At 38.6% G+C, this 60,948-nt stretch overlaps 2 protein-coding genes across 3 annotated transcripts; both read right to left on the bottom strand.

Moving 5' to 3' along the window:
• Window positions 1-604: 604 nt before the first annotated feature.
• Window positions 605-9,325, bottom strand: LOC113046758 (sterile alpha motif domain-containing protein 9-like). Of its 2 annotated transcripts, none has more exons than XM_026207711.1 (4): window positions 9,252-9,325; window positions 6,075-6,136; window positions 5,912-5,965; window positions 605-5,800 (listed from the first exon to the last, which is right to left on the bottom strand). In XM_026207711.1, the coding sequence occupies exons 3-4, from the start codon at window positions 5,933-5,935 to the stop codon at window positions 2,804-2,806; spliced, it is 3,021 nt and encodes a 1,006-aa protein (XP_026063496.1). In that variant the 5' UTR covers window positions 5,936-5,965; window positions 6,075-6,136; window positions 9,252-9,325; the 3' UTR covers window positions 605-2,803. The 2 variants fall into 2 exon arrangements, with proteins under 2 accessions (XP_026063496.1, XP_026063497.1); XM_026207712.1 differs by lacking the exon at window positions 9,252-9,325 and adding an exon at window positions 8,114-9,179.
• Window positions 9,326-43,909: 34,584 nt separating this feature from the next.
• LOC113046762 (uncharacterized) lies at window positions 43,910-47,318 on the bottom strand. The gene is made up of 2 exons (XM_026207715.1): window positions 46,955-47,318; window positions 43,910-45,590 (listed from the first exon to the last, which is right to left on the bottom strand). Exons 1-2 carry the CDS (start codon window positions 47,243-47,245, stop codon window positions 44,103-44,105), a joined length of 1,779 nt encoding a protein of 592 aa, XP_026063500.1. The 5' UTR covers window positions 47,246-47,318; the 3' UTR covers window positions 43,910-44,102.
• Window positions 47,319-60,948: the final 13,630 nt, after the last annotated feature.

Below are 60,948 nucleotides of genomic sequence, written 5' to 3'. Positions count from 1 at the left end.
CTGAAACAGTCTTACCTTGTATCTTGCACATCTTCTGTTTGATGCAGCTATGATGTTATGGAACATGTCTATTGAAAGTTCAATCCCTATACTGCGATAAGGTTCTTCATTGTCTCTTTTGATTGTTAATCTAACAAATTCTAAAGTATCTAATCTCATCATTTGTTCAATTAAAACACTGCATATCACTCCCAAAACAACTGATCTGCTTAATTATTGATATTTACAGTTAATTTGAATATTTACTTTTTACTTCCGGTACTTAAGTATGTTTTAAATTGGATACTTTTGTACTTTTTCTCAAGTGATGTTTGAATGGAGGACTTTCTACTTTTACTGGAGTCATTTTTTATTTAGATACATCTACTTTTACTTGAGTATAACTTTTGAGTACTTTTACCACCCCTGCATAGGACAAGGAAATGCAAATACAGACAATTTCTGTATTAAGACAGATCTAGATTTTTTGTTCTTTTTTTTACTTACCACTGGCTGTAAGACATGTTTTTGTTGTTGTTGTTGTTTTATTTATTTATTGTTTTGAAATAATTCTAAAAAGCAATTATATACCAGACACAACAGGAGGAATGCAGGAGCCGGGAAAGCAAGTGATCAAATCTAAGTTTATTAACATTTGTCTTAACAGAAATATATTAAAAAAGTGTGATAATCATAAGCAAGGCAAAGGAAATTTACTACTTCTTAACAGTGACTTGTGGCCTTGAAGACCATAAATGAAGAAATATGGTTACATAGCAATAACAATAATTATCAACTGACAAATTTAAAATATAAGGAAAATATATATATATAATCTGTAGAAAAACTTTACAGTTATTTCCTTCAACCCTAAACACAGCTCAATGCAAACCAAAATTAAAAATACATGTAAACCCCTTTGTAAAATCAATATGGAAACTTCCTTCTTAACAATAAAAGTAATTCAAATATAAAGAATATATAAAAAATGTGTAAATTTCCATGAATATATCAATGTATATAGAATGCATTAAGATGTATGTAAAATGTATAGTAAGATATAATTTCTGAAAATTGGACTGAAAACAGGTCCTTATTCTTGTCCAGTATATTGCTGAAAGTAACTGGGAGCCTTGCACTTTGTCAGGTTGTTTTGGTTGTCTTTGTCAGCAGAAAAAAAATATATAAGTTGACTGCTTCATTTAGTCTTTTAGTTGAAGAATGCACTCATGTATCTGCAATACATCACAATATTTCTTGAGTTCAGGGTTCTCTTAACAAATCCTTAATGGTAATTTTTGACCCCATAAGAATGGTCTTATGTATCTGCAATATATTTATAATAGCTGTTAGTAAAAATGCCTTAAATTGTATTTTTGGCAGTATTTTTATAACTGTAGCTGCAGTTTTAACCAGTGTTAATTTCGTTAACGAAGACGACGACTAAAAATATCCGTTAACGAACATTTTTTATGTGACTAAGACGAGATGTTGACAAGCTAAAAAAAAATATCTGATGACGAAATTATGACAAAATTTATGCCACGTTTTGTTAACTAGACGAGACTGGACAATAATGTTATTTGAGGACTATTGAACATTCAAAATGCATCCTATAGGTTATTGTCTTTCAAAATGTGCGTCCCTATCATTGGATTGCAATCTGATAAGGGCCGTTTGCATATCTATTCTCAGTTTGGCAGCCCCGGTGGATGGATAGACTGATAAAAGGCGTACTAGCGATCTGAAACAATGGCTTCAGCACCCAAAATGGTAGGGGTAAGGTAGCCAGATGTCCCGTTTTTCCCGTTGGTCCCATATATGTGCAAGGCACACTACTGTATGAAATATTGTTATATTAAATATATTATAAATATTATACATCAACTACGCAATGGATATACGAACGAATTAGCATACAGGTGACAGTTGAACATTCAGAGCATCAGGGAGAATTTGGGAGTATAGGGAGTTAATAAAAGTTCCCAATGCTTTGTGAAAAGTGAGTCAATTGGCCATGTGCAGTGCAAAAAACACCCACAATAAGCTAAATCAAGCTGCAAAGCCCCAGCAAAAGTAATTACCATTATCATTTAAAGATATATTTGAATAAAAGTAGCAATTTAAAGCTTTCTATAGATATATTTAGCAAATCTGTGAGGCAAGTATTGGCTGAGTTTCGGTTCATCGTTGTTAAGCGCTCCTGGCCAAAATTCCAGAAAGCCATCCTGTATCCTTTATTTCATAAAAGCACAATTTTTTGTTGATATTGTGAATGCACAAAAATAAAAGTAGACCCTTTACAGTTGCAAGTGATATATTACTATTACCTACAAAAATTATGGCATATTTAAAGTTGTTTCCAATGCCAGTGATTGCGTCGACGCATCCTGAAAGCGATTTAGCTCTCCACACAAACAATTAGATATGCGTCTAATAGCGTACATTTATATAGGTTAAACATTTAAACCAACATTACGATATGCTTGTACTGTTTTATATCTATAGGTTTTATTTTAGGTCAGACGTGATGATTTGAGAAGGCTAAATTTATTAAACATAGGCTGGCCTTTGGCCGTTACTTTAAAAAACAACTTGCATTTAACGAACCAAAAAAAATGCAACAAACATTTTTCTAAATTAGCTTAATAAAAAAACAAAATATAATCACTTTGACATTACATACAAAACTGAACTATTTTAATAGCTGTAACAGTAGTAAGCTATTTTGGGAGAGGGGGTAAAAACAACAGGCTCTGGTGGGTAATTATGATAAGCTGAAGGACTAGGGCCTGAACATCTTGGGCCAGGGCTGGGCTAGGGCCTATATTTGTGGCCTGTGCATGGCTTTACTCTTGAAGCACTCTGCTGCATTGAGTAGAACAGTCTCTTCCATCCCTGGAGTCTCCTTCTTTATATCTTGGATAAGACGTGAAAATTCATTCTTGGGTGAACTCTTCAGCAACATGTCTTGAACATCCTGCAGGAATTTTAGTTTTTCCAGAGTGTTCTCATAAAATAAGGCAGTTGTGAGCAGAAGGTTAGCAATTTGTGCTTTTGTCACTCCATGACAAGCAGAAAGCTCTTCCAAACAACGTTGAGCTATTATTGAGTGTATCACCTGCATCCCTTCAAAGGTCACTTTGGAAAAAACTGTGCATCTTTTCAAAAGAGAAGAAAACTTCTCAAATGCATCTTCAACCCTGAGCAATTCAGCTTCTGTTTGCAGACCAAGAAACTCTTCACATGTAGAGACTGACAGCAAAGCGTTCTTGGAGTAGATATGCAAGAGGACAAGAACAGCAAAAAGTTGAGCATTCTTATGTTGAAAGTTGAAGTCCTTCAGGATATTTTTCACAACACGCTGAATATAGTCAGATGAAAAGTTGTTCACAATCATGGACACGTAAAATGTTTCAGTGTTTCTGTTGGTCTTCTTAAACTCCTCCATCTTTTCCCCAAATAGCTTTAGTTCATTGTCAGATAAATACTGTGGAATGTAAACTGCATCAGCAGTTGCTTCAGTTGGTTCACATGAATCAACTCTCATGCAGTTGACAATGATGACTTGTGGAGATTTTGAAAATATGTGCTGGTCCAAACATTCCTCCTCAATTTGTTGTTGGAGTGTTAGTACATTGAGAATGTCTTGGAAGTGATCAGTCATGACCAAAACAGGAAGTCGTGTAGGTTGCTCTTTTGTCTTGTATGTTAGTAGCTGCACTACCTGTTTGGCTGCAGCAGTATAATCATCTGTTGTGTCTTTCAGCACTGCACAGCGGTATTCCTCCTTGAGTGTCCATAGAACATGCATGGCTAATGTAGTCCCACCCCAGCCTTGAGCGTGGAAGATGTTGAAAAACACACAAGCTCTCTTCTGATTCAACATGTTTGGAATTATAGTGTTTACAATGTAGTCTAACTTGTCACGTTTGACGACTGATGCTGACCCAGGCTGTTCTGAGTAGTAGAAGTTCCACCAGGACGCCTTCCCTCCTTTATCAAAGTTCTCCTCGTGAAGCTGTTTGTCATGATGTCCTCCATCACATTGGTTCACACAAAGAATACTGAGCATATGTAAGAATTCCTCGGTTTTCTTGAATAGCGCAACCTTACTGCCACCACAACTAGGCTGAAACCGTATTAGTTTGCGCATATCTGACCACAGACTGAGGATGGTACCATTGATTTCAGCCAAACTTAGCTCATAAATGCGTTTTGAAATGTCACATTTATGTTGCTGGTTGATGAGATCATTCCAGTAGGTGTACGATGTTTCATTGTCACTGATGCATAAGATTTGGTTTTGTCCCATAAGCTCCTTCTGAAACATTTCGAAGGTCTGAAACAAGGGGTCGCTGGCTTCGCTCACCTGACTAAACAACAAGAATATGACAAGAATTTTCTTGCGAGGCAGGATGTTTCGGCACAGGAAAGAAACTACATCACGCACAGAGGAACTTTTCTCTTTTTCCCATTTATCCGCGTCTGAGGGAGCTTCCCCATTAATGCCTCCGTTACAGAAAACCCAGCTTGTGATTTTAGTCAGCTCTAAGCTGCTTGCGATGTCTACAACTGCACCCGTATCTTTATACTGAACGGGTAAATGTTCATTGAACATTCTCTTCTCTTTGAGAAGCTTGTTCAAGCCATTCTCAGCAGATTGTGGATCAAAATCCAAAACGGCCATTAGATTCATACCGAGAAGGAAATCCAGGTTTTCGTGCTGAACAGGATGAGACTTGTTAGCCACCACAATGTACGACGTAAAACGTGGGCTGTTCATAGAATGTGTCCCTCCCGTTATCATCTCACTCAAGGCAGAGCCATGTGCATGGATTTTGACAACAGAGCGATGCTTTTCTTCCGCATCCTTCCTCTCCTCGAACAACTGTGCATTGTTCTCAATATATTTGTCATACTCCACCAGCTTGCTGCTATTGCCGTCTCTTATAAAAAAAGACTCGCCACCTTTCTTATTTTTAGCATCTTCATTTATGACCACATCAAAAGTCTTAAAATAGAAGTCTTGACAGACAATGGAGGATGGCTCAATGTCTACCTCAATAACATATTTTCCTGAGAAAGTCATGTCAGCTTTGAGAACTTCAACAAATCGAGGGGGTTTGATACACCTTTTTGCCATTTGAACATTTTGTTCACTCTCTGCAATGTGAACATCCTTGGCTCCTTCTCCTATTTGAACATTCTTTTCTTTGAAATGTCTTTCAATTGCATGTTTCTGCTGTACACCGAAATCATCTGTTTTCGGGATGCTAACACCCAGAATTCGTCCATGTGGGGCATCTGCCACTCCGAAATGAATGGTGCCATTTGAGCGACTATTCATACAAGCTGCTGCGAAACGAATGACTTCAAAGGTGTATTTCTCCATTCTGTGCTCCCCTGGTGTGTCTGTGAAGCCTTTGAATTCATGGCACGGGTGTATGAGGTCTTTAGGACCAGTTTCAGTTACATCTAGAATGCTGTTTTCTGTGTACCTGTAAGAAGCATCATATCTATTGAAAGGGTAAGGCTTTAAGCTACACAACTGAGCCACCATGTCATTCAACTTTTCAGTCTTGTCTTTCAAAAGGTCTATGTTTTGAAAAATCAGTTCTTTTGCATTTGATGGTAGGTTTTGCATTAAACGATTAGCCTCCTTCAAGTGGAGAAGACCAGCCCCATTCAGTCCCTGATTGTACAAAATGTCTGCATGTCCTTCATCCATTTGTATCTCGAGCATCCATTGTCTCACATGGTCTCTGTTCCAGTCACTGATGTCTACTGGACGTTCAGAAGCTGTCTTGCCTTCATTTTTCTAGAAGAAAATCAGCACCTAAAGTTATGTTGTATTGATGATTCCTGGATCTCAATTGTTTAAAAGAGTAGTAAGACGATGCAAAGTTTTGACCCTGCTGGTGCTACGTACCTCAGAAAGTCTTGAGGTGTTCATAATGGAACCAGACACTCTTCTGATTACAAGCTTATGATAAGAAATTCAAACATGGCATTAAAACACAGTGTGTTGCATAACACAAATCAGGAACATATTTTTATTAAAAACAAGCTAATAATAAAAAATAAATACTTACAGAATCAAGGAACAGAATTTATATGTCTTGGGTTTATGGGTTTTGTAACATTTCAGTTCCACCTGAAATAAATAAAGGAAATTTAAAAAGTACAGAACTATTTCATAAGACTAAAAGAAAAAGTAAAAAAGATGTCAGGTAATATACATGGATAATAAGCACATACTGTAAATGTGAATTTAAATTCTGTCTTAACATTTCAACTTGTATGTCATTCCCAGCTTGATATAGACTTTGTTTTAACTCTTTAAGTGTTGTCTCATTACAAGAAAAAAACTACATTAAGCTCATTTACCCCTGTATTATTATTGCAGTTGAAGGACTTGATGTGTAGAGGAAATATACTGAAGAAGGAAAATAATTTCTGTTAATATTAGGGATGGGCGTTTTCTGCAAATATCACATTCGAATATTTGAGCTCACAAAAAAACAAATATTCGAATATTTGTTTATTCAAATTAAGTTTAATGAGACAGACGTTATTTTTCAGCAACATCTATTTTTTTCGTCATTTTGAACAAGCTTACACACAATAAGCTTGAACATTACACATCGTGTTTTGTAGCTGAAAACCTTAAACAATGCGTGCAAACAAACAAAAGTACAGATTAAAAGCAAAACAAATTGAAAGAGAAAAATTGAACAAAGAAAAAACGTAAAGCAGCCTGCAGCAATTAGGCTATTGTAGAACATAGCCTACACTTAACTTTTAAACTTTTAAACTGTCCGCAAATCTTTTTTGCTTTTTTTTTCTTCTATTGTTTAGCATGTTCTTGTTAAGAAACACGGGCATGTTAACATGATCGGGGGAAAGTCGGCTCCTTAGTCTGTTAAGAATAAGGCCGGACACGGAGAAAACGCGCTCTGACGGCACAGAAGTTGGCGGGACTCACAATAACGGTGTGCTAAGCGAATAAGTTTTGTGAAGTGCTTCGTGTTTTCGTTTCACCACTGAATGGGATCCTCATCTGGTCGAATACATGGCTCCAGCAAGAACTGTTCCCACTCGTATCAGCTGGACTCTCTGTAATCATCGCTGAAGAACTCGCTCAAGCCTTTTCCGACGAGTGGGCACTGCATCTTCTTCATCTTTGGTGACGCACTCACATCAAGGAAAATGTTCTGATAATGTTCAAAAAAGTTTTTTTTTCTTACTTCTCGCATGTTTTCATAGAGAAACCTGAGATGTTTGTGCCGAGGCTCTAGAGCGGATGCGAGTAGAGGAGTTTTCACTGCATTCTCCAAGTGAGCGGTGTTTATTCGTTGCTTGAGAGATGCCGCAACAATGTTCTTGAATTCGGTCACTTTCTGTGATTCTCCACGGCATATTTGAAGTACTGTAGAAGACCGCAGTTCTTATGGGCCGTTCACATATCGCGTTTATTTCCAATGTAGACGCACGGTATGCGCTCTCATAATGGAAGTGACGTGGTCGTGATGCGCATGCGGTGTGCCGCGCCCGTTTTTTCCAGACGCATCCGCTCCGCATCGAGTTAAAAACATCTAAACTTTTCAGAGAGCCGCAAGCGCACCACGGGTCATGTGACAAGAACTAAACATTCAGCTTCATCCTTTCCCGTAACAACGTTGAAAGCTCAGCTAAGATGAAGGAACAGCTGATCATAGCTGTATATGTATTGCCATTTTGAAATAAATTTAGTAGCATTTTTTTTTTTTTTTGCGAAATTCAAATATCATTTTTATTTATCAAATAATTAGAGCAGAACGAATATTCGAATGTTCGACTATCTGTGCACACACCTAGTTAATATTACCCTACTGTAAACATATAGGTAAATGAATGAATTAGTTTAAGTTGGTTTTATTAGCAATTCAATCCATTATGGTCACTGTAGACCGATCAAACTAATAGTTAAGCCAAAACAAGCAAGCTTTACATAGTTTAGTCAATAAATATTATATAAAATATGTCTAGTGTGGGACATTAAAATGTGGTTTTGTGATGTAGTAGATGTTGTGCAACAAATGGTAAATTTACAGTCCTTCAGAAACCTTTTTAAATCAGCCCTATTTCTTACCATTTCCTTTGCTGTAAAATGCATGTAATTCAGTGTGTTGACCAGTGCTTCCCAAACTGTAGGCTGCGGCCCCTCGGTGGCAGGGTATGTGAGAAGAGCGGAGTGATTATTGAATGTAAATAAGGTACACCTATAATAAGTGTATATATCCGTGCTATTTAGACTGGTACTGGTGGAACCACTACAGAATAGCCCAGTATCTGCGTGATTCGCCATTGACATAAACAGAGAGAAGTAGCTCTTGCTACAATGTTCTTCCGCAAGATGCACGCAGTTCTGTTTTTAGAGTGCCAAAAGTTACAGACTGCAGTTTCTGATATGAGCAGGATGCGTGTATGTCTGTGTTGTGCACATTTGTACTATTTGGGTAAAGAACTGCAAAATTCTAACACAGCTGTATTTATTGTTAAAAAAAGTCAAAGTATATTACAAGCTTGTACACTTTCTGAGTTCAGATAAATTATTAACTGTTTTCTGCTATTACCCTGAGGCAAAAATAAATGTTCAGATACAAGTTTGAGTCTGTCTGAATTCTTGAAGCTGTACAAAAGCAGGCGGTGCTGACACTAAAATATTTAAAAAAAAAATATATTTAGTAAAACAGCAAAGTTCACTGAAAAGATCTTTGTAACTAATCTATTTTCATTGGTTAATCAAATATAAAACAAATTGTTATGTTAATAATTATGTTGTTTGACATTTTCTTATGTTTCATATTGTGATTCACAAAGTCATATTTCTGAGTATTATCTGCCCAAACATGACAATAGAGCTGAACGTTCGTTGTAAAAATAAAGCATCTTGAGAAAAACTTTTTCTGACACATGCAAACCCCTATTTCCTCAGAAAATGGCCATAAGCAGCAGAAATGGCAACGAGACTGCCTCTACATCTCTTTGACAAAGCATTGTCTTTACATTTTAGATCATTGGTATCAAATTTGTCTTAAGACTAGATTCACTTACTTTAGTTACCATTAAATTTATTTTACAGTACTTCAGAAACCTTTTAAAATCAGCCCCATTTCTTACACTTTCCTATGCTGTAAAATGCATGTAATTCAGTGTGTAGACTTTGATCAATAAAGTTAAATATTAAAATAAATAAAAGTTAAAAGTGCGAAAGCTGTTATATTTACCCCTATGTCAAGTATCCTTGTTGTAAGTGTGAAGTAGGATGTAAGTTTTTTTTCTTCTTATGGGTGGAGTAGGAATGCGGAAATAAAAGAACCAGGTTGCCAGATGTTTTCTTCAATATCTTCACAAGTTTTATATAATAACCGAGTACACCATGAATCCATTTTCCAAACCGTGTTTTTGGCTTGTCCTAAATCACTACGGTACACCTATAATAAGTCTTTATATCCAGGCTATTTTGACTGGTTCTGGTAAATTTCGTTGACGACAGAAACTATAACTGATCTAATTTCATTGGTTAATCAAATATAAAACAAATACTTATGTTAATAATTATGTTGTTTGACATTTTCTTATATGTGTTTCATATTGTGTTTCACAAAGGCAGAAGTTTCTTCATATCAGATTTCTGAGTATTATCTGCCCAAACATGACAATAGAGCTGGACGTGGATTGTGCAAACCACTATTTCCTCAGGAAATGGCAACAAGAGCATCGTCTCTTCATTTTATAACATTGGTATCAGATTTTTACTTTAGACTAGACTCACTAACTTCAGTTACCATTTACTTTAATCCACAAAGATGGCACTCAATGGGACAGTGTATAAACCGACATAACCCTGTTAGGTTTATTATATTTGTTGTTAACACTGTTTTTATTTTTCATCTTGTAGAAAGGTTAAAGAGTGCTTTGCGTAATCTGTGTTACTGCACACTGTATGTGTTTATAAATAATATATATATATATATATATATATATATATATATATATATATATATATAATGTATGTACACACAGAGCCATCCATCCATAACTGTATTATTCAATTCTTTACCTATATAAAATCTATCTAATCTAGCTCCACTAACCCTGTTATTAGATACTTTAAGCCAGATGTACTGTTCTTCTTCTCCAAATATCTTTTAATTAAAACTCTTTTAAAATATGAAAAAAAATATAATAATTATATTAATTATAATAATAATTATATTAAACTACTCTCACCCACAGCAGAAGTACTAGGCCTAACTTCCACTAACCTGGGCCTTAAATAGACATGGATGCCTTTTATGCCTGACTTATATTATAATATTTCACGCTGCTAGTGTTTATGTAGATAACATATGCTTCCCCGTAATGCAAAACTCTGAAAGAAATATCCAACCTGTCATCTAAAAGACATAATATGTTTTAGAGCAGTGTTTTTACACCCCAATGGGATCATCTTAATCTCAGTAGACAATTTACTATCTCGTCAAAGCTTTCTCGATTTCATCATTACGAATAAAAGGAGACACATTGGTTATCATAACTCGTTATGTCGTCATCAGATGTCGTCAGTGTAACATTTGCTGAAATTTTAAGAAAATCACCAATTACCACAATTCGTCCCTTATCAACTAACTAAGCAGGGAATGGCAAGTTTTGCTTGACCCACTAAGTTGATTAGTTGCCACATTATTTTTTGCTTCTGGGTCCGTTGTCGCACTATTGTCCAAAGGAAAAGTGCAGTAAGTACACATTTGAACAAACTGAGTTACATCCTAAAAAGTGCTTTGGGACAAAATTTCTGTCTAGTGACAAAGTGTACTTTTATACTTGTTTTGAAACAAAAGTTTCAAAATTGCGGTAAATACAAAATCCAAACTAATATCCAGGCTAACTGCAGTAAGTGAAGTTACTGCGTTCTAGCTTTGTTTTCGTTTTTTTTTTACTGATGGCTCTGCAGCTTTTTTTTGACACCGCAAGTACTGCATATGCTCTCTCAGTTAACACAAAAATGTCCCCAGGACATCTTTGAATTGGCCTCTGAGAACGTCCTTTGGGTGTCAGCGTTTAGGGTCCCCCCATGACATTGAAAGAGAAGAATTACATCCAATGATCAATGCTACAAAAATATATAAATGTTAAATTTCCAATTACATTCAACTCTTCAGCAAATTAAAAATGTGTTTGTTTTTTCAGTACGTGGGTGTGTGGCACACGCAGCTGTGTCTGTGTGCTCCGGCAGCTGCGGTTATTCCAATGGTAGCTCTTCCTGTTGACTTCTAACCTAAAACAAGAAATGAACACATTCATTTGTCATAAAACAGAGGTCTAAAATGCTTTGTTACAACAAAACCACAAGAAAGTTTTGCTGGCCATAAGCTTTAAAAATGGTGTGTTCGGCGGTTGGAATAAATAGGCAATATTACCGAAAAAACAACAATAAAACCATCATAGAACATTTTTATGGTTTCCACTACAAATACCATTACAAACTATCAAGCTTTGACCATTAAAACCATTAAAAATTGGGTTTCTTGTAGTTTGTTTTGGGACCAGTTTCATTAGGATTTTTTTGTTTTTAACAAGCCACCTATCGAAGGTGACCGATTACCAGTAGAGACCCACGGGGTCCAGTACAGTTTCTATTAAAACCAATACAAGTCCCATTATAACCAGTAAAACCACTACGAATTTTGTGATGGTGTCTATCATTTTTATTACAACATGATGTGTGCTGTGAGAGCGCCATTGTTTATTGGAGATAGCAACAGTAATTAAGACTGGGCGGGTTATTGTGAACGATCAATTGGGAAGAGGAAACTATATGGGACAATTTTTCAAAGCAAATACAATTTGTACAACATATTCTATAAAACAGCCCAAACACTCCTTGGCACAGCAGCCAAATCCTGCGAGACAACGGCGGACCTGGCAACCCGAGCATGGGTTTGATCACCTGGTGCCTGTTACTTTTCTCACCCATTGATGATAACGCATTTAATTTAAGCATTTCATAAGAGCTCAAGGGGATTTTCACCGATATATCAGGCTCTCGCCTGATTCATATTAATGGTTATACGCTGAATCTTCCAAACGTCTGACAAAAACGGTCGACGCCTCTGTCTGTGAAATACAGGATCCTTTAACTGTAATTTAAATGTTAAACCCATGCTTGTCCTGAATGTTCAGCTTCCAGTAAGAGTTAACATCACAATAATAAACAGCGGTGGGTTTTATCCGTGAAATGCAGTGTAGGTTCTCTATTGTTTGTTTATTATAGGCTGTTACATTCTGGCACAGATCTGAGCTCTTCACTGAGGAAACTATAATATTTGATATTAACTTGTACTGACAATCTGCTGTCACATCTGTTGAGGTGAAGTAGTCTGTCAGGCTGACATCATAACATCTATTGTTTTTGTTTTGTACAAGCACGAGCCGTCCTGCGTTTGTGTGTATAACCACACGAGGGAGCAAACGACCAGAACAATGAATTATTGAGCTGTAATTTGATGCTTTCATCCATTTGATATTTATATGCATGTTATTGTAAAGTAAAGTTTTATTTATATAGCACTTCTAAGCATTTCTAAAGCAATGTTTCAAAGTGCTTGACTATAGCAGAGATTTACAGACTTTTGGCCAAAATGGAAGAAGGGAAGAAGAAAGGGTAGAAATGTAACAAAATATAATAGTAGCAAAAATAGTAAATTAAATGTAACTTTATAAAAAAAAAAAAAAAATCACATATTCATTTACTAATCAACTTTAAGTTCTGTTATGTTTCCCTGATTGCTCCTTGTTCATGGAGGACCGAACCTGTAAAAAAAATTAAAAAATAAATGCATGTAAAATATGAAAATAAAGAAAGAAATAAACAGCTTATTATAACTGTTAACACGTATTTATTAATATGCAACATTTACAGTTGCAAAATGTACTCGTATTTTTGGATGTATGACAGATTATAAAACATACAATGTGGACATATCGACAGCATTTAAAGGGAGGGTTTACCCAAAAATGAAAATTTGCTGTTGATTTACTTTCAGACCAGCCGAAAATTTCTTCAATTGAACAGTAAAGAAGATTTTTATCTAAAACCACAGAGTTAATGGGTGCAGTTACTTTGAAAGTCAAAAAACATATACAAGCAAAACATAATTAATAGAAAAGCGATCAGTCTGTGCAAGAAACTGAACGTATTTACAGCATTATTACCTGTAATCCACAGTCTGGACAAACTGTCCTGAACATTTTCATGACAGTTTTTGTTTTTTTGTATCATTTAACTTGTTTATGAAAGTGTTCTTCAGGTATTTCTTCCCGTAAGCCTGTAATAATTTTTTTTACTTTGTATAGAATCAGAAAGAGCTTTATTGCCAGGTATGTTTACACATACAAGGAATTTGTTTTCGTGACAGAAGCTTCCACATGAAACAGAATGACAAAAAAAAATTGAATATAAATTTTAGATATAAATTGATTATTGTATGTCCAGGTGTATGAAAATAGATAGTTCCCTTTTAAGGGAACTTCGAACTGCATCCTCTAGGGGGCGCTTTGGGAAACACCTCGTCGTGACCCGTGTCTGAAGCATACATTGAGAAAACACCAACTTGTACCAACGACGTCACTACCAGCGTGACTATAAATAAGCACCGGGAGAACACGTCATTCTCTTCTTCTTCTTCACTGACTCTTCTGTTAGAAGTGTGCATCTGAAAGAACTGGTAAGAGTGATCTTTCTCTGTATATCATGGCGACTACTAGCAAGCGTTTAGACAATGTGTGCATCCGTGTTGGCATTATTTAACACCCGATGACACACGCGATCTTTGCGTCATTTGTTTGGGTGAAGAGCACGCATGTGATGTCTTTGAAGAGGCAATCTGCGTGCATTGTGAGCGTTTTTTCAATGGAAAAAGCTCTGCTCTTGTTCGTCTCCCTCAGTGCTCTGTAGCATCGACCAGATGGCAACAGTTCAAAGAGGGAGTGTGGATGTGAGGGGTCCAGAGTGATTTTAACAGCCCTTTTGCCCAGGAACCTGAATGACTCCACTGCAGTCACAGTGCTGTTCATGATGGTGAGCAGGGGTTTCTCCTGAAGTCCACGATCATCTCCACTGATTTGAGCGTGTTAAGCTCCAGGTTGTTGAGACTGCACCAGACAGCCAGCTCTTTTACCTCCTGTCTGTAAGCAGACTCGTCACCGTCCTGAATGAGGCCGATGAGTGTGGTGTCATCTGCAAACTTCAGGAGCTTGACAGAGGGGTCCTTAGATGTGCAATCATTAGTGTACAGGGAGAAGAGCAGTGGGGAGAGGACACAGCCCTGGGGAGCTCCGGTGCTGATTGTACGGGTGCTGGATGTGTATTTTCCCAGCCTCCTTGTCAGGAAGCTGTTGATCCACTGACAGACGGAGGTGGGCACAGAGAGCTGAGTTTGGGAAAGAGGAGGTTTGGGATGATCGTGTTAAAGGCCCAGCTGAAGTCCACAAACAGGATCCTCACATCAGTCCCTGGTCTGTCTAGATTGTCACATGTATGTTTCCATTATCCTTATTTGGTCCTTCCTGTGCCTTTCATCGTCATGTGAATTCATCTCCATTTGTGTTTGAATTATTAGTTAATTTGATCCCAGGCGTGTCTCATCTTCCCATTGTCAGGTCCTGTGTATTAATAGTGTTCCAGTTTTAAGTTCTCCCTTTGTGTATGGAAGTAAAGTCAAGTCAAATATTCTCCATCGTCTCCTCATCTCTCCCTCATGCACTGTCTGTCTAGGTGTTGCAGAACATAATGCAGTCCAGTGTTTACTGCATCGTCCACAGACCTGTTTGCTCTGTAGGCAAACTGAAGAGGATCCAGCAAGGGTCCAGTGATGTGTTTACAGCATATGCGTTTGTTGTGTAACATCTCACTATAAACAAACATAGTTTAAAATGACACTTAAAAGTTTAAAACACACACCAAATGTTAAGTATAACCAAAAGCTAGTATTATTCACTTCTCTCTGCTGTGTGTGTGTGTGTGTGTGTGTGTGTGTGCACTTGGATGGGTTAAATGCAGAGCACCAATTCTGAGTATGTTACCATACTTGACAAATGTCATGACTTCCACTTTTTCTCTTTCACTTTCACCTCTAGAAGAACAGTCATTTACAGAACAGTCTCATACACCGAAAACACAAGGGGAACAAATGTATTTAATTATAACCATTATATGTAATAATAACACCATACAACTATTATAAGAACATATTTTGAAAACTTTTCTGGATCAATAACTCATGAGCAAAACATTGTTTTCTACACAATTCACGCCTCTTTTCTTTTGTAGTAATGTAAAAAAACAAGCTATAAGTGAGTTTTCCTCAAAACCAGCTTTCCTCCGCCCTGTACAAAATACATCGATCTCAAAGCATTGGCGTCTTAGAGACCCATCCGAAGGGACCGTCTGCAAAGTGTGAAATGGGAAAAATAATACTAATAAAATACTCAATAACTTCACAGTAACACACTTTAGTGTCACCAGATTAAGTCCACACATCACTGCTCTCCTGCAGGTAATATTACAACATTTTTGAAAATAATTGCTTAATAATTATTCATTAATAATAAATGTAATTACTATTGTAAAACTAATTTACTTCTTAATATATAATTCACTGCTTACTCATTGTAAAATAAACCTTCCAGCATTTTGTAACAATTATAGCAGCATTTACCTGATTCTTGCATAAGGGTCACTGACATCTTTTTCTTTATGAGGTTTATTTCCTTTTCTGTATTACAGAAGGTGATTGGCTGGTCCTAAGGTATTTTTCTGCAAACTACGAAGAATTTCTAGCAAACAAACATAACTTAGAATTATTATTGTGGAAAAAGCCTTAGATTGTAATATGTTGTCGTCAAAAATACATTTTTATTTCTCCGTTTTGGCCTCCCAATCTACAACAAAATGAATTTGTCATATGAAAATTGAGCTTTTTGCAATTGCTCCCCAAAGTGGATGAATCTGAAAATATTTTTTCACATTGCAGGAGTCTGAAAATGAGCCTCCAGCCACTTTGTGAAGTAATCAGTGAACACACAAATGTACCGATTACCAGAAGAGGTCATGGACAACTTGCCAATTAAGTCCATGCTTACCAACTCCCATGATTCATGCACCTACACTAACAAATTAGGCAATTCATTATTTAAACAAAAATTGTAGTATAAAAATTATTATTATTATTATAATATTATAAAACACAAAATTATTGGAGTGTATTGTTCCTGGACTTTGACAGATCTGTTCGCCTTGCACGCAAAACACTGTTTAATCTGCAAATTGGTACAAACATAAAAATTAATTGATTTTTACATTTTATGAATTTTCTCATTTATATTTAGGAACTGGAACTGTGTACATAAAGTAGGAATAAAGGTTAAACTCTTCCAGTTTTCAATGTAAATAGTAATTCCAGGCCAATAATATCTTTTAGAAATGGCATGTGTTGTCTTCTCCTTGCAACTTTTGCCACCTGCCTCACTGACATGAAATTAATGAAAAATGCTGTCTGCTTCTTCAGCACCTCTAACCACTATTACATGAAGCTGTTTTTGGTTCCCTTATTGCGAATATAAAACAGCACTACATCTATATAAAAAAGAACATATATTGCTTTTACCTGAAATGGATAATTTATATTAGCAACATATTATGAAATTGATTTTGTGGAAAAAAAACTGGTACACCTTCAATACTAAGATTAATGTTTTAGTATGTAATGTCACATATAACTATAAATGAAATAAATAAAATTTTATATTGTGTCAGGTTGTCTTGAATCCATTCTAGCAAAAAAAAAAAATCCTATTTAAAGTGTTTAAGCATTTAACCCTTATTCGGTCATTGGTTGGGGTGTACACTCATGGTCTTTGGTGGTATCTATACAGACCCCAGGCAAAAAAAAAAAAAAATAATTGTAACAAAATAATAGTTTTAAAAAACAAATGTAACTTTACTCTGTTTATTAATTTTGGTAGTTTTTGGAGGATTTAGATATTTAAAAAATGTATAAATAAAATATTTATTTTATAAAATGATAAAATTGCATTATTGGCACACTGTTTTCCTAATTAATGTTGTTCAGATGCTTTGACACAATCTTTTTTGTTTAAAGCACTATATAAATAAAGGTGACTTGACTTTATAAAATACACATTTTTTTGTACAAAGAATGCTAAACTTTGACAAAAAGTAATTTTTATTGGTAAAATTGTGATTTCATAATATGTAAAACGGGAAAAAAAAAAAAAAACTTGGGAAAATATCTTTCAGTTAGTGAAATACCAAATAGTGGAGCTCTGCAGCCATCTAGTGGTAAAAGTGATAATTTTTTACTTTTAAACTGCATTTTCCAAAAGATGGGCAAAAATCATATACCAAACCATGTCAAATTATCCATGTTATCCCCATGAATGAAAATGTGTAGTTTATAAAGTGAATTTTACATAAAAAGCTGTTTTTGTATAAAAACTTTTTATTTATATTAATTGTAAAAATATAAATCCTCTAAAAACTGCACAGATTTGTAGTAAATTCATTAATAAACAGAGTAAAATTACATTTGTTTAAAAAAAAAAACAAAAAAAAACATTGTTACGAAATTAAATTTACACCCCAAAGATCATGAGTGTGAATTGTTTTTCACACTAACATAAAAACAAGATGTCATTCCAATTTTTATTTTTTATTTATTTTTTTTCTTGGAAGTGTCGACCACCATACAAAGTGTCATGCCATTTGGAAAAAGATAATTTTTAATTTTAGCAAACTTTATTTGCGGGTCAAAAAGAGCCCGAAGACCATATTTAACTGAGCTAAACACTCTGAATGATTAAATTTTAATATTTAATTAAAAACAAAAACAATAAAACACCAAAACATTCAAATAATTATTGGAAAGTGGGACGCACTTTTTTTCTTTCTTTTTTTTTTCTTTTTTACGTTTATAGCGAAAACTATTTGCAAGTTAGCAGGTGCACTACTTTCAAAAAATCATGCCTAATAATATATATATATATATATATATATATATATATATATATAGATATTCTTGTTATATATACCTGTTAGCCGTCTGTGTCTGACTCGTGGGACGCTTAATTGGGGTTTTAATTTTTTTCATTCTCAAGTGCTTTATGAAACCTCAGAAGGGAATATATAGGGGGGAACCATATTTCTCAGGCCTTTGGGAAAATCTTTTCCCCCGTGTCTTTGGTGTATGGGACTGTTCTGTAGATGAACATTCTTCTAGAGCAGTGGTTTTCAAACTTTTTAGCCAGCGACCCCTAAACTAACATCGACAAGAACTCGCGACCCAATACCACAGAATACACAAACAATGAACAGAAAAAAAAGTTGCTTTAAATCCACATCCACTTCCTATGGAAGTTTGTTTGCAGAATATAAAAATAAAAAAGGCAATTGCGATTTTATATCATTTATAACTTAATATCTCACACTGCAAGTTTGTATTTCACAATTATGAAAAACCAAATCGCAATTTTTAGATTAAAAAAAATTGCGATTATCTTTTCAAATATTTTCTTACGTGGCGGAAACAAACTTCCATAATATTTACTGTATTTAGGCTTACTTTACAGTGGGATCGGTGCACTTGTTTTTCGGTGCACAAGTGTAATCTGTGGCCTGATGTTGGATACGGCTACTCGCAGATCATCCTCAACATCAAGACGTGATCTGTATTTTTTTTTCATCTACGTAACAGCGGAAAAAATCTGCTCGCACAAATATGAATCTGAGGATCTGAAATATGAAAAAAGTCTATAGGTTTTTCAACACAAGCAGGGTGTCTTGTATTCAAATGTCTTTGCGTTTTTCCAGGCTTCATGCTTTCATGGGCAAGCACTTCTGAACAGATTACACACTGATTACACAAATCGTTGACAGAAGAGCAAGTGAATCCATACTTTATGAATTCCTCTTGATATTTCCGACGTTTCCTACATTGGTCAGAACGGGTCTAGCTCTTGTGTTTTGTAGAGGTACACGGTTCAGATGATTCATGCAGACGGTCCACAATTTTCTCAACATTTCTAACCTTGCGAATTACAAATTTATCCATTCTTGCAGTTGCAGTTTCCACGTGCAGTTGCATGCAGTATTGATAACTAGCGATCAGTCGGCGCAAGGTGACATTATATCTTAGAGTCACGAAATTATATAATTTTTTTTAAACCTTCTAATCAGTTCTGTCTTTAGAAATCAAAAAAATATTTATTTGTAATCTTAATTTTTTAGTATTGAAAAATATTTTTTGTAGTTAGAAAATACAGAATTGTTTCAAACCAACTCGCGACCCCTTGAAATCATTCTGCGACCCCCAGTTTGAGAACCACTGTTCTAGAGGTGAGTAGCTTAATGATAATAAGAACACAATATTGTACAATGCAATATGGTTTTTTATGGAAAATATAGGGTTGTGTCAACCCCGACACACCAACAACAACATAATATAATAATCTAAACAACCGTCGAAATTCATTTATTTAACTTGACGCACTAGCTGTTATACAAAGTTATTTTTCAAACATTTGTTTGGTATCTCACTATGGGAATCGCCTCAGGCGTGTCCTATCCTGGAAGCACCAATCACACCACGTCTGTCGCTTGACAGACCAATCACGACAGTGATGGAGTCCCACCTCCTCAATATACAATATACAATATAATATAAAGGCAAGGCGCAGTAACAACACATCTGATCAAAATTGAGTCCTAAAAGGGTCTTTGTGACATCTGTTTCTGTCTTGCGACAAAGTCTCCTGGTTTAATTTTTTCCCATTTATAGATAAATCAGAGTGTCGAAATTGCAGTAACTAAAAAATCCAAACTAATACCAAGGCAAACCGCAGTAAGTGAAGTTACTGCATTCTGTCTTTGTTTTCCCATTAGACACCACAAATACTGCGCAATCTGTGGATAAAATGATGGTTGAACTCGCGTTTAAATGCAAATTTTCAGGGTAGAGGGCAAAATATTAACTCCTAGCAAGGCAAATTACAGCTTTATAATCAGTTAACATTAACTTTCCAGCTGCTAGCAAATCTCCTGTCCAGAGGGAATCCTCGGTATGGAGAATGGACTCTCCCACCCTCAGGTAGTGAACCAGTTGTGGGAGAGGTTTGGCCGAGCTGCCGTAGACCTATTCCCTTCTCATGAAAAAACCCATTATCCCCTATTCTTTTCTCTGTCAAGAGATGGTGCGCCGATGGGTGTGGATACTTTGGCTCACCCGTGGCCAAACGTACTGCTTAACGTGTTTCCTCCTTTGAGTCTGATCATACCAACCCTAAAAAGAGTAAGAGAGTGCAGTCACTCTGTAATTCTGATCTGCGCAATCAGCCCTGGCTTCTCCCATTGCACAGAGACCTCCTCTCACAAGCTCACAGAGAGATGTTTCATCTGGCACCGGACAAAGTGGCTCTTTGGGCCTGGTCCGTGAGAGGTTGAATTTAAGTGTTACGGATTTGCCTCAGAGGGTGATTGCAACAATTCAAAATACAAGAGCGGCTAAGTTTTTTTAGGCTGGATGTTACATCTGCAATATGGGAGTTGTGTATGTCCCATAGTGAGATACCGAACGAATGTTTGAAAGAGAACTTTAGTTTACTCACATAAACTCTGGTTCTCTGATAACATCAGTGAGGTATCTCACAACACTTTCCTCCTTGCTGTAGCATCGGAAAGAAATATGCTGAGAATGAGGTGGGGACCATTTTGCAGTGGTATATATTAAGGACTCTCTCATAACGGTCATGATTGGTCTGTCAACCGACAGATGTGGTGTAATTGGTGCTTCCAGGATTGGTCGAGACGATTCCCATGGTGAGATAGCTAAAAATTTTCATCAGAGAACCAGGGTTACATGAGTAACCTAAAGCTTCTCAAAGGTAAAGTTAGCTGTAGCCTAATCCATGAAAGACTGAGATATAAAACCTCCAAAACAATACTACTTTTCTTTTCTTTACTTGAACAATACTACCTACAATTCTACTTATGTTTTTGACAAACAAAGTGAAATATACCTTATGTTGATGTAAAGTAGGAAATAACATCATAAACTGACGCTTGAGATAATAAAGCACACATTTTCTGCTTCGAAATCATGACATCTGGATTTCACACATGCGTGCCTAAGGGGAAACAGGGCAACTGAATTCACCGGAAAACCGCCTCACACACCTTGACTGACCTTGATCTTCTGCAGCACTTGCTCTATGGTGATCCTCAGTCCTCTCGCTCCATGTGGCAATGGCTCGTCGGTCGTGGCAGGCTCTGGCTCCCCATCAGCGGTGGACTTTAGCATGCAATAAGTTTATCGGTGAGATGGTGGGCTAGGCTCTGGGTCGGGAGTGGCACTAGCAATTAATCCCTGGGAACCGGTGGGAAACAGAGATCCATTTCTCTCCAGTGTCCAATCCACAAAGGTGGTGAATTCAGCTCGAGGGCCATCTTCAGACGACATTATTCTGCACGCATTGCTGAGGCTGGAGTCATAGAATGGGCAGAGCGCGTAGTCCAGATAAGTGGTGAGATGGGCAACAGCCGGAAAGGTCTGGTATGACCCGCGAGAGACTTTTCCCACTGCTCCAGGAGCAGGAGAAGGATGAATTCAGGGTGAAGGAAGGGATCCATGAGGGCACAACGAAAAGAAAAACTCTGATAGAAAAAACACAGAAACAAAAACGGAGGGGAGACACGCAATTTAAACTGTTTAAGGTTGGAGATTTGTTATACTTTGCCTAAATACGATGAGTAGGGATGGGTAGATTGACACCTTAAGTCGACACACGTTTCAAATTTTTGACACACTAATGCTTCGAAACAGGAAATGAGGCTGTCACATGACCTGTGAAAATGAAGCTTCATTACCTCACTGACACGTCAAGCTAGGCTCAAATAGAAAGCGCGTAGATTGCGCTGTGCCATATCCGTGATCCATTTAGTGTAATGTTATAGTTATATCAGTCAGCATGCCTATATGTGTGTAGTGATTTATGTGGTGTATCGTTGTCAATTGTAGTACTACTATTAAACAATGACATGCGAAGGTCAGTTGACTGAATATGAATAAAAAACACCTTGCAGGCTCAACCAATGTTCCCAAAAAGGATAGAAGTCCTTCCTTAACCACCACCACCTTACCGCCATCCTCTGTTGACAGCTCTCATTGGTGAGAAAAAAATATTGTAAATGCAATAACTGAATTTGTTTTGAACAATGTGCATGTTTGTGTTCTTTTGTAAAAAAGAATTAGGTCTAATTTATTGGCGTATTAAACATTCTATTTTTGTCAAAAGACACAAGTTTGATGTTAGTGAAGTCATTTTATTGTTCAAAATACAGTTAATTTGGGAAACTATCACTGCATACACACATGCCGCCTTGCTAAACCTTACAATGACATCCCAATGAACAAAACATCTAAATGATGCAGTTGGTGTAAGATTTTTTATTGACCATCAGATGGCATTGGAGAGCACAGTGTCAAAAGCTTCGAAGCATCAATGCAGTTTGTTTTAAAAGCCTCACTGCTTCAAAATCCCCGTTCGGCACATCCCTAACGATGAGCGGGGAAACCAAGAATGCACGGACACACATTACATAATTGTGTTATATACATTACATTATTAACCCCCCATAAAATGTATAATTGAAAATATTTTCATTTTTAAACCATTAGCAGTTAAAGTTGCTGGACATGTTTAGTCCCATGTCTTAAGAAACAGTAATCTATCTATCTATCTATCTACATTTTTATATATAAATTTACATAGGGGAAACCATCAGAAAGCAATGGTGAGAGAAAGTAGTTTGCTGTTTAGTTTATCAAACAGTCGTCTCATAAAAAAAATAGTTTGGGAATAAACGCATTTCTTCAAATATAAACTGATTAGGTTCTGGGTCATTTTGGAGGACACGTGTGAAAATTTTTTTGAGTACACTTCTTAAACTCACACAGAACAAACAAAGAATCATGTAAAACCCAGTAAACCTGATATTATGCCTTGTGACATTAGACCAAAACATATAAATATGATAACAGATGTGTAACACTACTGTATTTTCCGGACTATAAGTCGCACTTTTTTTCATAGCTTGGCTGGTCCTGCGACTTATAGTCAGGTGTGACTTATTTGTCTAAATTAATTTGACATGAACCGAGAGAAATGAACCAAGAGAAAACATTACCATCTCCAGCCACGAGAGGGCGCTCTATGCTGCTCACTGCTCCTGTAGTCTACACTGAACACATAGAGCGCCCTCTCGCGGCTGTAGACGGTAATGTTTTCTCTTGGTTCTTGGTTCTGAATAAATGCGGCCTAGTACGACCTAGTACAATGTTTTTTTCCTCATCATGACATATTTTTGGACTGATGCGACTTATACTTAGGCAGAACTTATAGTCCAAAAAATATGGTAAATTGAATAATAATCTCTGAATAATAAGCATCTACCCCCTAGCCCTAATCCTACCCATTGCGTATTATATACACGCTAATGTCCATTTCCGCATATAAATAGTAGGCAAGATAGAAACAGGAAATAGTGCCATTGAAACGCACATTCATGACATCACATAAGTTCTTGCTCACGGCGCCTTTACCCTCCCTGAGGTGACCACATGCATTTTCTTCCATGCGAGATCCCAGGCCTGGTAAACCCTGGACGCGTTTTACCCTTCACCACCCCGTGGCAGTCAAATTTGGTGTAGGATTTTGATGTAGTAATAACGCAATAATTTCTGTGCACACCACGCCTGCATGCGAGTGAAATTAGACAAAAGGTTGAAAAACCCTACTTTACATAACAATAATATAGTCTTCCAATAGTTTATTAAAATAATGACAGAAACATTTTAAGACTCTCATGTAAGCGAATCATGCCCACAGCTAAAGATTTGTTGCTAAACTGTAAACACTAAACAAAACAATAATGGTGTTATGTCTTGTCTTATCATGTTCCTGTTTCCTTTTACTCTGTCTCCCTCTTCTGGTCTTTTGGGTTACTTTCACTTTCCATTTCTCGTTTCCCAGCTGTTTCTCATCTTCTCTGACTACCTCGTTTGCACTCTGCCCACCTGTTCCCTTTTTCCCTCTGATTATTCCTCTATTTCTCCCTCTGCTTTTGCTGCCTCCTTTGTCAGATTCTCATTGAGCTTTTCTCGTACGAAGCAGCCTACTACCCTGTCATAGTCCATTCGAGTCCAGTCCTGTCTTGTCCTGTTAAGACCTGCCTGGTAACCCTCCCTGTTCTGTTTATCGCCCTCTCCGTTGTATTCTGTCCAGTTTACCTGACGCCGAGAGAGTACCATCCCACAGGGTCTGCCCGTTACCCGCGTCCCCTCTGAGAGACCCGTGGCCAGTCGCCGCTATATCTACAGCCCCAGACTGCTGCCTAAGAGACCTTTTACAAGTTCTGCTGATTTTTCCGTTTTGTGTTTTATTGCCCTCTCTACGGGTTGCTCCTTTGCTTTATTCTCTCAGAAGAACATTTCATTAAACAGTTTTCATTAAAGTCTCTATTTTCTGTTGAACCGCATTTGGGTCCTCACTTACCTCTCTAACAAATGGTGTATACGGAATGATTATTATATAAACAATTAACTAAAACCAAAATATGTCTACTGTAATGTCTGAAGAACAACAGATAAAATACTCTTCATGTCTTAACTTTTTATTAAAAGAACAGCTGTATCGTATGCACACCAGCCTAACTATCTCGTCTCTGTCTTCAGAGTCTTTTACTCCCTGCATTAACCCTATAACCACATAAACAGCACTTTCACGGTGATTATGAAGTCTGTGTCCTACACTACATTCTTTATTATTAAATTAAGTAATTAGAACAACGACAGTCTACATTAATCAACACATTCTTAGAAAATAGTGGGTTCACAGCAAATTTTCTGTGAAAAAGACATTAATATTGTGATTTACCTGGAAACCTAAAGCTGCACTAGGTATCCATCACATATTAGCACAAAAAAAAAAACTAGATATTTTGAGCACTTACCTGAAAATGTAAAAATAATGTATCAATCGTTCTTACAGGTTGTGGTTTGGAGAGCTTGTTAGTCCACATAAAGAAGATTGGAAGCCAACAAAGATAAAATGCAAAATTAGAGAAGCAGTTCTTGGTTAAATGATGAGCACAACAAAAGGTTCGATGTGAGAAACAATTACCGTCTGAATAGGACTTCTCTCACAGAGTCGAATTGGTGATACATAAACATGTCCCAGTCAATCTACACTACAGTAGTGAAGTGACATATCGTCCCCTTGGAATTATAAGGTTCTATCTGACATTTTTGTCAAAATTGAGTTATTCACATATTCTTATTCTGTGACAACTTATTTACATTATGTGATGGTTTTTTTGAAGTTCATTTTGGGACTTTTTATTGATAAAACAAAAAGGTTCTATCTACAAAGACGAACTCTAACTTGGCTCTATAAGGTTCTATCTGCGTGAGCCAATCAGCACTTCGAATTCGCAGAAGAGGACCAATCAGGATCAACTTTATATGTCGTGTCACCGGCTTAAGATCGCAGTGTGAGGATTATGGCACGCAACAAAGTTTTTAAGAAACCTAAAGATCTACAATTTTATTGACGATCTTGTCAAAAGGGCCGCAGCTCGAATTCCAGGCAAGTTCATTCTTTATTTTTTTACGTCTTGCTGAGAAGATTGTTTTCATAGTTAGACACCACACTAGCCAGCAGCGCTAGCTTTATAGTTCCTGATATTAAGAGGCAAGCACTAAGATAAAAAAAAGAAAAAAAAAAAAACTAACAAACCTATCCTACTCAAAATAGTGTGCTTACAGTAAGTTATGATCGTTATGTGAACAAGTGAAAGATCGTTAAAGCAGTTACCTCAGTATTAAAACGATTTAAGAATGATTGTAGACTGTGTAGCTACTCAATGGGATACCATGCTAAATATATATAATATAAATATTGTGTTTAAATATGAATTTTTTCACATGTTTTTTTTTTTTCTCCAGGCAGGTGACAAGGTAGATGCAGCAGGGCCTAGGGTCTTACCAGACAAACCAGTGGGGAACCAGTGTCTGCACCTAACAGTTTACAAATTAAAGACCTGGGGGCTACTCAGAAAAGAAGAAACGGGAGAAGCGTCTCAGATAAAGTCTGTGTTTGAAAAAAAAGAGTCACAGAGAGTATAATAGTTATGTGTTTTAAAAAATGAGTCTGACATTTTTTTGTGATTTATATATAGTCAGTGAATCATTTTTCAATGATTATTAAACTTTATGAATTAATTTGCTGAAACATGTCTTTTTTATTTTTTTTTTTGTTGCAGTTTTTAAAGTCTTAAAATGTCAATATTAAGCCTTAAAGGTCAAATAGTCAACAATTTAATTGATTGGGTCTTAATTGCAACAATAAACATTAGCATGTTATTTCAGCCATACTGATGTCTAGAGAGAAAGCCATTTTACCCGGCCCACTTTAGGTGGAATAAAGTCCTGCTCAGATATATTACTGTAGCTTCTTTCTGTCTAAACAAAAGAAAGATTAAAGTAACAATTTCTGCAATAATGTGTTTAATTACCCACCAAATTGTTACTAAAATTAACATCTGCACTCAACAAAATATTTAGACCTACCTTGCTTAATTTGAAATGTCCTTAATACATGAAAGTGCTAAAAATATAAAATAAATGTCATAGAAAGGATACAATTTTACTTTCTAACACATTTTGAGACATTGTTACAACATTAAGTTTATATTCAATGTTCAAATAATGTTTTGGCAGATAGAACCTTATAATTCTAAGTGAAAAGTGTTTTTTTTTAGAATTAGAAGGTTCTATCTGCATTTGACTCGTTCCAAAAATCCCCATTTACAAATTCGATAGGATTTTGATATTGTGTATTTAGAATACATTTAGGGTCCCTGTTATTTTCATGTTTGAAAGAAACTTGTTCCCCATATACATTTTCCTATATGTAATGCAAAAACTTTGAAGCTCAATATCTCAAAACTACTCAGAACGCAGATAGAACCTTATAATTCCAAGGGGACGATACAGCCAAGTATGGTGATCCATACTCAGAATTTGTGCTCTGCATGTAACCCATCCAAAGTGCACACACTCAGAGCAGTGAACACACACACACACACACACACACACACTGTGAAAACACACCTGGAGCAGTGGGCAGTCATTTATGCTGCAGCATCTGGGGAGCAGTTGGGGGTTCAGTGCTTTGCTCAAGGCACCTCAGTGTCTTTGTGCAACCACTTAATGTTCTCATAGGACATTACAGAGAAATTAAAAGACTTGTGTAATTCAAAAAATTGCCAAAATGGTTAGTGTTTTTTTTGTGTGTGTGTGTGTGCTGCAAATGTTATTTGATGTCTGTTGTACAGATTGCTTGTGTAAAAACAAAATGAAAGAAATGTTGATTGACAGGTCCAGTATTACAGTAAAATAGTCAAGTATAATTAGACTTCTTTCCTTTTTTATTACAAACAAATCCAGTAAATTAAATGCATGTTTAATACACAGGAAGATTTCACAAAAATAGGTATAGCACAGAGATGTAAACAGGTAAGAGGGAAAAAGTTGAGAACCGGTGCATGCTCCACTTGGAATTTTTTCCAGCCACAGACTTTTATATATTTGATATCTGAACAAGATATTTGTTTTACTTGCTAAATTTTAGTTACTTATTTTTTTTAAATATTTGTTATTACCTTACATGTCCAATACTGTAATTGTTAACAACAAATAACATCTTAACATTTTACAAATATCGTGATTTAATATATTTGGTAAAAAATTATAAAAATATGAAGTGCTATGCAGGCTATTTAAGAAAATATTGGCTGATTAGATCTAACATGCAAAATGTATGCCCTCTCTCTCCTCCCTGTTCCCACATCCCAGACCACAAATACAGAAAATATTACCCTTTTAGATAGTTTAGTAAAGAGTAGAGAAAATGCTATACAAAACTTACTAGCAGTTGCCAAGTGGTTATCAGTCTTACTTTTCCAATACAAATAAGGCCAGTCTACCTTTTCATAACTGAATATAAAAAGTTATAACCAGTCTGCAACCAGCCCCAGTTCTTTATTTACCCTTGTATGATCACCCTTGAAACCCTGAATTAGAAATGCATAAAGAATCTGGTCTCAATTTATACTGATATTCATGGAAAAAAATAATATTAACAAAAACCTATTTTACCTGAAGGCTTTAGTTTTCGATACTTAATCATGAACATCATAATTTTCATAAATTTCATGGACCACTTTCTTGAACACCAGGAACATTACATCACTAACCAGCTCACTGCATGGCATCTGAAATGTAGCAATGTAAACAAACATAAATACTAGGAAAGGCAAGGCAAGTTTATTTATAGAGCACATTTTGTACACAATGGTAATTCAAAGTGCATAACATAGAAAGTAAAATATTCATGAAGAAATAATAAAATATATAAAATCAAGCAATTTTAAAACTTAGGAAATTATTTTAAAATGGACTAATTTAAAATGAATTTGAAACAGTTAAAAATAGAAAATGATTTTACATAAAATACAGTGAATACGTAAAAAATAGTGCAATCAGTTCGGACATCGCACAGTACTCATTCAATAAATGCAAAGCTAAATAGATGGGTTTTAAGTCTAGATTTAAATGTGACTAGTGTTTTAGAACATCTGATCTCTTCTGGAAGCTGATTCCAACTGCGGGCGGCAAAATAACTAAAGGCGGACTCCCCTTGTTTTGTGTGAACCCTTGGTATTTCTAACTGACTCGATCCTAATGATCTAAATGGTCTTTTAGGTTTATATTCAGTAAGCAAATCTGCTATATATTACTAGTAAAGTCATAAGATAAAAAAAAAAACACATTTACAACTCCCTCAAAATATAAAATTTCTTAATGACACATAATACACTGGCCAGGATTCTATATTGCCTAAAATATTCACGGTTTGGCTTTGTTTGCTCTGCGCAGACCAATTGTTGTGTGACAAAGTACCGTGATACTGTGTACTTTGATGTCATACACCGATCAGTCTGCTCAGTGCTGCTTCCAGTTCAACACTAATATGTACATGTATTTGTATCGCTTTGACCGTTCTCTGTAGATCCCACCTTCTCACGCACCTGTGATGAAATGAGATGGATTCAACAGCAAGTAAGAGAGTTCTATTAACAAATGTGAAACAGGGATGATGATAATGATGATAAAGTCCGAGGAAGCCAACACTCAGTGACACTGGGACCCTGTGGTACAGCCCAGTCCGGCATTAAGATCCTGGGAGGCGAGTGAAGATAAACAACAATCAGGAAGATAACGGGGGTGATAATCCGGGAGATGAAGATGATGAGAGGGCAGACATGCAGGACAAATGGACAGGCAGCGAGGAAACTGGACAGGCAGGAATAGAAAGGACATCCAAATAACGATCTGACAAGTGACAAGGACAAAACAGAGAGACTAAATAGTCAGCGCAGATCCTCTGCAGCTGGTGTACTGATTAGTCCTGATTGCAGAGCTGATGAGCCCAATGATCGGCAGCTCTACCCACATCAACACAAACACAGATAAGAGAGAGAGACAGCGAATTAATGAACCGTGACAGTACTTCTCCCCCTAAGAGCGCCTCCTGGCACTCCCAGCTGAGCCTACCTGTTGATTGTAATCATCAATAAGGGAGTGATCCAAAATGTCCCTAGCAGGAACCCAACTTCTCTCCTCTGGACCATAATCTTGCCAGTCCACCAGGTACTGGAATCTGCATCCCCTACGTCTCGAGTCCAGAATACGATTGACCGAACACGTCTATGAGTTGCTGGGCGGTAAGGGAACCGGGGCCGGCGAATTAAGGTGAGAATGGAAGACAGGTTTTAATTTGGAGACATGAAAGGCGGGCTGAATTCTCCTGTACACCAGAGGAAGTTTGAGGCGGACTGTCAACGGACTAATGATCTTGGTAACAGTAAATGGGCCAATGAATTTGGGAGCTAACATTTTATTAGATATGGAGCGGAGCGGAATATATTTGGTAGAAAGCCACACTCTTTGACCCACGACGTATACAGGAGGCTTTGACTGGTGGCGATCGGCCTTAGCCTTAGTGCGCGTCCCCACCTGGAGCAGAGTCACACGGGCTCTTGTCCATGTACGGTGACACCTCTGGACGAAGGCCTGAGCGGAATCCAGACTCGGGAAAATAGGTTGCTGGTATCCTAGACTACACTTGAACGGAGAGAGGCCCATGGACGACACTGGTAACGAGTTTTGTGCGTTGGCTCGCTCTGTTTGACCATTGCTCTGGGGATGGTAACCCAAAGACAGACTGACTATAGCTCCTAACAATTTACAGAACTCTTTCCAAAATTTGGACACAAAGTGGGACCCCCTGTCAGAGACCACGTCCATCAGGAGGACATGTAAACGAAAGACGTGGTCTACAACAGTCACCGCAGTCTTCTTAGCTGAAGGTAATTTGGGCAAGGGAATAAAATGGACCGCCTTCGAGAACCGGTCCACAACGGTTAAAACAACCATCATGCCATTAGAGGGCGGGAGGGCAGTGACAAAATCTAGCGCAATGTGGGACCAGGGTCTCGAAGGGAAAGACCACGGATAAAGTAACCCATCAGGAGGTCGGTTAGACGTCTTACCAGTGGCAGAAACTGAGCAAGCCAAAACAAAACTGCGTATGTTGCGAGCCATTAATGGCCACCAGAATCGTTGCTTAACTAACCAGCTACGACGATTTACTCTTGGATGACAAGCAATGTTGGAGCAATGACCCCATCGAATGACCTCAGACCGTAACTCTTCCGGTACAAATAATCGACTCAGTGGGCAACCGGGCTGAGGCGTTACCCCTTCCAAGGCCAATTTGACCTTTGATTCGACCTCCCATGTGAGTGTGGAGATTACTATCTTCTCTGGCAAAATGCACTCGGGAGTAACCGGGTGTTCGGATGGATCAAAAATGCGAGATAAAGCATCGGGTTTGATGTTCTTGGACCCGGGGTGGTACGAGAGAAAAGTCAAAACGTCCAAAAAAAAGTGCCCACCAAGCCTGCCTGGAGTTGAGTCTTTTAGCAGATCTAACATATTCAAGGTTCTTATGATTGGTCCAAACGATAAAAGGTAACCCCGACCCTTCTAACCAATGATGCCACTCCTCCAATGCTAACTTGACGGCCAACAACTCTCTGTTACCAATGTCAAAATTACATTCGGAAGGGGATAACCGGTGGGACAAAAATGCTCAAGGGTGCATCTTGTCGTCTGAGGACGAACGTTGGGATAGAACTGCACCTACCCCCACCTCTGATGCGTCGACCTCCACCATGAACTGGCGTGAGGGATCAGGGGCGACTAAGATGGGAGCCGAAACGAAGTGGCTTTTGAGTTTGTCGAATACAGCCTCAGCTGTATCGGACCACTTGAACGTAGTTCTGGGGGAGGTCAATGCGGCCAGAGGCGCGGCTTGTTGGCTGAAGTTGCGCATAAAACGCAGATAGAAGTTGGCGAACCCCAGAAACCTCTGAAGGGCCTTACGGAAATCTGGACTTGGCCTATCTACCACAGGCTTAACCTTGTCAGGGTCCATACACACTCCCTCAGAAGAGACAATGTAACCTAGCAAAGGAACAGACTGTGAATGAAAAGTGTATTTCTCCACCTTGACAAAAAGCCCATTCTCTAGCAACCTCTGAAGCACTCGTCTGACATGTTGAATGTGTTCCAGGAGAGACGAAGAAAAATCTATATGTCATCCAGGTAAACATATATGAACTGATCTAACATGTCTCTCCACACGTCATTGACGAGTGCCTGGAAAACTGCTGGGGAGTTGGATAGCCAGAAGGGCATAACCAAGAATTCAAAATGGCCTCTGGGGGTATTAAATGCAGTTTTCCACTCATCCCCCCTCCTGATGCGAACCAAATGATAGGCGTTACGTAAATCGAATTTTGTGAAGACGGTTGCTCCCTGCAATCTCTCGAAAGCTGAAGACATCAATGGCAAAAGATAAGTATTCTTTACCGTGATGTTGTTCAACCCTCGGTAATCAATACAAGGTCGCGGAGACCCATCCTTCTTCCCCACAAAAAAGAATCCCGCCCCCGCAGGAGAAGAGGAAGGACAGATGAATCAGAAATATATTTCTCCATGGCCTCCCTTTCTAGAGCAGAAAGTGAGTAAAGCTTGCCCTTGGGCGGAGACTTAACCGGGAGTAGATCTATAGCACAGTCATAGGGACGATGCGGAGGGAGAGAAGCAGCACGGGACTTACTGAACACTTCCTTCAGGTCAAGGTACTCTGGGGGCACGTTAGACAAATTCACCACCTCCTTCTGCAAAACACAGACGAACAGGCAGACACAAGACAAGACTCATAACATTGGGTACTCCATAAAGCAACAGAATTGTGTCCCTAGGATTATGTTGAACCAGCCAAGGGTGACTGAGGACGATAGGAGCCAAGAGGAGAAAAGATGTAGATTCTGAGGGATTGCCAGATGTGATGAGTGTTAGGGACTTGGTAGCAAAGTTTATAGCGGGGAGCTCCTGACCATTAAGGGCATTAACCGAAATGGTGGTCTTAAGTGGAGTGATGGGAATCCCAAGAGTTAGTGCTAGTGACCGGTCCATGAAATTACCCAAGAGTGCTTGACAGGTGTGGGACCGGGCCGCCCACAGCAGTCTTACCGGGAGATGAGTAGAGGATGAGGCCTTATCTATGGAGATCCCGCCCGACAGTAGCCCTCTATGTACTGCCGGGCTCTGTCTTTTAGTGGACAGTTGTTTAGGTAGTGTCCCGCTCCGCCTCAGTAGAGGCGTGAAAAGTGAAAGCCGAGCTCGACCCACCTGCATGGGCTCGGGATCGAAGACGTGGCTGACCCCATCACCGCCACTCCCTGGGGGCAGACGTGCCCTAGAACATTCCTCCAGACGACTGAGACGAGCGTCCACCCTCAAAGCCAGCTCAATAAGTCCAACCAGTTTGTTGGGCAGGTCCAGGGTGAAGATCTCCCTTTGAATGCGGTCAGCCAACCCATGCAGGAATATGTCCCACTACGCCTCCTCGTTCCAGTGGCACTCGGTAGCCAGGGTGCGGAAGTTGATAGAATAGTCGCTGATCGACTATTGTCAAAGATTATGTGCCTTTAAGATGGCACTGCACATGGCTGCCTTGATTTTTTTGCTCCTTGGTACTTTGACTATTTTGGTTTGTTTGTCCTGTCTTAAGCAACGTTTTTCCAAACAGCTTTACTAGAAACAAACTCCTGGACATCAGAAGTAGCACACCAATTAACTTTTTTGCCGATATTTGAAAATTCATACACACCTCACCTGCACAGACAAGGACTTTTTAAACGAATCTCTGCTCTCACGACCCTTGGGACCCCTTGCTCTTCTGGCAAGGAAGCCAACCCCCAAGAATCAGGCCAAATCCCAGAAAAGTGCACTCAATGTAAAGACGAGACTGCAGAGAGTGTGGTCATGTGTAAAAAAAAAAAAACTAATAATAAATAAAACCAAAAGCTAAACGCATCACCCGACCTTAACCCTAACCAAAATGGTCTGACCAATGTTGTAAATGCTTGTGAACTAATAAAATTCAGTGACCAACTGATAATATTCAGCTAATTGATGCAAAAATATTAAAAACCAAACAGTTCGCCACATTAAATTAATTTATGAACTCAACACAAAAAGGCTTAAACAAATCACTTGATTGCCTCCATCAGTGCTGGGAATGATGTAGAAGGCCTCAGATAGTTTCTAGAAGGTTCTTGAAATTAAGTTCCAAAATGATTCTGAGAATCAGAAAGTCATTTTAATATTTTATTTTCAATAATACGTTTTCTCTATCCACAATAATATTGAGATTTTAAAAATGTTCACAATTCGATTTGTCTTCACATTGCTTTTCAAAATACAAATCGTTTTAAAACAGCTTAAGAGAAAATGCATGTCTAAATTAGAATTTAGAGTGATCTGTAATCAGATTCAAAGGTGACTGTCTAAATTATGCACTTCTGAAATGTACTTATATAAATCATGAAGTTATCTAAGAATTTATTAATAAGACAGACACAAAAAGCTCATTGAAGTAACTTTGTTACTAACAAGTGTAGATATATATATATATATATATATTAGTGGTGGGCTGTTATCCCCGTTAACGTGCTGCGTTAACGCGAGATTCTTATCGGGCGATAAAAAAATTATCACCGTTAATCTATTCCCAAAGTTGGGTTGGGAGCTGGGTCTATACTAAGCAAACTATGATGACTTTCACCTTGATATTTTATATAACCGACTGGCTGAGGCCAGCCTAAAAAGATGCTCAGGACAGTTGACGGTCCACTGCTGCGCATCGTCACGAAAGCTTATCTTTCTCACGTGTTGTTAAGCCTTACCGCTTGTCCATTTAAACATTAAAGCATCCAAAAACTAGACGCGGAAAAGCTGAACAGAGTAGCGCGTGCCGTGTTAGGTGCACACGACAGAGAGAGAGCCCTGTATCATGGACAGCGACACTGAACCGAGCTCTCTTCTGCAAAGTTCTGCTCGAAGTCCCTCCTGCACCCGAACAAACAAATACAAATCGCAGTTTGAACAAACAAAAAGATGTGAAAGAGCCCAATTCAACACCACGGTGTTCTGGTGTTCAGGGCTCGCGCAAAGAAAGGCGTCTCAAAACACTAGAACATCGAATTTGCTTATTTTTGCTCTTGTTGTCATGATTCTGCCCTCGTGTCCTTGATTTTCCCTAGTCTTGAGGCAGGATCATGGCAGACCCTTGTTTTGTGTACAAGCACATGGCCTTGTCTTTGGGCCATGTGCTTGTGTTGTCTCGTTCCCTTGCCCCGCCCCCCTTGTTATCCTAGTCTTGTTGTGATTGCCTTATCTGTGCCACCTGTTGTGTCCTGATTAGTTGCCCTATTTAGATCCCCTAGTGTGCTCTGTCTTTTGTCGGTTCATTGTTCAACTTATGTGTTCCTACCTGTCAGCCTCCTGAGATATCTTGTCCTTGAAACCCCTCTAAGAAGTCTTTTGTCTAGCAGTGAGTGTTTATTTGTAGTTCGTGTCTCCTGTTTAGAGTCCTTGTTTACCTTGTCTACTCAGTTTCTGTTAAATTATTTAGTGTCTACCCTAGCCCTTGTTTTCCCCCTCGTGGGTTTTGTTTTTCCCCTTTTTGTAAATAAACCCTTCGTGTTCTGATTCCTGTCTGCATTTGAGTTCCTCCTTGCCAAACCCCGACACTTGTGCCGACAAATACATACAAAATATGTCAAAATATCCACCTTGGAAATTATGCTTAAACTGTCAGTTATTTCTTAAGTGAAAGTAAACAGTTGAGGAATAAAATGGGATGTGTATTATATTGGATGCGTTCATCGTCTCTTAAAGTGACCGCGCCTAATTTAGCTACTGGCTGCTGTAATGTTAATCCAAGAAAATGAAAGAAAATCACTCACTTCTCTTGATTGAATTACTTTGTAGTTTTAACAGTCAAACCAAAAATTATTCAGAAACCAGATATAATTTTTGATATATATAGCAAAACTGTAATAATGGTGTCTGAATAAATGTAGGTTTGATTGTATATTTCATTTTTACATTGAAGACTATCCAGTGCTATTATTTGGTTTTTGTACCTTGACACCTACAAACTTGAAAAAAAACTTAAACATTGGTGTGAAACAGGAGTAATGTTGTTTGCACCTTGTGCAATGTGGAATTAGTTTACAGCTTTTTCAAGCATTTTGTGATACATTTTGGAAACAGGAGATGAGCCCCTTTTCTAATGCACCACCTAGCTTGATAAACCCCTTCTAAAAGACTTACTGTTTGTCAATTTTTTTGGGGTAACACACATATTCTGAATGCCTTCAGCTGAATTCAAATGAGCTGAATTCATTTTAATCTAATTTCAAGATCACAGTGAGATTAATCTAGATTAAAAAAATTAATTTATGCCCACCTCTAATATATATATATATATATATATATATATATACAGTGGTTAAATTGGCTTTTGTAGCGAGGGGGAGCCCTTATTTATGGTAATCATCATTAAATGACACGCCAAAAAATGAATTAATGTGTTTTACACCAAAGGTGCTATTTTTCCAGTAGTAATGTGTAAGGTAAGGCTGAGTAGTTATTCAAACAAAGATAAATACTTTACCATTTTTTATTATTTTTTACCTTTAATGTTAACAAGCAGGCAATGGATTTCACCCTAGGAAAACATATGAAATTGAACATGTTTGAAAATATTGGTTGGCAAATATGTGAAAAGCTTTTTAAACAAGAAAATTATGATTTAAGAGAATCAGGGCCAATTATTTTGGCAGTTTATGTAATATTTGATTAAATCACACCGACACTGGAGGTAATTACTCAACTCAATGCATTATGAAACAACCCGAACAACACTTGTGCAGACGTGTGACGTGTGCAGACATAACAGTTTACACTTTAAATACATCACATTTACTTATTCACTGTGGCGGGGCAGGCGTGGTTTAGCGAAGTCTGCAACGGGAGAGCGAGTGAAGAGACGAGCGGCGGTAAGTGGTTCAGGTGAGAAATTATTAACAGCTGGATCTCGTTGCAATGATTGGCGTGGGGAACCAGTATTTAAGCAGCGCGACAGCCGGCAGAAGACGAGAGAGACGGGGACACGTGAGTGTGTGAAGCTGAGGAGCTGTCGAGCCGGACAGACGCAGTAGCGAAGCCGCAGTATATTTATAGAGACGCGCACCTGCCGCGCTGGTTTATTTTGTTGTTTGTTTCTTTTTTATAAGAGAATAAAGTCTCTCACGAGCCCCTACACTGACTTTGGTCTCCTTCCTCTACCTTGAATGAACAATCATTATTCTGGTGCCAAAACCCGGGAGGAAGGAGAGCGTTCGCCATGCAGACTCCGCCAGCTACATCATCCTCGCCATTTGCGGACATCATTTCATCACTCGCGGGCCTGCACCAAGAACACCACCAGGCCCTGCTGGACCTGCGGGCCGTCCAGGACCACCGGTTCCAGGCTATGATGCGGGTCCAGCAGGAGGACCGCGAGCTGGTCCGGAGCTTGCTGGACCGGTAGGGTCGGATGGGGACGGCCTCCCCCAGCGCCCCGCCCGCTCACATGCCGCTCACCAAGATGGGACCCGCTGACGACCCGGAGGCTTTCCTCGACTTATTCGAGCGGACAGCGGAGGCATGTGGGTGGCCGATGGACAGCTGGCCCATTCGGGTGATCCCTCTGCTGTCGGGGGAGGCCCAGAAGGCGGCCCAACAACTACCCGTCCCGAACCTCCTGGTCTACGCCGACCTCAGACGAGCCATCCTCCAGAGGGTGGGCCTCAGCCCAGAACAGCATCGCCAGCGCTTCCGGTCGCTGGAGCTGGCGGAGGCGGGCCGGCCCTTTGTGTTGGCGCAGCAGCTCCGGGACTCGTGCCGCAAATGGCTGTTGGCCGGGGACGGCGACGCCGAATCCATCATCAACGCGGTGGTGCCGGAGCAGTTTATCTGGCCATCCAACTGGCGGAGGACCAGCTGGCGGCGTGCTCCGGGGTCGGCGAGCCCCTCCCTGCTGTCTCTCTCTCTCCCTCTCTCCCTGTTTCCCCCTCCCCCCCCACTCCGAAATCTCTCCCTCTCCCTAGGTCCCGTTGGATGGGGCCACCGAGGGCTGCGCCCCGCTGGAGGCTGGCGATGGAGCCTGCGGCCGGGGCACGAGGTCCCACAAGAGGGATGGCCGCACCGCAGCGTCGGGGAAGTGAAGACCCTCCGGCTGCTTCCCCACGTCAATCCCCTGAGCCACTTTCCGCCACTAGGGCAGTGGGGAGAGCCGGGAGAGCCGGGCCAGCCTGCTGGCGTTGCGGGGATCCGGGCCACTTTGTGGACAGGTGCCCGATGATGGAGGTGGGGACACTGGTCCGTATCCCGGACGACCCGCAGGCTGCCCCCGATCAAGCCGGGCTTTACCAAATACCTGTGAGTATTAAGGGGGGTACCTATCAGGCTCTGGTGGATTCCGGACCTGTAACCAGACCTCCATCCATCAAAGCCTGATACAATCCGGGGCATTGGATACGGGCCGCATGATTAAGGTGAGGTGTGTGCATGGGGATATAAGGGAATATCCATTAAAGGCCATAGACATTAAATTTTGGGGCCATAAGCATAGTGTGGAGGTGGCCGTTAGTCCGCGCCTCCGGCATCCGCTAATTTTGGGGACAAATTGGCCAGCGTTTCAGCATTTACTAGGGTGTTTGGGGAACCGAGCGGTGTGGCGAGGCTGAACCTTGCCGGCCGCGATGACTTTCCCCTGGAACAATCCCAGGACGAGACGCTGAAGCATGCCTTCGAGCAGGTCCGCTCGATCGATGGGCGGGTCCTTCACCCTGTGCGTCCGCTATCCCACCCGTATTTTGCCGTTATTAAAGACAGGTTGTATCGAGTGACCCACGACGCTCAGACAAATGAAGATACAACCCAGCTGTTAGTACCGCGGAGCCGTCGGGAAATGCTTTTCCAGACGGCGCATTGTAATCCTATGGCAGGGCACTTAGGAGTAGCAGCAACACTAAATCGTTTAACGACCCGATTCTTTTGGCCGGGCATTCACGAGAACGTGCGCAGGTGGTGTGCGTCTTGTCGGGAATGTCAGCTGGTAAACCCACCGGCCGTTCCAAAAGCCCCTTTGCGCCCTATTCCTCTAGTGCATGTCCCCTTCGAGCGAATTGGTATGGACCTGATCGGGCACGGGGACACCGTTTTGCTTTAGTCTTAGTGGATTACGCGACACGGTATCCTGAAGCAGTCGCGCTCCGCAACATCTCAGCCAAGAGTGTGGCGGATGCCTTGTTTCGTTTAATCTCCTGCGTGGGAATCCCAAAAGAGATTCTCACGGACCAGGGCACCGCGTTTATGTCTCGCACGTTAAACGAATTGTACGGATTATTGGGCATTAAAGCGGTGCGTACCAGCGTCTATCACCCACAAACGGATGGTCTGGTCGAACGGTTTAATCGCACATTAAAAACCATGATCCGGAAATTCGTACATGAAGACGCGATAAATTGGGACCGTTGGCTAGATCCCCTCTTATTTGCTGTGCGCGAAGTCCCCCAAGCCTCCACGGGGTTTTCCCCCTTCGAGCTTCTCTATGGACGTCAGCCCAGGGGGGTGCTAGATGTCCTGAGAGAAACTTGGGAGGACGGACACTCAGATAGCAAAAATGAAATTCAATATGTCCTGGACCTGCGCGCAAAGCTCCATACACTGGGGCGGCTCTCTATGGAGAATTTGCTTCAGGCCCAGGGCAGACAATGCCAGCTATATAACCGGGGAACTAAGCTGCGAGAATTTGCACCGGGAGATAAAGTGCTCGTTTTACTGCCAACCTCTAGCTCCAAATTGTTAGCCAAGTGGTAAGGACCCTTTGAGGTCACACGGCGGATAGGAGATCTCAATTATGAGGTAGTACGGACAGATAGAGGTGACTCACGGCAAATCTACCACCTCAACCTCCTTAAAAAATGGAGCGGGGAGGAGTCAGTGTTGCTAGCGACGGTAGTGAGTGGGGAGGAGGATCTCGGGCCAGAGGCGATTAATAAAGGAAAACCCCTCGCACTGGCTCTAGGAGGGGATCACCTCTCGCCCTCGCAGCTCACTGATATCGCGCAGTTGCAGGTAGAATTTGCGGACGTGTTTTCGCCCCTACCCGGACGTACAGACCTGATTCACCACATTGAGACAGAGCCGGGTGTCGTAATTCGCAGCCGGCCGTATAGATTGCCTGAACACAAAAAAAAGGTAGTTCAGACCGAATTGGAGGCTATACTGGGGATGGGGGTAATTGAGGAGTCACACAGCGATTGGGCGAGCCCGATAGTTTTGGTGCCCAAAACGGACGGCTCGGTACGGTTCTGTGTAGACTATCGCAGGGTAAATGCAATTTCCAAATTTGATGCTTATCCAATGCCGCGGATTGACGAGTTGCTCGATCGGTTAGGCACGGCTCATTTTTATTCGACATTGGACTTAACCAAAGGTTATTGGCAGATCCCCTTATCTCCCATATCCAAAGAAAAGACCGCCTTCACCACGCCGTTTGGATTACACCAATTTGTTACCCTTCCGTTCGGCTTGTTCGGGGCCCCGGCTATGTTTCAGCACCTCATGGATCGAGTGCTGCGGCCCCATGCTGCATATGCCGCTGCCTACCTGGATGATATTATCATCTATAGTGGCGACTGGCGGCGGCATATGGAGCATGTGAGGGCGGTCCTCAGGGCGCTGAGACGGGCGGGGCTAATGGCCAACCCGAAGAAGTGCGCAGTTGGGCGGGTGGAAGTAAAGTATCTGGGCTTCCACTTGGGCCACGGGCAGGTGCGTCCCCAAATTGATAAGACGGCAGCAATTGCAACCTGTCCCAGGCCCAAGACCAAAAAGGAGGTGAGGCAGTTCTTGGGGCTGGCGGGATATTACAGGAGGTTTATTCCTCATTATTCGGACCTCACCAGCCCATTGACTGACCTCACTAAAAAGGAGGTACCAGATACGGTTTCCCTTTTTTTTTGCAGACCGACGTGTTGGACAGGGGGCTGGGCGCGGTCCTGTCCCAGGAGGTGGGGGGGGGGAGACCGCCTGGTGCTGTACATTAGTCGGAAGCTCTACAAGAGAGAGACTAAGTACAGCACCATAGAGAAGGAGTGTTTGGCCATCAGGTGGGCGGTTCTCACCCTTCGTTACTACCTCCTGGGGCGGGAGTTCACCCTCTGCTCGGACCACGCGCCCCTCCAGTGGCTCCACCGCATGAAGGATACCAACGCGCGAATCACCCGTTGGTATCTAGCTTTACAGCCATTTAAGTTCAAGGTGATTCACAGGCCGGGGGCGCAGATGGCTGTGGCCGACTTCCTCTCCAGGAATGGGGGGGGTGGGGCTGCAGGCCGGATGGCTCCCCGGCCTGAGTCGGGCGGTGGGGGTATGTGGCGGGGCAGGCGTGGTTTAGCGAAGTCTGCAACGGGAGAGCGAGTAAAGAGACGAGCGGCGGTAAGTGGTTCAGGTGAGAAATTATTAACAGCTGGATCTCGTTGCAGTGATTGGCGTGGGGAACCAGTATTTAAGCAGCGCGACAGCCGGCAGAAGACGAGAGAGACGGGGACTCGTGAGTGTGTGAAGCCGAGGAGCTGTCGAGCCGGACAGACGCAGTAGCGAAGCCGCAGTATATTTATAGAGACGCGCACCTGCCGCGCTGGTTTATTTTGTTGTTTGTTTCTTTTGTATAAGAGAATAAAGTCTCTCATGAGCCCCTACGCCGACTTTGGTCTCCTTCCTCTACCCTGAAGGAACAATCATTACATTCACATACTACAATTCATACATTCATCAGCTTCCAAATAGGAGTAAATGCAGGCTCCTCTGGTTTATGTTGTCTTTGTCTACAGACATCACGGTCTGCTGACCTCCTTGTCATCACCCACTTCCTAACAAACTGTGTTGGGTTACATATCTCTAGTGGTGGACCCACTAACTTTACGAACATCAAAGAGGACACATTAACAATCTTCAGCTGATTTCGCAGTGGAGAAACAATAACATTCATTGCTGAAAATCCCCTTTCACATTCAGCTGTGCTCACAGCCAGTGTATTTACTGTGTGTCTTAATTTCAGAAGACCCTCTTTAATTGCCATGTTTGGGTTTTTCTTGTAGTCCCTTAAACCTTGTTTGACACTACAGTAGTTCATTGCCAGACTATCACACAGCTGCCTCAATTCTTGTTCTCCATAAAGCAGTGGCACTGGAGAGGGCCAGGTGTTAAGTGACAACATTTATTTGATCAAAAAGCTCCAGCTGATGCTCTGGGACCATCCTGGACTGCATGCTACAACTGAGTGCATGAAAAAACTTTTCTTGATTTATTTTTACTTGTCTCCCACCAGTTTTCAATGGAACCCCCTTAAAAACACCATCTTGAACAGCCTGCCTGACAGGCAATCTGGTAATGAGGGCCTGGTGTCTCCATCATTGCTAAGAAAACATCAGCCTGCCATTTAACTTTTTTTAAACCTTCTGAGAGACAAATTTCTCTGTTTTGTAATTCTTTTCAGAAGTCTTTAAGCTCTTCTAGAGCATCCAACATTAGTCCCAAATTGACAACAAAACCCTCTGAGGATAATTTAGCTGCAAGTCCGTCATACATGCACCTTTCAGCCGAAGTCTTGGGTGTATCTTTACCAGCACTAATAAAGTGCAGGTGCAAAGCACCATAAATATTCCAGACAGCCTCAACTGTCCTGTAGGAAGAAGCAACCCATCTCACATTTAACACACAATCTATTTTTCTCAACTGTGTGCCCACTACTGATGCAGCCTCATCCAGTTCCCTAAAATTCTTTGGAGACTGACTATAAAGACAGTACAGCTTATCCAGGAAACTGGTAAAGTGGTTGGTTTCTACACAGCTCCTTACGGCATCCCCAACTGACAGCTCTAGCCTGTGATTAAGGCAGGTTGAGGTGGGTCAACTTGCCAACTGGCTCATCTCACTATGTTAAGGTAATTGTTATGTTAGCTGTCTGAAGATAGTTTCTTTATAGTTTAGGGCTTTTTATGCCTAGATGTTCTAGAGAACAGAGATATGAAACGTCTGCATGAAGGCAATGGTGGTGGTTGAGGAGGGACCCCTAAATGATGTAAAGTGCTTTGGGTGACATCTGCCTTTGACATCTGAAACTAGTGAATACAAACTAAAAGTCCTTGAAACTAAATCTAACACAACATGACCGGGACAACTGTACTCACAAATATTTATCTAAATGGTGATAGAAACTTTCAAAATATGTTTTTTTCCCAAACTAACACATTTTAATGACATTGTATTTACAGAAATAAAAAAGCATGATAGATGCCTTTTAATTCTTACCACTTATTTTATTTCTTTTGTGTTTATGTGTGTCGGGATTTTATATTTGTAATAATTATTTTATGAGAAAATGTTTGAATGACACATTGAAAAATTATTGGCAGAAGTTGTTATTTATGGGCAAGTTAACTGAATGATGATCAACTAATCAAAATAATAAACAGAGTAAATTTAATAAACTAATCATCAAAATAATCAATAGATTAATCGATCAGTTAGATAGAGGCCTAAAAAGACATTACATAGTGTGATTTCTGTTAGAATACAACTTCCTGTGTACAGCTGTTTTGTAGAAAGTACAATACAACTACATGTAAAATGTGAACTGAATTAAAGTGATAGTTCACCCAAAAATGTAAAAACTTATCCATGTGACGGAGCTGACACAGAATAGCATATGCTGTTTGCGTTCAGTTAAAATTCTCAAAAATGGTGCTAGGGTGATGCAGAGAAAATTGTTGAATAAAGTCATTATTTTTGTTTTCTTTGTGAAAAAAAAAAATATTCTCATAGCTTCATAAAAGTACGGTTGAGCCCTAGTCATGTGGAATATCTAATCTCCTTGATTTTTGGGTGAACTATCCCTTTTAACACTGCTTGTGCTGAATGTCATCTGTTGAAGAGGGTTAGTGGACTAAGATGTCTGCACATCATGTCTCTGGGAACATGAGTGTCTATAGTGTTAATTATTCAACATGAAAATAACACAATTGTTCTGAAAGCTTTGTGCAGATAAGTATTTATGAGAGTCTACAGTCATTAATGTCAGAGATTTGTTTTTAGTGAAAATGAAGTAAACTGGTAAAAATATTGTAAAAATGTAAACATTTGCAATTGCATGATAAATTCATTTGGTTTTTATTGAGATTTTTTTTGCATACATTAAGCTTAAGCATTTTAAGCCTCTGTTAATTTCAGAAGCACATATGAGAGTCAATTTGTTTAATCTTAGTTTGTAGGTTAGTAAGAGCTCATAGTACAATTTAGCAAAGTCCTGCATTAGTTATAATCATACCACAAATTGTAAACCAACTATCACCAACATGATTTGCAACAGTAATCCCAGTTGTTTTTATAGTCTGTGTAGCACCACAGGTAATCTTTCCCATGGTAGCCACACTTGTGATTGGACCTGCAGGTTTGGCCATTCACAGCTGAGTTGCAGTCATCAGAAGTACAGCATTTGTCATAATTGTCTTCATCATCCGTGTAGCACCACATATCTCCTGATCCATATTTAGCACAGGCATGGTCACTGCGGCAGTACTTCCCATTTTTAGCTTTACTTCTCCACAGCGGAGGGCTGCAGTAGTCCCAGCTGCCAGAGATGGTCTTACACCAGTAGTAGTCGTTGCCATATGTTGCACATGGGTGATCATCCAAGCACTTCTCTCCTTTAAAAGTGACGAGTGAGTACCGGGCCGAGCACTCGATCTCCGTCTGGCCTGAGTAACACCTGTAGGAATTGAGATTGTCCTGGTACAGGCAGGGAGTTGAGCAGCAGGACTTGAATTCACCATTTGTTTCACACACACAGCTGTACCTAGAGTCAGAGAAGCTCGAGCAGGGCGATCCATCAGCTGCAGTCATCTGCTTCTCTGGGACCAGCAGGCATTCGACAGCACCCGACACCCCTGATATGTCCCTTTTTCTGAGATCACTCCTTACTAGTGGTTTCACACGAGTTAAAAGACAACTGCTTCCAGAAGAAATCTTCAGATCCTTTGCTTCATTGTAGAAAGTGTTCATGCTGTCAAAGGCTAATTTTATTATCATCTCACTCACCTTGAATTTCTTTTCAGGTACGATGTTACTGTCGGTAGCCCTTTTCAATGCGGTGCACATGTTTTGTACACCTAAGCTCATTTGGACTCCTTGCTTCTCCTTGCTTTGTTGACTGATTAATTTCTGAAACTTGACCCGAACCTTATCTAATTTATTATTGTCATGGAAACAATCACCCACAAAAATGCTAATTTCTGATTGCTGACTGTAGAGATTTTTTATTTGTGTGTTCAGGTTTGGGACGCTCATCAGGCTTATGCTGCCTTCTGGCTTGTTTTCCCCCATATAGCCAAAGGAGAAAGACTTTTCGTCATCAACGTGGTGCTTATAGCAGACAGCCGTCCAGATGTGAGAGGGCACCGTCACCCTTTCGGGATCTTCAGAGATTTCTCTTTGTGGTATTCGTAGATTCACATCGGGGACTGTACCTGTGACAATGTAGACTGTAGCTAACCAACCGTCACTACTAATTGTGTCTCTTAAAAGAATCCTCAAAGTTTTCTCCCACTTTCCCCATTGGTTACGGTTGAAGCACGCATCCATAGGTGCTGCATTGGTCAGCGTGAATGTTGCTTTACGGCCTTCACCACACTGGAAACTGTTAGGGTTCAGGTGTCCGCGATCATATCCCGTCTCACTGTAGTCGTCGCTGATGGCTTGATTGTCTTTATAAGCTCTTTTGTAATTTTGATTCTCACGGACCATATACAATTCTTCATTTTCTTCAGGTTTGGAAATCTACAGAAGAAATATTATGTTTGAAGATTAGTTTGATCTTTTATTTTTATTTTATACAATTATTTTGTTAATTTAAATTAATTTTTCGTAAGGTAACACTACAATATAGTTTCATTAGTTAACTATATTAGTAACATGAACTAATAGTAAACTAGCTTCTACAGCATTATTTTAATATTTATTAACCCTTAATTTATTTTTAAAAAATTATTTACATGAACACTAAGTCATTAACTTTGAAGCACATTATATTGTTTTTATGGACTGGATAAATTGACATTCAAGTAAGTAAAATCCCTAAAATATATTTTTCTGTCGTTATGTAGATATTGACATTTGCTTTGTTAATTTCTTGGTTTCGAGTTTATTTCAGTGTTATAATTTTGCAACACTGGGTTAAAAAGTTGTAGCAAAATTTGCCACCGTACGCATTACATGGATGAGTTGTGCTCTTCACCTGTTCCATGTGAAAAGGGCACAATAACATCAGACAATATTGTGTAAATTCTATAAAATGAGTGAATTCTTTAAAATGTGCATGTTTGATTGGGTTTGATTTGCACTGAAATTATTTAGCATTGAAAGTAATCAGTGTATTTCTTTATATTTCAGAATGCCATCAGCCAGGAAAGACTGTCATCATATGTGTATGATATCACTGATGCTGTCCAAAATGGGAACAGTGACTTTGAGATGGACTCTGATACAAATGATGAAAGTTTTACATGCATGTGATAAACGTTCTAAAGTCAAGTAGTTTAAGTTTTCATTTAGTTCATCAGGTTCTGTGAATATAATCTGAAAATTTATTTTTATAATAATTTTTTTCATAACAAATTTACTAACTGTATCATTAGTGTGATTATCATTGTATATATTCATAAAGGCCACTGATATAAGGTTACAGAAGCATTACACCCTGCAAATGAACCATTAGATGTCCTCTGCATTTATTCAGATAGTGAAAAACACTGAAATTCTGCTACCAAAAGCCATACAATATTACATTTCCCTAAAAACTTACTAAATGTAAAAACCCATGTATTTCTGCATTAGAGGCCTCATACAACATTTTTTCTATATTTGGGTCTTTAAGGGTTAGTTAATTTCAAAATTTATGAATACATTATTAACATTAAAAGTTATGAACAAACAATGAACATCTGTATTTTGTTAACTAACGTTAACAAAAATGAACCAATACCGTATCAAATGTATTGTTCTTACTTTTTTTATGTTATAGTACAGTATAAGAATGTTCCATATATCTAATCTATTTTATATTTTATTTGGAATGACAAAACAGAATGGAATACTTATACTTAATACTTATACTTTTGTTAGACAGTGAAGCACATGGTTACCTGTGGCTCTAAATGCCAGTAGCTAAACCTTCCACTGTCGTCGAAGCATGTACGGTCAAATAGGTAGGCGCTGTAGAGAGGAATCTTGTGACGAATCGAGTACAGCGTAGCGTAATGAGGGGCAAAGTTTCGTGTAACCTGACAGATTTTCTTGGCATTCTGATCCATTCCCACAGGTTCTGTTTTTTCATAGAAAAATTCATCACAATTCATCTTAAAGTCATTAACTACTTTTGCTTGAACACTGAATGCTCTCAGCACAATACAGGTCAGCAGAGCCGGAACAAACATGGTGTGAAGCTGCTCTTGTGTTACAGAGCGGAGATACCAGAAGCGCAGCTTCTTTAAATACACAGAGTCAGAGATGATGTTGTGGGTGTGACTGAAACTAACAAATGAGAAGAAATGACAAATATGATGGGAACTTTGCTTCACCATGTGTATAGGACCAATTCTTAGAGCTGTCATATATAGGCTACAGTAACTTCAATTTTAAATAAAACAAATAGCTAATTTATACTATTTGTTGCTAACTATTGCTCAGTACTCTGTATTTTTCTCCATCAAATGCAGGTCAATGAGTACTAAAAATTTGACGGCCCAAAATACCTATTTAAACAACTTCAACTGAGTCCATGCAACCCCATATAAATATTTAATAAGTCCAAGTCATACAAACAAGAACCTATGAGGTGGCACTTCACAATAAGTTCTCATTAACATCAGATGTGGGTAGAGTAGCCAAAATCTGTTTTTATATATACTGTACTTATATAAACACTCAAGTAAAAATAAATGATCCTAATAGTTACTTAAGTAATACTAAAAAAGTATCAAATGAAAAATCTACTCAAGTAGCGAGTTACTAATAGTAGTCAACATTTGAAGTGGATCAAATTCTTTCATCAAAGTTGTCCTAAAACCAAAACAATACCTGTTTTTGTCTTAGGACAACTTTAGCTGAAAATGTTGACTGTTGTTACTTTGGAGTATATCAGCATCAGAAATTAATTTGATTTCCACAGGGGAATTTCTTCATTTATATGAGGGCAATTTAAAACTACCTTAATTAATATAACTAATGAAAGTTTAAAGCTGCAAAGACTGTTGTTTATGCTAATGAGAGAATTTGCCAATGCAAATGTATATTCATCAGAATTCAGTCAATGAGGGTGCACAAATCTGAACACTGAAAAAAAATCTGGAGTTCTCTGCGGTGACAAATCAAAACTCTTCTGATTGGATATTGCATTCATAAGCTTAACAGAAAAGTTTGATTGGTTACAGTGCTCAACGTTGCAGACCAGGATTTGATGCAGTGCGATAAAGCCAATCTACCATAAATTAAATGCTGCAATCGACACATTTCTTTGTTTTCACTTTACAGATTTTACTTGACCTAGCTTACCACTAGTTAAATCGAATGTATACCTGTGGAATTGTTCAGTGACTACACTCATGGTATTCAACTATATAGACCCTTAACTGCAGGCCAACAGTTGAATTTGCAGATTTGGCTTCAATTTACTAGTTTTTTATGTTTTACGTGTTCTCAAATTACCCGGAATGAATGAGAAACCACTTCAGATGGTTCAGTGCATGCAGGGCACTAAACAAATAATTTAAAGTGATTATGAATAAAGACTCAGAAGAGTGATTCACTTGCAAATGGGGTATTGTTCATGCCCCAGATTAAAAAAGAGACAGCACGCTTGGAATAAACTACACGTACAGTTTTTTTTTCCCCGTTAGAAATGTATTCAAGTTAAAGTTCCCAACTGCGTAAATGTACTTCAGTACTACCCATCTCTGGTTAACATTTGTTAATATATTAGCTAACATCAAATAATAATGAGCAATTAATTTGTTACTGTAGTTATAACAAATGCTGTAGAAAAATTGTTTATACTTAGTCCAAGGAGCTGATTAATGTTAACTAATGATACTTTACTGTGAAATGTTACCAACCTTGGTTTCGGGGAACAGTGACTGATTGAACTGTACTGATAATGACAGAACTTGAGACCATAGTTGGCTAATGATGCTTTCGGGAAATTCACCCCAGCTCAGCTTGCGGGGGAATATTTTTTTTGGATAAGCCTCACAAAAATGCTGCCTGTTTAGACTTTTTAAAAATCTCTTTTACTTTTTCACTGCAACCTTCTTAAACTAAAATAAATGAAATGTCCTCCTCTTGTGTTGAGACACTGAGGCTGTGTTAAGATTTTTATGTAGGCACATTGGGCCTCTTTTATCAATCTAAGGTAGAAATTAATGCAGAAATCATCTTATGACGGCATTAACACATGATTCATCAAACATTCGTATGCTGCTAATCCCATCGTATGGCTGATCGTATGTTGATAAATGTGTTGGTTGAAAACAATCATCATGTAAATTATTTAAATATCACACCCCCTATAGTTTACGACACAGAGAAACGTAACCTGGCCATGCAGAGGAAGTAATCGCATGAAAAAATTAATTAATCTTACTCTAAAAACACCCCTCAATCTTGTAATTCAAAACAATAAAAATTATTTTTTATTAAATAAAAATACCAGTAAATAAAACTAAATACTTACAAACATTATTAACCCATATAAAATTGCCTAATTTAGTATTACCCCTCCTCACTCCACATAAAATACTTTAAATATATATTCAGAACAAGAACGAAACATAAAGTTATAAAATTAAATATTAAATTATTAATTTAAACACAAATTAGGCTACAGTGATATTCATTATAAAGCATGAATGAACCTCTCATTCGGGATGAATCCAAACCTTTCCATATTCATGATGTAACATTTGTTTACTGAGCTACAGTATATTATGTAAACAAGGCTTTGTACTTCACTTTTTTTCCAATATCCACATAAAACATGATTACTTCATATTCACAAAAATGTGTTTGGTTGGGCGTTGTGTGCGCCAACTGGAAGCCTACAGATGTATAGCGGACCATTTAAACTGGAAAAGTAACTTTGTCTGCATTTTAGTTTGATAATAACGTCTGAAATATAAAGTTAGCAATACTAGAACTGACATGTTGGCTGCATCCGAAAACTTAGGCAGGTGGCTTGCTGCCTTGCTGTCTAATCAGGCAATGACTTTGCAGGCAGTGTTTTTGCACGAAGGCACCTCATGAAATGGATTTCAGACAGGCTACTGAGGCGGAGTAATGGTTTAATGATCTACAACAAAATATAAAGAGCTTTGGTGATAACTAAGTGGATATTTCATTACTGCAATATTAATTTCTCGCTAGAAATTACATAAAAAGTGGAAAATGTTCAGAAACAAACATTTACACACAAACTGACCACCGACTGCAACTTTCAGACGCCATCTTTATTTTGAAAGGATACATCTATGCTGCCTTCGAAAAACCGGCCAGATTAAGTCATCTCAGGAGACAGGAAATGAAGCTGACATTGATTTCGCCTTCCTTCCTACCTTGGAATGCGTCCTCCGAAGGCAGCATTTTTCAGTTTTCGGATGCAGCCTCAGTTGTGTCTTTGCATGATCAGTTAGATTTAATAAAATAAAGAAAAAAGAAAACAAATACAATGCATTAAATTATTTTTTTCTTTTTTGTTCTGTTAATGTGTTAATTATTTTAGTGAAATATACATTGTGTAGTCCTATAATTGTATTCATTGTATATTATTCAGTTATTCTCAGTTTATATATAAGCGCAGGTGTGTGATGTATGAATCCTAATCTTCTGTTGATGTTGCAATTTGCTCACGCAAAGTGAAATCCCTGAAAACAAACTTTTGTGGTAATGGATCACAGACCCTCATCTATTGTGCTTTTGTTTTAATTTTACATTTTAATCATGTTGTTTAATGGCTAATGATCGGTTAGTTAATGTTTGTCAGTCAGGAAAATAATCAAAATGCTCTCTTGACAATTCTCAACCAGATTTACTACAGTAGATGGACAACCAAAATGCGTACTGTCACAGGGCCACGCCTTAACTGCAAGTCAATATTTGTTTTTAATTAATTAAAGAATTCTAAGCAACACAAAACTGCTCATCCCCACAGTCATGTGCAGAGGGAAAGTGCTTTATTTTGCAGTTCAAAACAGTTTTTTTTACCATTTAAATATAAAAAGTTATTCATAACTATCAAAAATATGATATAAATATGCCATTAAAACAAAACAAAATGCTGAATAAATATAAAATATATAATGAAAACCATGGTCCCTGAAGTTGTGTCACTGGTTGTTACCATTTGACAAAAATCTGTCACAATTTCAAATCGTCGCTGTCGGGCGGAAGCCTCACATCTCCAAAAAATTATTTTTCAGGAAATTAAAAAGACGGCATATTTTTTGAGTTATTAAACATTGTATTGTTAAAGTTGGTATTATGTCTTATAGTGCTATCATATAATGTTGTGTACCAACATTAACACAACATTTCTCCAAATTCATGTTTTATCGGAGATACAAGATTTATCAATTGGGAGCATGGAGATACGAGTTTACGCTGTCATTGATAAGAATGGTATGGTAACAGACGTCGCTACTGCCAGCTGTGTTCATCAAAGACATTGCTTTACGAGCCAATCAAAGCAACTGATTGTGGTTACATACATCTTACTAAACTCTATTTTAAACGTTAAAGCTATGAGTGATGCAACACTAAGAAATTACTCGTCATCCAGTTTTTTATATCGACTATGCATTCCATTCGTTTATCAAATTGGTGTGTTTCACCGGGACGCGAAGAAATATAGAGCTGAGCATCATCAGCATAACAGTGAAAGCTAACACCATGTTTCCTGATGATATCTCCCAAGGGTAACATATAGATCATGAAAAGTAGAGGCCCTAGTACTGAGCCTTGAGGTACTCCATACTGCACTTTTGTTTGATATGATACCTCTTCATTCACTGCTACGAATTGATGGCGGTCATATAAGTACGATTTAAACCATGCTAATGCGCTTCCATTAATGCCAACAAAGTGTTCAAGTCTATGCAAAAGAATGTTGTGGTCAAGTCTATGCAAAAGAATGTTGTGGTCAATTGTGTCAAACGCAGCACTAAGATCCAATATAACTAACATAGAGATACAAGATGTTTTATCGGAGATACAAGATTTATCAATTGGGAGCATGGAGATACGAGTTTACGCTGTCATTGATAAGAATGGTATGGTAACAGACGTCGCTACTGCCAGCTGTGTTCATCAAAGACATTGCTTTACGAGCCAATCAAAGCAACTGATTGTGGTTACATACATCTTACTAAACTCTATTTTAAACGTTAAAGCTATGAGTGATGCAACACTAAGAAATTACTCGTCATCCAGTTTTTTATATCGACTATGCATTCCATTCGTTTATCAAATTGGTGTGTTTCACCGGGACGCGAAGAAATATAGAGCTGAGCATCATCAGCATAACAGTGAAAGCTAACACCATGTTTCCTGATGATATCTCCCAAGGGTAACATATAGATCATGAAAAGTAGAGGCCCTAGTACTGAGCCTTGAGGTACTCCATACTGCACTTTTGTTTGATATGATACCTCTTCATTCACTGCTACGAATTGATGGCGGTCATATAAGTACGATTTAAACCATGCTAATGCGCTTCCATTAATGCCAACAAAGTGTTCAAGTCTATGCAAAAGAATGTTGTGGTCAATTGTGTCAAACGCAGCACTAAGATCCAATATAACTAACATAGAGATACAATCACGATCAGATGATAAGAGCAGGTCATTTGTAACTCTAAGGAGAGCAGTCTCAGTACTATGATATGGTCTAAATACTGTCTGGAAATCCTCACATTTACCATTTTTCTCTAAGAAGGAATATAACTGTGAGGATACCACCTTTTCTAGTATCTTGGACAAAAAAGGGAGATTCGAGATTGGTCTGTAATTAACTAGTTGTTTGGGGTCAAGTTGTGGATTTTTAATGAGAGGCTTAATAATAGCCAGTTTGAAGGTTTTGGGGACATATCGTAATGACAATGAGGAATTAATAATAGTCAGAAGAGGATATATGACTTCTGGAGAATGTCTTCTAGAGAATGAGTGGAACTGTTCCTCAGGGGGTCTATAGTGCACTGTCTGATGCGATACTGTAGCTGACGGCTGAGTGGTTACAATTTTATCTCTAATAGTATCTATTTTAGAAGTAAAGTAGTTCATAAAGTCATTACTGCTGTGATGTTGGGAAATGTAAACACTTGCTGAGGCTTTATTTTTTGTTAATTTAGCCACTGTATTGAATAAATACCTGGCGTTATGCTTGTTTTCTTCTAAAAGAGACAAAAAGTAATCAGATTTAGCAGTTATTAATGTTTTTCTGAAGGATAGGTTACTTTCATGTCAGGCAATACGAAATACCTCTAGTTTTGTTTTCCTTCAGTTGCGCTCCATTTTTCGGGCTGCTCTCTTTAGGGTGCGAGTATGCTCATTATACCATGGTGTCATACTGGTATCCTTAACCTTCCTTAAGCGTTAAGGAGCAGCTGTATTTAAAATGCTAGAAAAGAGAGAGTCCATAGTTTCGGTTACATCATCAAGTTGTTCTGAGGTTTTGCATATGCTAATAGTGTTTCCGTGCGGCAGACAGAGAATAGCCAGATATGTGCCGTGAAAATGATCCAAAATTCATATCTCTATTATAATTCGTTATTATTATTTTAAATACAGGATTTTACAAATATTTAACCAATGATTAAGTATTTATCTGTATTGCATCTGTTTTTTATTTGTTGAACCTCAATTAAATTGTTACTCTTAACTTGGTTTGGATGTTTTTTTAATTTTCTAGTTCGGGGAACAGACACACTCTCTATAGTGTGATATCTAGGTGAAAGAGTCTATGTGTTGAGTATTAACTGACCTCTGTGATGTGAGGCAGCTACCAGATGGTCGGTTTAGCCAGACTGTCTGCTTACTGACCTGGGCCCCAGTTAGTCAAGTATAAACTCTTCTTTGTTTCAGATCACTAAGGCTTCCAAAATCTTAGCTGGTATGAACCTTACTGCTGAGAGACACCCATCTTCATAACCAGGCTACAGGATAGACGTCCCACTGCCACACTACATGATTATCACTGTTTGCTTTAAAGACATTACTAAAAGTCTTAATTATCATGTATATCTAAACTCATGGTTCTGGGGGGTTAATGTTAAAGCTCTTGTATGTTCAATTATTCTGGGAGCAAGAACCCACCTAAGGAACCATACCGCCAAATATAAATTTTGTTCAATAAACTTAAGTAAACTTGCCAAAGTGGTTCCTGTCTGAACTGCATTTAAAGGCTGCTGCAAATTTTATTTTATATTTTTTGAGTTTACTTAAATTGTATGAAAGCAAGTACAGAAGGCTCCCTTTAAAATCACTGAAGTTGTCAATAAATGAAGCTCTTTTTTACATTGTGTGCACTTATAATGGAAGAACTTGAGTTTTAAACGTGAGGACATTTTATTCATTTATATAATCTGTTTATTCTTTTCAGTTTCAGTGATTTAGCTAAAAAGTGGCCAGGTTTAATTTATTAGTTTCTTGTTTTATATTGGCCTAAATAATGGGACAGAAATTATTCAGTGCCTCATGTTTTACTAAAATAATGACAACAATTTCTTAATCAGTGTACAGAGAGTATGTGCGTTTTATTCTGTTTTATTCATTCTAAGAAACGAGCATAACTTCATAAGTAGGCTACTAAATTTTTATCTGTGAATATTAAATATTTTAACTACAGTGCTTTTCTTTCATTTTCCGCAAACTACTGCTGTCAAATGTAACACACCAGCGAGGCAAAGCTGATGGCTATTTGCGAAAATGTGCTGTGATGCATTTGTTCGATAACTTGTGGTTAAAGTGCCACTCAGCGGTCAAAAGCTGCAAATGCACTTTACAGACATGACGGCGCTTGTGGCGGTGGAAAGCACACTTTGGTTGCCCACCTACTGTGTGCTGCACACAAGTTCCCGCTGACTCAAAAGTTTGCATACTAAGACCTGACCTGAGATATGATCGTAGCCGCCGCTCACTTATTAATTAATGCCAAATTTTGCATTTGTTTTATAAATGAGTGCCATTGTAAAAAAAATTGTGGAAAACCATTTGTGTGGATTACCATTTTCATGCATTCTGACCAACAGTACAAACACTGTCCTCACAAACAGTAATGATACAAATAACTTTCTTTAGGTGCAGTTCTCCACCCCAGTGAGCATTTCAGTTGAGCTGACCACAATGTTTTTGTGCAACTGAAACTGTTAGGAAATATTTTCCATAGAAGTGAGGGACACCTATTTTTGTGCTGCTTCACTTTTGCATCTGTTCGGAGTTTGACTGAAAAGAGGAAGATCTACATGTACGCGAGCAATTTTTAAATAGTATTAATGTTTTCCCTGGCCTGAACCTCTTGACAGGGGTGTGAGGAAGTCCACTTACTTGGCCATCCAGTCGAGTGTTTTAGGGCCCAGGCCCTGAAGTCTTCTCAACACTGCACATTTGAATGTATTAAACACACTTCTGATTTGGTACACATTTGACAATGCTTCCTTTACTCTATGGTTTAACCTTCCATCCACACTGAGACTGTGTTGTTTTTCTAGCAGAAACTCAGCTTTTTGAGAACACTCTCCAAGGTAGGCAGATTTGACAAAGTTTTGTGGACCCGATGTATTAAAAAATTATCGAGGCATTCGAGAACTATGATGTATGACTGTGAAGTGGTCATGTGATCTGATGAAGGTGGGCCATTGTGTATCGACATTGTTGTGCCTGCCATGCACTTTCACTGCACTGTAAACCCGGAAACATTAAGATTTTTTTTTTTAAGTTATGTCTCCAATTTTAATTTAATAGAACTATTACATTTTGAGTTTATTGTACCCATGCATGTTAAATTTAATTTGAAGTACTGCATAATTTAACTTGTATATTTGGATAGTAATTAACTTAAAACTTCTTAGGTCCGGTTTCACAAACAGAGTTTAGCTTCAGCCAGGACTAGTTACATTAAGATATTTTAGTCTTTTTTATGTTAAATCTGAATGTAAAAATTATATAAATATATCAACATGTATTGGCACTTACTAACAAACACATAACACATGATATCATTTAGAACAAGCAATGACCAACAGCAAACTTTATTTTATTTAAACCAACATGAGACAATTACTGTAAACATTCCTCCTGTAAAATTATACATTTATTAAATAATTTTAAACATGTTTTAAATGATCATAAAAAAACCCAAAGATTTAAGATCAAAACATTTTTTTTTTTTTTTGCAGTTTCAATCATTAACTCTGTTTAAATATTTTAAGAGCGGAAAAAAGTCTTTGAAAAAAAAATTCAAATTTCCTCCTTGCTTACTAAATCTGTCGTTCAGAATCAAGGAAATATTAGAGAACCATTTAATGTACATTTTTCGAATGTATGGAAAAAAAATCAAAGAGCGGAAAAATTCTTTGCCTTTGAAAAATCTTTGAAAAAAAAAATCTAATTTCCTCCTTGCTTCCTAAATCTGTCGTTCAGAATCAAGGAAATATTAGAGAACCATTTAATGTCAATTCTTCGAATGTATGGAAAAAAAAATTATATAGATTACTTTTATGCTGGTTTTGTGGGTGGGAGCGGGATAAAACAAGGACAGAATCTTGTGGGACTAGGACTGAAAAATCTGTCTTACATTTACATTTACATTTATTCATTTAGCAGACGCTTTTATCCAAAGCGACTTACAGATGAAGACAGTGGAAGCAATCAAAAACAACAAAAAGAGCAATGATATATAAGTGCTATAACAAGTCTCAGTTAGGTTAACACAGTACACGTAGCATGGGATTTTAACTAATATGATAAATAAAAAGAAAACAGAATAAAAAAATAAAAGAATAGAGCAAGCTAGTTAGAGGTCTTTACACATACACACACATACATACATATAAAATTGCATAATAAATGAAAAGGAAATAGAATACAAAAAGATTAGAAAGGTAGTTAGATTTTTTAAAGAATAGATTTAGAATAGTGAGTGTTAAAGTTAGAGGGTCAAATAAAGATGGAAGAGATGTGTTTTAAGCCGATTCTTGAAGATGGCTAAGGACTCAGCTGCTCGGATTGAGTTGGGGAGTTCATTCCACCAGAAGGGAACATTTAATTTAAAAGTCCGTAAAAGTGACTTTGTGCTTCTTTGGGATGGCACAATCAAGCGACGTTCACTTGCAGAACGCAAGCTTCTAGAGGGCACATAAGTCTGAAGTAACGAATTTAGGTAAATGGGTGCAGAGCCAGTGGTAGTTTTGTAGGCAAACATCAATGCCTTGAATTTTATGCGAGCAGCTATTGGAATCCAGTGCAAATTGATAAACAGAGGTTTGACGTGTATTCTTTTTGGCTCATTAAAAATTAGTCTTGCTGCCGCGTTCTGAAATAATTGTAAAGGTTTGATAGAACTGGCTGGAAGACCTGCCAAAAGGGCATTGCAATAGTCCAGCCTGGACAGAACAAGAGCTTGAACAAGGAGTTGTGCAGCATGTTCTGAAACAAAGGGCTTGATCTTCTTGATGTTGAATAAAGCAAATCTGCAGGATCGGACAGTTTTAGCAATGTGGTCTGAGAAAGTCAGCTGATCATCAATCATAACTCCAAGGCTTCTAGCTGTTTTTGAAGGAGTTATGGTTGATGTGCCTAACTTGATGGTGAAATTGTGATGGAACGGTGGGTTTGCTGGAATCACAAGCAGTTCTGTCTTGGCAAGGTTGAGTTGAAGGTGATGGTCCATCATCCAGGAAGAAATGTCAGTTAGACAAGCTGAGATGCGAATAGCTACCGTCGGATCATCAGGATGGAATGAGAGGTAGAGTTGAGTGTTAGATCAGCATAGCAGTGGTATGAAAAGCCATGTTTCTGAATGACAGAACCTAATGATGCCATGTAGACAGAGAAGAGAAGTGGTCCAAGAACTGAGCCCTGTGGCACCCCAGTATTTAGATGTTGAGACTTGGACACCTCACCTCTCCAAGATACTTTGAAGGACCTATCTGATAGGTAAGACTCAAACCATTGAAGTGTTGTTCCTGAGATGCCTTTCACCAGTAGCGTTGATAGGAGGATCTGGTGGTTAACCGTGTCAAAAGCAGCAGACAGATCAAGCAGGAAAAGTACTGATGATTTGGATTCTGCTCTTGCCAGTCTTAGAGCTTCAACAACTGAGGGCAAGGCCGTCTCAGTTGAATGTCCACTTCTGAAGCCAGATTGGTTGCTGTCAAGGAGATTGTTTTGTGTGAGAAATGTAGAGACTTGTTTGAACACAGCTCGTTTGAAAGTGTTTTTGCAATAAAAGGAAGAAGGGAAACTGGTCTGTAGTTCTCTAAAAGAGATGGGTTGAGGTTGGGTTTCTTAAGTAGTGGAGTTATACGTGCCTGTCTAAATGATGAGGGAAAAACACCAGTGTGGAGGGAAGTGTTGATGATGTGAGTGAGTGCAGGTTCAAGATGAGATGGATTTGGATCAAGCGGGCAAGTTGTAGGGTGATAAGAAAGGATGAGTTTTGACACTTCTGCCTCAGAGAGTGAAGAGAAGGATGTAAATGAGTGTAAGTTTGCTGGTGATATTTGCTGGTGACCACTCCCCATGTACCGAAGAGGACACAAAAGGTTCAGTAGACGTGTTGCTTTAAATGAATGGTTATTGTCACGGTGTAAAGAACAGAAAATGCTATTTGTTAATAATTGGAATCTTTTCTGGGAGCGTCCTAGACTTTTTCGCGCTGCACCCCAGAAGAGTCAGAGCGGAACTCCTCTCTGACAACATCTCCAGGACACTTCACTCCATAATACTAGAAAGCCAATTCTCAAATAACTATTATGATTACTTTTGTTCTACCTGCTTAAATGATAGAAGTACTTGAGCTGTTCAATCTATTAAGATTGGGTCTGTTCCCCGAATAGTGAGGTCAAAATATAAATTTTATGTAGGATCTAGAAAAAATCTTTTAGTGATTAAAACAGAAAATTTAAATAAATGAACAAAAAACATTTTAGAGTTGGGCTCATAAACATTAGATCACCCATTATTTTGGTGTCTTGGAAAGAAGACCCTTTGGGCTTTACTTATTATCAACCGGAGTTTATAATGCTCAAAAATATTTACAAATATAAACACTGAAGTGCCTTGAAATTTTTTTTACCACAATGAATTGTTTTTTAATTTGATATAAAAATACATAAAATCAGTCCTGGAGCAATCTAGAAAAGTAATGGGTTCAAAGTCACGAGTCATGAGTTTCTATTTTAAATCTGAAGAAGATAACATGAAAAAATTAGAATCCTGCAACCATTTTTCTGAGACCATGTTAAGTCACCCCCAAAGATAAAAAAATATTTACCAAAGGTACTGAAGGGTTCTCCGACTATTTTAGTCATTAAACATACCACTGCATAGTTTTTTTAAATTATAAAACAATAGACAGAAACTTAGACATCATATAAGTGATTTATTTGAACAATAGAAAAATTCAAGAATAATTTGTAAAATTAATAAATAAAATAAAAATATTTAACTTTGTATGCCAATTATAGTACATCCTGAGATTGCTAGAAATGCAGAATTTACAATAATTTATTTTCATATAGTCAATTATCACGTGCTGATGTGCTGATGGCCAGTTATAGAGATGGTAATCATACAAATGTGCCATTAAGTCAAAAATCACACTCTATTCATATAGATGGCGTTCACATTGATAGCTGTGATTACACAGTAATAGCGAGCTGATTTGAACTCAAACAGATGGTGGTCTCGCAGATTCACATTCAACATAAAACACACTCTTAAAAAAACGCCAGAATTCAAATAAACAATCTTCTGTCTATCTTTCTTTTTTTTGGTGGATTGTCTCAATCTGTTTGTGACACTGTATGCTACAAAACCATGCCGTTTTTTTTTACCATCAAGATGCAGTTTCTGAGCATGAGTTATTCCATAATGGAAACAAACAATTCTGTCCCTGAAGAACTGAAACATAAACAAATGAATTATCATCCATATTACAACCTTATTGCTTCATTGTACGTGATCCATGAGATGTCATTCACTGGACCCTTACCTTCCTAACTAAACTGGGTTTTACAGCTGTGGATGTGTTTATGACTCGTTATTACGATGAATCTGGGATGTACTGAATTTTCATTCTTCATGTTTTGATGCTTACTGCTTACACAAATTTAGCAAATACATTCTTTATAAGCTTTCCATTGAAAAACAGCGATCTGTCATCAATGTTTGAGGCTGAGATCTTTATAATGATATATAGTTTGTCAAGATTACATTTGTCCCGTTTCATTTAATCTATTTGTAAATATTGACATGTGCAAACAAGGCGCCCATGCCTGGGTGCATGTTAAGAGGTTAAACAACTACTGCCTGACCCTGCGACGGTTTCTCGAGGTGTTAACAAATATGCAGAAAAACTAACACCAGATAGTTTTTCTAATACCAGAACTTAAAATGCAGTTGGAGGGGAGTAATGGAGCTGGACTGACGATTACAGAAAAACCGGCTACCTTTGTGTTACTCTGCACTACATTAACAATAAGTGGGAGCTTATTGAATGAGTGCTGTGTACCTCTGATTGGGACAGTTCACTGCGTAAAACGGCTGACAACATTAAACCAGCCATCATCAGCGCATTGTGTAAATTTGGCATTGATGAATTCTACTCCAAACTGGTGTATGTGACAGATAGGGGCGCAAATATAGTTGCGGCCCTGCGTACAGTGACCAGATTGAGCTGCGCTGCCCATATTTTAAATACTGTCCTCTACACTACATTCAAACCATCCCAGGAGGAAATGTATGGAGAAGAAGTAACTGCGTTGATTGACTCAGCCAAAAGTCACTGGTAACATATTTCATGCAGACCAACCTCCAGGTTCGCCTGAAAAAGACTCTGTAGAGACACGTTGGAATTCCCTGCATACAATGCT

The sequence above is a fragment of the Carassius auratus genome, chromosome 28 (genome assembly GCF_003368295.1).
Source record: "Carassius auratus strain Wakin chromosome 28, ASM336829v1, whole genome shotgun sequence".
Lineage (NCBI taxonomy): Eukaryota > Metazoa > Chordata > Actinopteri > Cypriniformes > Cyprinidae > Carassius > Carassius auratus.
This window is presented reverse-complemented; position numbering and strand designations above follow the sequence as displayed.

What these genes read in the sequence shown, in the direction of transcription:
- LOC113046758 (XM_026207711.1), bottom strand. Translation starts at nt 5,935, where the DNA reads ATGAACACCTCAAGACTTTCTGAG. An exon ending in ACACCTCAAGACTTTCTGAG is followed by an intron (nt 5,801 to 5,911) that starts GTACGTAGCACC and finishes ATTTTCTTCTAG; the next exon opens with AAAAATGAAGGCAAGACAGC.
- LOC113046762 (XM_026207715.1), bottom strand. Translation starts at nt 47,245, where the DNA reads ATGTTTGTTCCGGCTCTGCTGACCTGTATTGTGCTGAGAGCATTCAGT. An exon ending in ACTGGCATTTAGAGCCACAG is followed by an intron (nt 45,591 to 46,954) that starts GTAACCATGTGC and finishes TTTCTTCTGTAG; the next exon opens with ATTTCCAAACCTGAAGAAAA.